Source organism: Pagrus major, chromosome 10, assembly GCF_040436345.1.
Source record: "Pagrus major chromosome 10, Pma_NU_1.0".
Taxonomy (NCBI): domain Eukaryota; kingdom Metazoa; phylum Chordata; class Actinopteri; order Spariformes; family Sparidae; genus Pagrus; species Pagrus major.
Window position 1 is genome coordinate 16,030,160 of NC_133224.1, and position 60,948 is coordinate 16,091,107.

The window sequence follows — 60,948 nt, forward strand, 5'->3', positions numbered from 1 at the left end:
GTTTTGCTTTATTGGGGGGGTCAGAAAAACAATCAGTATCTGGTGTGACCACCATTTGCCCACCAGAGCTGTTGCCATTGAATTGAATGTTAATTTTTCTACCATAAGCCGTCTCCAAAGGTGATTCAGACAATTTGGCAGTACATCCAACCGGTCTCACAACTGCAGACCACGTGTAACCACACCAGCCCAGGACCTCCACATCCAGCATGTTCACCTCCAAGATTGTCTGAGACCAGCCACCTGCACAGCTGCTACAACAATCAGTTTGCATAACCAAAGAATTTCTGCACAAACTGTCAGAAACCGTCTCAGGGAAGCTCATCTGCATGCTCGTCGTCCTCATCGGGGTCTCGACCTGACTGCAGTTTGTAGGAACTTGTGCCATCGCCTCTGCATTAAATTGAGGCCCTGTTTTTGTTGTTAACCCTTTTCATCTGGATGAAGAAGATTTACAGGAAGGAGGCGTCTTCCAGGCTGACCATCTTATCTCCTGGCAGAGAGGATAGTGTTCTCCTGGACCATAAAGACTTCAAATGAGGACAGTTTTAATTAATTTACAACCCAAAGCCTGTGGATGAACTTTCTCTCCCATTTCTGAACCCTCTTTCTCTCTGTCTTACTTCTGATCCACAAACACACTCTCCAGAGTGGACATCAGACACCTTCTGCTGAGTTGTTCTATGTGATACTCCCGTCTGTAATTTACGACATATGCCTGGTACCCTTATCTGCTCACATTCCATTCAAATGGCCTCTGTATTCTTCCAGATTTCAGACCATTTCTAATTAACCATTAAGTCAGTATCTCACAATCTTATTTCTAACACATTAAGAAACAGTAAGAGAAGCTCATAAAACTGATCTTTCTCCCGTTTCTCTACGATTAAGATTGACTGAGATCAAATTTTAATGTTTAATCTGTACTGTGTTCGGTGGAACCACAGCACCTCCTGATGGTGAGTCCTGATGCAGTTGGACGAGAAATATTCTGTTTAATATGTTCACGGTTATAACCAGTAAATGACTCTGATATGTCTTTGTTTTAACAAGTATTAAGCTGAATATGTATAATTAATGTTTAATCACGTCATAATCATTTTCATGATAGACAACGTACATCTATTAAGCCATGGTGAGAATCTGTGAGAAGGTGAAGCACTGTTTTGTAACGTTTAAATCTTGGAGACAAAAGCCGGTAAGCCCCGCCTAGACACGCCTCGATTTGCGAATAATAAAACGGAGAGATCACGTCTCTCGAGTCAGTTTACAGTTCAGTTTTGTTGTTTTTCAGTTTTACAGTTTTTGTTTTTAGTTCAGTTTTAATTTTGTTTAAGTTTTTCTTTTGTAACTTATTTTGAAACTCTTTACTTTACTTTGAAACACGCTCCAAGACAGCGATCTCATCAGAAGTGCTCACGCGTTGATTTTTCTCATTTTATATTTTTCGCAGTATTGATTAGCTTCTTTTATTAAGTTTGTACCAGAACGAAGTTCTGTTTTAATTTGTTTTATACCGTTAAGTATCGTAACCTGCTTTGGAAGAAGTGAACTTAATTTAGATTACCTTGCATTAACTAACAACGGAAGATCCGCCTGATCAACGTATCATCCTCAGTTATTTTATTCAAGAAGTTAAATTTAGTTTATAAAGTCAGAGCCTGAAAACCACTCGAAGAAACAAAGAAGAACATCTTTATCACAATCATCATCACGACACAGCAACTTGCTGTGTCCGAGACCGTGCAAGCGGTTTCCAACGAAAGACAGACTCTTTGACAAGCCCCAGCGCTCGCTAGCGGTATCATCCCGCTGGGCATTGAGCCAAGATCTGCACCGGATCGGTACGGGACCAGCTGCCCTCTTCCTAAGACAAAGGACCGAGGTGCCCAACCGACTGATACCGGACGAGCTGACCCCCGGCCATCGGACCGCCAGCTAGAGTCGCAAATCACCCGAGGGAATCCGCTGCCGCGGCCCCGCAACTCGGCTGAGAAAGTAGGCTCTCCATCACTCACAACAGCTGGATTCACACATGATACATGAGATGGTGTATAAAGCTCTGATTCATAACTTTTAGCTTAAGAGAAATTCGGTTAGGGTCTCGTTAGGATTAAAAATTACTCCCGTAATCTTTAAATGCTTCAACCTAACCCATGATCTCACCATCAGCCAATATTCCACTAATAACCCATGACTTAGTTATTTCATATTTCTTGTTACCTGTGTTATTCATTTAAATTGCCATTTCATTTATTTAACCTGAATTATTTAGTCAATAAACATATTTAACCGTATGTCGTTGTCTGTGCAGGTTTGTTTTTAATGTGGAGAACCGATGGATATGTGTAGAATTCACTTCTTCATATATGAGATGAATAAATTGATCTGAAATTGATTAGAATTGATACAAGTTAAACTTGTCCAGTTGAATTTGATTAATTACCTCCGGATTATTCAAATAGACAAAATAACGGAGGTGGTGCCCCATTAACGAGTGTTTATTATTAGTGTATCTCCTACAAGTTCGTTGTTGTAACCGACTTGAGTGGGCAAATGCTCACATTCAATGGCATCTGGCTTATTGGAGAGGTGTTCTCTTCATGGATGAATCCCGGTTTTCACTGTTCAGGGCAGATGGCAGACATCATTTGTGGCATCGTGTGGGTGAGCGGTTTGCTGATGTCAATGTTGTGGATTGAGTGGCCCGTGGAGGCGGTGGGGTTATGGTATGAGCAGGCGTATGTTATGGACAACGAACACAGGTGCATTTTATTGACGGCATTGTGAATGCACAGAGATACCGTGACGAGATCCTGAGGCCCATTGTTGTGCCATTCATCCACGACCATCACCTCATGTTGCAGCGTGGTAATGCACGGCCCCATGTACATAATTCCTGGAAGCTGAAAACATCCAAGTTCTTGCATGGCCAGAATACTCACCGGACATGTCACCCATTGAGCATGTTTGGGATGCTCTGGATCAGCGTATGCGACAGCGTGTTCCAGTTCCTGCCAATATCCAGCAACTTCGCACAGCCATTGAAGAGGAGTGGACCAACATTCCACAGGCCACAATCAACAACCTGATCAACTCTATGCGGCAAATGGTGGTCACACCTGATACTGACTGGTTTTCTGACCCCCCCAATAAAGCAAAACTGCACATTTCAGAGTGGCCTTTTATTGTGGCCATCCTAAGGCACACCTGTGCAATATTCATGCTGTCTAATCAGCATCTTGATATGCCACACCTGTGAGGTGGGATGGATTATCTCGTCAAGGGAGAAGCGCTAACTAACACAGATTTAGACAGATTTGTGAACAATATTTGACAGAAATGGCTCTTTTGTGTATATAGAAAATGTTTTAGATCTTTGAGTTCAGCTCATGAAAACTGGGAGCAAAAGCAAAAGTGTTGCGTTTATATTTTTGTTCAGTGTATGTACCTATATGTGATGTACAAGTTTCTTTACATGTAATTGCATGTACATTATTAAAAATTATACATTAAAGATTATACATTTAGATTTTATTATTAAAATCCATAGCTGCATAGCCTACACAAATAAAAACCCAAAATGCAGAACTTTACATAATATATTCACATTAAAACAATCAAATAGAACAAGAACAAAAATAATAAATTAAAAATCAAAAAATGAATAGAAAAACCAAAAATTATTTTTTGAGAGATGAAAGAAAGATGGCGGATGCGGATGCGGATGCGGATGCGGATGTGGAGTGCTGCGGGTCAGCTGGCCGCAGTCCTCATACTAAACCTGAGATCTACATAACCAACGATGGAAAGGTTATTGTAGAGGATGAATTTCTTAACTTTCTGGCTGTGAAAATAAGGATAATGACTCAAGATGAGATCGTTACGCTGGCTGCTAACACCTTTGATTCCGAGTGGATAGAAGCTTCGAAGAGAGTCCTGTTTGAGGTGTGCTCCACCACGCAGCGCTGTGTGTCACACAAAGGGGCACAGAAAGACGTAAATAATGTGAAGAGCTGCCTTAAAGTAATGAACGAGTGTGGTGAGAATATGCCAAGATTTGTTTCGCATTATCTGGATGAGTTGCCAGCCATCACGTTCACAAGCCTGGATGTTTCAAGCCTGCTGGTGAAACTTGAACGCTTACTCGCGGATGTTTGCTCCATGAAACGCACCATGCAGCTTCAGGCTAACGTCAGCGAGGATACGCGAGCTATCACTGCGGATCTTGACCGACGAGTGGCGGCATTGGAAGAACCAACAGACCGAGCTGCAGGAGAAGGCCGGGCGGGATCGAGCGAGACCGGGGGTTGCACCGGTGCAGTGGCTGAGCCGCGGAGCACCCTTGTGGGTGAGGCCTCGCCTGGAGCGACACGGGAGAGAGCCCCGGTCCCCGCCGGCAGGGGCGGAACGCCGGCTATTGTGGTGCCCGGCTCCGAGTGCGGTCAACCTGCCAGGTGTCCCGGAGAATCGGCTTCTGTAACTCGCTCCCCGAAGTGGAGTCAGATTGTGAAGAAAGGACGCCATCCTGAAACCATGTTGACAGCTCAGCCGAAAAAAACGCCCGCATCTCTGAAACGGAGGAATGGGAATGGTATCACTGGAACCGGAGCTGACAACATAAGAACAGTAAGGACCAAACTGGTGAGTGTATTCGCCACCAGGTTTGACCCTGAACTAGATGCAGAGACTTTATCTGGCTATCTTAAAGAGAAGCTCGGGCGGGATGTGAACTGTCAAAAGATCAGCAGTGAAAACCGCAGATTCTGTTCATTTAAAGTTTCTGCTGAATGCAAGGAAGTGAATGAAATGTATAATCCCAATTTGTGGCCAGATGGAGCTCTGGTGTGGCGCTACTATGAGCCGCGTAAGACACTCATCGGTCAAAATTCCTATGGTACGGCTGAGGGTCTGCGTCTGCCTACAGTGTTAATAGGTTCTCACTAACCATGTAAAATGACTGTGCAGGTTTTGTCGTACAACTGTCGTGGCCTGCGTTTGGGCCAGAGCGCAGGGGACAGAGCTCGCCGTAGAGTAATTGACAACCTGCTTGACCACTGTGATATACTGTGTCTCCAAGAGACCTTCCTGTCAAAGCAAGACCTTGGTCAGCTGAGCTCACTAAATCCTGACTTCCATGGAGCTGGGGAGGCTACAACCGACCTCACCACGGGAATTGTCAGGGGTAGGATACCTGGGGGTGTAGCGATTCTTTGGAGGAAGTCGCTAGATCCGCTGATAAATATAATCAGAGTTGATGCTGACTGGTGCATTGCAATATACTACAAACATAATAATAAGGAATTTGTGATTATGAATGTGTACACACCTTTTGAGTGTGATCAGAATGAAGATGAATATTTAAATAAGCTTGCTTTTATCAAATCCTTTATTCAAGATAACTCTCACACCAGTGTGTATGTCATTGGGGACATGAATGCAGATATCACAGATAGGAGATCAAAATTTGGCAACCACCTGAGAGAGATCTGTAAGAACAGTAATTTAATCCTTTCTAGTGACACACTTATGCCCGGTGATAGTTATACCTATATAAGTGAAGCCTGGCACACCGCGTTGTGGTTAGAACACTGTATAAGTACAGCAGACGCCCATGCATCGCTAGGCAGTATGAGTATTCTGTATGGAACAACTGTATCAGACCATATACCTTTTACAATGTCAATTGAGGTTGATGCCTTACCAGCTTTAAATAAAAATTTAAATAAAAATAAAAATAAAAATATTAATAATATTGGAAAGCCTGACTGGTCTTCCCTTACTAAGGAGGAAATCCTGGGCTATTACGCACGTACAGATCAATCCTTGAGTAACATCCACATACCTAGAGATGCTGTTATATGTAATGATGTTAACTGTTCCAGTGTGGAGCATCGAAATGCTCTCTGCTCTGTGTATGATGCAATTTTAAAATTGCTGCATGAGGGCAGTAAGCACTTCTGCAAACACAAGCAACACAAAACCAGGATGGAATCACTATGTAGCCATGTACCATGATGAGGCACGAGAGGCATTCAAAACCTGGGTAGCTTCAGGCCAACCAAGACAAGGTCCAGTATTTGAACACAAGAAGTCTACCACTGCAAGATATAAGTATGCTGTGCGCTTTATTTGCAAAAACGAGCAGGCAATGAGAGCTGACTCACTAGCTAAAAAACTGTCTCATAATAATGTTTTTGGGTTCTGGAAGGAGGTGAGAGCACTCAATAATTCCAAAACATCTTTACCCTGCACCATGGAAGGCATATCTGAAACAAATAATATTGCAGAACTACGGAGACAGCGTTGTGATGTGATGTTTATAGAGTAGGCAGTATTGCAAGCAATGAGCTAGTGGGGGTCACACCATATCAAGTCTGTGAAGCAGTAAAAAAGCTATCCAATAATAAAGCTTGTGGCTTAGACCAAATTACAGCTGGGCACCTTAAATCTGCTAGTCCGAGGATTTTTCCTCTTCTTTCAATTTGTTTCACAGGCTCCTTGACACATGGGATCTTGCCAGATTCAATGCTATCAGTCCTGTTGGTTCCAGTTATTAAAGACAAAGCTGGCAAGCTATGTAACATTGACAATTACAGGCCTATAGCCTTAGCCAGCATAGTCTCTAAAGTGCTGGAGACTATACTGCTTGATAGATTAATTAATGTCATCAATTCTTCAGATAATCAGTTTGGCTTTAAGCGTAACCATGGCACCGACTTGTGTATCTATGCTCTAAAAGAAATTGTTAGTAAGTATATAAATCAGAATTCGTCAGTTCTCATGTGTTTTATCGATGCCTCCAAGGCCTCCAAGTTAACCATAAAAAACTGTTCACGAAAATGGCTGAAAGAGGTGTGCCTGCAAGCATAGTGAGGGTGCTGGCATATTGGTACGCCAATCAAACTATGCAGGTTAAATGGGGACACAGTCTGTCTGCCCCTTTTGGTGTGAGCAATGGTGTCAGACAGGGGAGCATATTGTCCCCCTTTTTCTTTAACCTGTATATGGACGACCTATCACGGCAACTCACAGCCTGTAGGACTGGTTGTATGATTGGTGACAAAAAAGTTAACCATCTGATGTATGCGGTTGACTTGGTTTTTTTTCCCCCGAGCAGTGCTGGTCTCCAACATCTGCTGAATGTCTGCTCTGTATATGGTGCTGAACACGACATAAAATATAATGCCAGCAAGAGTTATGTTTTGATCTGCCGCACTAGAGAGGACCAAAAAATGGCTTTTCCTGTTTTTAATTTGTCAAATAAAAATATTGCTCCCTGTAAAAAGGTCAAATACCTTGGCCGTTTCCTTACACAGGACATGACAGATGATGATGATATTAGAAGGCAGTGCTGCAAAATGTATGTGCAGGCAAATACTCTTGCTCGCAGGTTTCATTCGTGTACAGATGACATCAAAATATCTCTGTTTAAAGCGTACTGTACACCTCTGTACACCGCATACCTGTGGGTTAACTATAAGAAAGCAAGCATGAAAAAACTACAGGTTGCTTATAACGATGCATTAAGAATCTTACTTAAAAGACCCCGATGGCTGAGTGCAAGTCAAATGTTTGTAAATGCACGTGTCAACACCTTTGACGCCATACTCAGAAACCTGATGTATAGATTTATGTGTCGGCTTGATGCCTCAGAAAATCATATAATTAATAGTTTGATCCAAATCAACTGTAGTTCCACCAGGTATCAATCTCTGTTCTGAAGACACTGGTACAGTTGTCTCTTCTTACCTTTATAGTAAATTCTATTTTTTGATATTAACTATGTAAAACCCAATTTTTATGTTTTTAGCTTTATTCTCTTTTATTGTTTGTGTTGTATGTTGTCGTGTTTTGTGTTTGTCTTGCTATGGACCCTGAGTCTGAAATAAAGATATATATAAGCTCAGTGAGCTTGGCATTAATGGATGTGCTGATCTACCCTCGTGTGGCTGCCAGCCACTTCTTCAGTGTAGCATCTACAGAGAAGACAAAAATAATGAGAAAACAGTATAACAATAATAATAAAAATAATAATAATTGTACTGTTCCCACTACGTGTTATATACATCCAGTATGTTAACGTAGATAAACAGCCAGCCAAACTCGGTTTTCATGAGCCAGGAAGCGAGCGCCTTGCTCCTTTATTTACAGTTTCCATTTATGACAGGTAAAAGACTTTGAGAAACAAAAACAGAGAGAAAATATCACTTATTAGCATAAAACCTGTTACTGAGTGACTAAAACACAGGTAGTGATAAGTGCTAATGTTAGCCATTTAGATAACAACAGGCGCTAATCTCATATGCAAATATAAAAAGGTAAACGTCATTGATATGCTAATGTGGTAACATAAGGCTTGACACGCTATTGGCATACTAACACAGTCAAACAATAGGCTAAAACGCTTCTAGAATAGCATTAATGCTAGCAAAGTCAGTTAGCTACTATCAAAACAGATATGCAAAAAAACGAACTTTTACTATGTACAGAAGATACATCTAAGACACTTAAACTTGTGCTTTAAGGTGCCAAACAACCAAAACTTACAGCCATTGCTTTCGAAGGTGTCTAGATGAAATTTAAGACGAGGAAACCCTCCATCATGTTCATCAGAGCTTCAACTCGTCTCTATCCCATAATGCATAGTGTATCACTTACAAGCCTTCAAAATAAGTACATAATGAAATAATGCAAAGCAATGTAATATTATCACTTTTTTTAGCTGTAAATAGTTTTTTTTTTAACATTACATGAATTATGAACTCCCTTTTTTAATGAAATAAATTAAAGGGCAAATCACAACTTTTACCAGAGGGCAGAACAATAATAATAATAATAATAATAATAATAATAATAATATTATAACGCCTCATCAGGAACCCAGAGTGCTTACAGTAGCTGTGTTTACATGGACACAAATATTCAGAATAAAGGGCTGAACATAATAAAAATGCGTCATGTAAAAACGTCAATTGGAAGATTCTGATCGCATTCGGCTCAATCCGAAAGAAATTCTGTTTGGATCGAGAGGGGTGGTTTTTGCCAATCGTTATTCCGAATCACGTCCATGTAAACACTTATTCCCATTGTGACTTTCGGATCAGTTGCTGGATCAGTTATTGTCAAGTGCCCTCACTGTTGAAAGGTATTAGTGCAGAACTCCCCACTTGAAAGGTAGCTAATCTCGGGAGGACTTCACAGGATTCCACTCATCACACCTTTGCTCTTTTTACTTCTTTCTTTTTATTTATGGAAGTTGGATGCAATTGTGAATAGTAGTCAGGTGAAAAACCTTTAAACACAAAAAACACCATGTTAAGAAAATGAAACAAGATAAACACATACAAATTCTTTATATAACCAGAAATAAACCCTGTAAATAAGCAGCAAATAATTAATCCCAAATAAATAAGTTAAATACCGTATACAGCTATCACCTTCAAACATTTGATTTAACCTTATGATTCTAAGATTTTAACTTTACAATAAATCAGCTCTCCAGGATAAATCCAAATACATGATACTTTAAACTGCATTTAACCATAAAATATTTTAATTACATTCATTTAACGTGATCCCAACCATCTACAGCTCCCAATCAAATCACCCAAGTGCTCACCACCATTAAGTGGACACCAGCAGTGCAACAAACATGAAAATACGAAGAGCTCACCGGCTGCATCTCCCCCGAAAGCCCAGCTCTGCACAAACAAATCTTGGTATTCTGGTCCAAATCTCAGTCACCTCTCATGCTGCGTGCTCCCACTGCTGCTCTGTAGTGATTGTGAGTGTGTGTGTGACTCCAAACCCAGCTAATTAACCAACCACCCTCACCTGGTGCACTCAGCCTGCTGCATTCAGCTGCGAGAAGCACTCAACCTGGTGTATCCAGGCTGGAGGGGCGTGGCCCACAGTTCAGCTCCACAGTTATTTTTGTTTTATTTTGCTACATTTAGACTGTAATGACCTCTGAGCCATATTCATATAGGAACTGCATTAAGACAAGATAGAAAACATTGCATTTGGTATGTGTGGATGTGTATGAGTTGTAATGATGTGAATCTGGCAGTAGGGTTGGGCGGTATGACGGTATATACCGTGTGACGGTATAAAAGTGTCTATCGGTAGAGATTTTGCAATACCGTTTATACCGGAGAAAGGGCAGATGTCTGCGGCATCTCTCTGAGTCACTGTAGTTACACTGCCTCGACACACGGGGCAGCCGTCACTGCAGCAGACTGCTTGGCGTGATTGCACGTGCACGACGAAGAAGAAACATCTTTACAGGAGTGATAACAATCATGGCGAAGTCGGAGCGTGAAAGCAGAAGTGGGAGTCACGAGGAAACGGAGGCAGCCCGACCCACCCAACATGACGAAGAGGAGGCGGAACTCGTTCCGAAAAAGGGCGCTACGTCTGTTGTGTGGAACATTTTTTCGGATTTAGAGAATCTGACAAAGAACAAAAAACAACGACAACGAGAGTTGCGCCGCACTGAACCAATCACGTGGCTGGAATAGAGCCATGCCAGCAGCTAGTCGCGGCGTGATTGTTTGTGCTGCTGCAGCAGTTTAAAAAAAAGAAAATGAGTGCTCCGACGAAGGAAATGACGGAAGCCCAAGACGTAAGGGATGACATCGTTGACAAGAAGGGCCCGAAAAGTTCGGTGGTGTGGAGGCATTTTGGTTTTTTAAAGTCCGACACGAAACAGAGCAGTGTGCACTGCAAATTATGTCGAGCACATGTTCCGACAAAGACGGGGAACACCACTAATCTTTTCCATCACCTGAAGCAGCGCCACCCGCTTGAGCACGGAGAACTTTTACAAACACAGCCCGGAACAAGTACTAGTCTTCCCCCCAAAACAACGCCTGTGCAGCAGCAACAGAAGACCATAGAGTCTGCTTTATCCAGCGTCATACCTTATGACAAAAAATCGAAGAGACACCGTGATATAACAAATGCAGTAGCTTATTGTATTGCAAAAGACATGCTACCAATAAGCACAGTGGAAAATAAGGGGTTCAAGTGGATGCTAAAAGTTGTGGACCCTCGTTACAAACTGCCTGGGCGTAAACATTTCTCCCAGACCACACTCCCACAGATGTATAATGAGTGTAGAGAGAGAGTCGAGAAAGAACTGCAAAATGTAGCACACTTTGCTACCACGTCAGATATGTGGTCCAGTCGCACATCTGAGCCATACATGAGCCTCACTGTCCACTTCATAGACAAAGACTGGAATCTGATAAGCAAATGCCTTCAAACGGCGTACTTTCCGGAAGACCATACAGGTGAAATAATTGCTGCAGGACTGTCAGAAGCACTTGCATCCTGGGGCTTGAGTGAAGACAAACAAGTCTGCATCACAACAGATAGTGGGACGAATATAGTCAAGGCCACATCCCTCAACAACTGGACTCGGCTGCAATGCTTTGGGCATCGACTTCACTCAGCTGTTGGTAAGCCCCCCTCTGCTGTATATATCCCTGCCTCTGCTGAAATAATTTGTAATTTCATCAATATCATATATAAAAAATAAATGTATGTACAGTGTTGCAATATGCAAACAATAACAAAATCTGGACAGGGTGATTAAATTCTGGCATGTTAACTTAGCATTTAACTTATTGTACTGTTGGATGTTTTCACATTACTGTAAGTAATCTTTTTTTTTTGATTAATTGAATATTTATGTAAATTTCAATTCCTAAATTGTTTTATTTAAGTTCCTAATTACTTTAGAAACTAGGAACTGTTAAGAAATGTCCAGCTCAAATAAATAAGGAGGAATGAGCTTGAAATCCCACATTAGCATACAGCAACAAAGTGATAGCAAAAATAGAGAGAATAAGGAAATAACAAATAGTAAACAAGAAGTATAAAAAAACAAGGATATGTAAAATATCAATTTAAACAAGAGACACAAAAACAGGAACAATATATACTCTAAAATAACAACAGTTTAATTTATGCTGTTTATCTTTTTTCCTCAGAGAGAGCAGGAAAAGACAAGAGGGTGGAGCGAGCTGTGGGTGTTTGTAAGAAAGTGGTGGCTTCCTTCTCTTTCTCGTGGAAGAAGAAGAGAGACTTGGCTGCTGCTCAGGAAGAGTTTCACCTACCCCAACACAAGCTGGTGACAGAGTCACCCACCAGATGGGGCTCACGTCAGAAAATGATTGAGAGGGTGTTGGAACAACAGAAAGCCATCTCTCAGGTACTGGGTGCAGATAAGAAGACCAGGCACTTGGTTCCCTCCTGGCAAGACCTAGAAGTGCTGGAGGCTATGCATGAGGCCCTGAATCCTCTACTGGAGTTCACTGATTCACTCTCTGGTGAATGTTATGTGAGTGTGTCATACCTGAAGCCAATGCTGCATCTCTTCAAAACACAGATTCTGAAAACTTCTGACGATGAATCACAACTCACAAAGGACATGAAGATGACAGTCATGGCATACCTGGACGAAAAGTATGCTGACCAGAAAACAGATGACCTGCTTGATGTTGCAACCTTGGTGGATCCACGTTTTAAGGTACAATACACCAAGCCAGAAAAGATTGATGCCATCAAAATGAGAGCAGTGTCTGAGATGTTGGAGGGAAACCAGGACCCGTCCACTTCAGCCAGAACAGAGGGACCAGGAGAAGAAGGGGCAGAAGCTGCTGCAGTGCTACCCACCCAGAAGAAACAGCGAAAATCATTGGGCAGTTTCTTTAAGAAATCATGTCCCACCACCAGCACAGGACTTACTGACAAAGAGACAGTGGAAAGTGAGCTTGACAAGTACTTGCTGGCACCAGATGCGGACAGTGAAATGGACCCACTGCAGTGGTGGAAAATCCATGAAAAAAACTTCCCAAAAGTGAGCTGCCTGGCAAAGCGCTACTTGTGCATCCCGGCGACCAGCACCCCCTCTGAGAGGGTATTTAGCACAGGGGGTAATATTGTGACCTGCAACAGGGCAGCTTTAAAACCGGAAGCAGTGGATAGACTTGTCTTCCTCACCCACAATCTAGTGTAGGCTTATGTCTGTCTGACCCAAAACATTGACAGCACTGAGAGACAGTACTGCACTCATTGGGATTTCTTGTGCCTTTTTTCGGAGCATAAGCTGATAACAGTTGAGCCAATGTCTATTTTATTTATGTTGTCTTTGAAAGCTGCTTGAAAATGCACTGAGAGTATAAGACATTTTTTTGGCTATTTATTGTTCTATTTTATTGTTTGTTCTTAAAAAAACAATATTTAAAACAATGTATACAAAGGAGAGTTTCTGAAAATTTAATTATATTTTGATACTATTTTATTCATTTGACATTGACAAAATAATGTCTGTTTTGTTTATGTTCTCCTTTAAACTTGAAAGATTTAAGATGTGTGTTACATGTCATGTTCACCTTTGACAGAAAATAAATATTTAATTAAAAATTAACCTTCTGATATCTTCATATCTCAATTAAGAGTAGCAGGGAACATTTAAAATTCACAAAATAGTGATTTGTTTTATATCGTGATATATATCGATATCGTCTGATATAAAAAAAATTATCGTGATATGACTTTTTCCCATATCGCCCAGCCCTAATGCTATATATATGCGGCATATATATTATCATATATGCGCATATATGCTGTTTATATGCGGCATATATGCGCAGATAAGCTGCATATAGGTTTCATATATGTGCATATATCCTCATATAGGTTCTTTCCGTGTGGGCTGAGAGAGAGAGTTTGGCTGCTTTATTCCCTCCCTGGCCCGCTTCGGTTTTTGGATCTTGTTTGGACTGTAAAACGGGGAGACATAAGTTAACGTCTTAAAATAAACGATTGATTATATAATACACGAGGTTCAGCCTTGTGGATATTAAGATGTATAAGTTTTGAACACTTCTACTTGAATCACGGCATTTGCGTTGTTTAACTGCAGCTGGAACTTACTTCTTAAAGTTTTGATCTTTGGGACAGAATAATAATGGACCCTAATGGAGCAAACTCACTTTAAAAAAAACCACTGGTAAATACGGAGCAAGCCCCCAGTGAACTACTAGTTGTAACTAGTCGGGGGCCCCACCTAGTGGTTGGAACATACTCCCATCTAAGAGGTTGGACTAGTCTGAACCTCCAAGTTGGATGCCCACTTATTTAACCTGTACTATAGTTATGTTTGTTCATACTTTTCTGTTGTGTTACATTGTTATTATGTTTTGAGGTATAAGAGGGTATTGCCACAGGAATTGAGATGAGAAGAAACACACAAAGTATTCTGAACATGAAAAGTTGAAGAAGATGGGATTCAGAAATACATTTTACTCCTCTTACAAAAGAGGTCGCAAACGTGGGGTTGCAACTTTGATTTCAAACTCAGTTAATTTCGAATTCATATCAGAGATTAAGGATGAGGAGGGAAGATTTATATTGGTCAAGGGTAAATTGGACCATAAAGAGGTGACCTTATTTAATAAATATATGCCCCTCCTGGGAGCAATAAGGCTTTTTTTTAAAGAAAATCTTTGATCTAATTACATGTGAAACTTTTGGTGTTCTCATCTGTGCAGGGGATTTAAATATGATACTTAATCCCAAATTAGACACAACTAACCAAAAAAGAAAAAAAAAAAAATTGAAATGTGGGTAAAGCAAAGATTACAGGATGTAGGATTGATAGATATATGGCGAGATTTTCATAAACAAGATAGACAATACACTTTCTATCCCCCACGCCATAATGTACACTCAAGAATTGGCTACTTTTTTATGTACAACTCTGAAAAACATAGAGTAAAGGAATGTAAGATGGGCACAAGGGACCTTTCAGACCATTCTAGTTTGTACGCTATGGAGATTAAACACAAGTTTGTTAAATGACCCAGGATTCAAAACAACTATTAAAGAAGAATTACAAACATATCTGGAGAACAATAATAATGGGCAGGTGATTGCAGTGACATTATGGGACGCTGCAAAAGCTGTCCTCAGAGGTAAAATTATACATACTACATACTACAAATTCTTACTATTTAGGATATCAATATTTCTCAAATATGTGTTTTTACTTATAAGATACATTCAAGTGAAGGGAATATTCCTGAGCATTTCAAGATTTACTTTAAACCAAATTCACAGGTCCATTCCTATTCAGCTTGTCAATCTTCAGATCTTCATCCTCCTAAATTTCTTACTTGCAGAGGTCAATTTTCAATAAGATTTAGGGGTACCAAATTATGGAATGGCTTGTCCCATCTGGCAAAAAAACGTTCCTCTATAAAATGCTACAAAAGAAACTTAAAAGATCATTTAACTGTTGTTTTGTAATTGCGTTTTTTTCATGTATTGTTGTCCATGTCTCCATGTTTTACTTTGATTCACACATGCTCTAGGAATTGATAAATTTGGTGTATAAACCAATATTCCCTTCACGGACACACACACTTACACACACACACACACACACACACACACTCATACATTTAAACACTCACATTCTCTGCTTTTACATTGATGTTATTATTATGTTGTTATTATATATAATTTGTTACTATTAGCCTGTTATCACTTTTATGTAGTCATATGATTTTTTGTATGTTAATTTTGTGTTTCCTTATAACATTGTGAAATTTTAACATTATTTAGGTGGAGGCTTCAAATAAGCCCACTGGGTTTTCTGCCTCTCCCTGCACTGTATGTTATTTGTATTCTTTGTCATTCTTTGTGTATTTTTCTTTTTTTAATTGTGCAAAATAAATAAAACTAAAAACTAAAACTATATCAACTACTGCCTTTATAAAGAAGGCAAAAGCCTAAAGACTGATTGACTTGCAAAATAAACTTCTAGAATTAGAGCAGTTGCATAGCAAGCAGAAAACTCCCCTCCTACTTCAACAGATGAGACCAATTAAGCAGGAAATAGATAAAATTCACAGTGAAAAAGCTTTGGTTCATGAGGCAAAAATATTATGAGACAGGTTCAAAAGCAACAAAACTGTTAGCTTGGAGACTTCGCAAACAACAAGCTGAAAATACTATTCATGAAATAAGAGATCCCAATTCTAATAAGACAACCTGTACACTGGATGGCATTCAAAAAGCATTTGAGACATATTATGAGTCCTTGTACACCCAGCCAGTTAGAGCAGAGGCACATACTGTAGAACAGGTTTTAAATTAGCTAGATCTTCCTTCTATTGGAAAACTACATAATGATGATCTTACAAAAGAGTTAACTATTGAGGAAGTTGATAAAGCAATCTCTGGTATGAAAGCGGGTAAATCACCAGGTACTGATGAGTTTCCTGGCGAGTGGTACAAGTCAATGAGAGAACAAATAACTCCCCTACTTTGTGAGTGTTTTAACTATATCCTAAAAGAGGGAGTTCTGCCTCCTTCTTGGAGGGAAGCCATCATATCTATAATCCCAAAAGAAGGCAAAGACAGAAAGAAATGCAGTGGATACAGGCCAATTAGCGTGCTAAATCAAGATTACAAATTATATGCATCCATATCGGCTAAAAGGATGGAGAAGGTGTTACCATTAATGATAAATGAAGACCAAACCGGCTTTATAAGTAACAGACGGACCCAGGATAATATAAGGAGGTGTCTTCATATAATAGAACAAATAAAACATGAAAGGACTAGTGCCATCCTGGTGAGTCTAGACGCTGAAAAAGCGTTCGACTCGGTGGGGTGGGAGTATCTCTATCAGGTAATGGAAAAATTTGGTTTCTGTAAAAAAATTATACAGTGTATTACAACATTATGTACATTACCAACAGCTAGAATTAAGATTAATGGTCATTTGTCCAAGACTATACACCTACAATGAGAATGCCGTCAGGGCTGCCCTGCTAGCCCAGGACTCTTCAATTTGTTTATTGAACCATTAGCCCAACTAATAAGGCAGGAGACAGCCCTTGAGGGTATCACAAGAGGAGGTACAGAACATAAAATATGTCTGTATGCAGACGATGTCCTGGTAGCTTTGAAAACGCCAGCATCAAGTATACCACTACTCATTGATCTCTTAATAATGTATGGCACATTTTCAGGTTATACTCTTAATGTAGGTTCCTAATCAGTGAAGCCATGAGCTTGACGCTCTCCTCCCTCGTTATCCACTTGAACGACAAAAAAAAAACTCCACACAATTCCTTCGTTTCTTTTCATCGTTTACTCCGAAAAATAAGGCAAAATACAATAGTCCAGCATCATGAAAATAAAAAACAGGCAAGAGCCAAAGACAGCAAAATGCGGAGTCCAAAGGTGAAGTGAAAAGCAAAGAGGTCAAAAAACTGTGTGGCTCCACTCCATGACACTGACCTGACTGACTGTTTTACGTCAATCACGCACCCACACTCATCTGCATTAAAGGTTACATGTGCGATTTTTAAACCAAAAAACATCCACACATTTTTAAGTGAAATGAATTAAGTACTAACTTATTAATATGAACTGTTCACCTGTAAATAATGTAAATAACCTCCCTTTTATCATAATTAACAACAATCTTTTTTCACATATCAACTTAAATTATTATTCAAATACTTATCAACAAAAAATAGCATTTAGGCTCCTATACTTAATATGGAGAAAACCCAAGCTCTAGTCTTCAATTTTAACCTTGAAAACAGGTACAATTTTAAATGGAACTCTACAAATATAAAATATTTGGGAGTGAAATTGACAAAGGATGCAACTCACCTCTACAATGAGAATTATACAATGGCTAACAAAAAGATAGGTGACGATTTTAACAGGTGGGGCTCACTCCCTCTTGACTTCGACAGCCGAATAATGACCACCAAAATGAATATCTTACATCGATTACTATATTTATTTCAGTCATTACCAGTTAAAATTCCCGACACACAGTTTAAAGTGGGATAAGCAAATATCAAAGTTTATATGGGAGGGGAAAAAACCACAAATAAGATAGAATACATTGCAGTTGCCGACGGAGGAGGGGGGGATGGCCCTACCATGTTTGAGGGATTTTTACGTAGAAGCACAATTAAGACCTTTGATTCTTTGGTGTAACCCTGAATATGAAGCCAACTGGAAAAACAGGGCTTAAGGACTTAAGGACTTACCTGATTTCCAGTATCAGTGGGTTTGTTTTTCATTGAATGTGTGGCTAGAATTTGTGAAGAAATTTCAGATCCAAAAATAAATGAAAATACTGAGGTGGACAGCATATGATCCAGATTTTAACCCAGCATCCCTGGATTTAAAATATAAACAGTGGATAAGGTATGGAAATACATCATACTCTTCATTAGTGAAGGATGGGAAATTAATGGACTTCCAGTCTATGTCTGAAAAGTATGGTTTAGGAAGACAAGATTTGTATAGACACATGCAAATCCAACATTATTATCAAAATGAGGTGAAGGGAAAGAGTATTGAAGAACAATCTGGGGTTACACAAATGTTCATTTGCATGAGTAAATAACAAATACAGAATACATTATGTACACCATCATTTACACAGACCACATGCTGTCATGTCTTCCACAACAGCTAGTCATCACGTTCTCTCAAATTAATTAATGGACTATTAAAAACACAGCACATGGTGCAGTCATTTCAAATCATATGTAATTTGATAGCCCTCTCTTTCCCAAACACTGTTCAACATACTGATGGGACTGTTAAATTTGGGACTATCTTATATTTTCTCTGTCCACTTACTTAAATATGGAAGATGTATTGCACTTCCTTGAACACCAAGTTGACACCACAACCGAATTTAGACCTTCCAGAAAGGGGCATTCTCCAGTAGAAAAGGAAAACATCTGCATCTCCTGCCAGTGTTCTTAAGGTGGTCTTTATATGAGAGGCAGGCATTGATACAGGAGCATTTAGTTGATCATTTAAATGTTTTGTTCTGATTGTTACGGCTTCAGCCATATTTTGCATTGTGTTGTGCTTTTAATTTGTATTTAGGTTCCAAGCTGAGTGAGAGCTCCTGTCTCCCTGCAAAGACGTTCTCCACGCAGCAGATTCTGCACCACATTGGCCAAGAGCCAGTGACGTGGCAGCTGGGGATTGGCTGGTACTAGAGAGCGGAGATATTTAAACTGGCTCCGCCCAGAAGACGCTGTGCTGCTACCCTTCCTCCAGAGGGTGGCAGCATAGCGGCTATCATCTGCGGCATACCTCAAGAAGAAGGTGCTTAGCAGGCATTTTATGATTAGCTAGAAATGGCTAAAGTTGCTGCAGGACGAAAACGCCACAGCCAAATATGGGACTATTTCGAGGACGACCCACTGATAGATAAGAGTAAGTGTATCGTGATGAGGACTGATGGGAACATCTGTGGGATGCAACTAAAAGGGAAAAATCCCACAAATTTGAAAGTTCATCTTCGGAGCTCTCACAGAGACGCTCATGAAAAGTTCCAGGCGCGGGAGAAGAAGGCCGCTAGCCCACAGTCAGACAGCTGCCCCGCATCAAGAGCTCCACAAACCCAGCAAACCTTACCTCAGTGCCTTGCACAGAATAGCACATGGTGTGCTACCACACAAGAGCACCATAAACGTGAGCAGGCAATGGTTGAAATGTTTATCGACACCGGGCTTTCCACGACGACAGTTCATTCAAACAATTCTGCAGGTTGCTGGAGCACAGATTTAAAGCTCCGGGGTCTGCCCGAGTTAACAGCTTAATCGGTGCAAAAATGAAAACAGCCACTGAAAAGACATAAAAGACATTGTCAGAGAGGCTAGAAGATTGACTTTGTGTGTCGATGGATGGAGCAAACGAGGACTGACAGCGGCATTTCTTGGGATTTCTGCTTGCTTTTATCACCCTCCTACCGGCAAGGCACAGCATGTGTTATTAGATTTACATCGTTTAGATAATCCACACACTGGTGAGTCGCCTGCCCGCTGCATAGACCTGACATTGGAAACATGGGGCATAAGTGAAGACAAAGTACTGACAGTCGTAACCGACAACGGCAGCAACATTGTGAAGGCAGTGTGTCTGAGACCGAGGAGGACAGGTGGAAGATCCTCATGGCACAGACCATTCAATGGACACGGAGGTTGAAGACACAGACACCGAGACGTCAGATACAGAGATCGAGGAAAATGATTTTGGTAAGGATATTTATTTAGTTATCCTTAAACAGGCAACATTCATCCGGAGATAGACACTCCTTAATATCCTGTTAGGGGCATGATTGAAAGTTTTCCTCAAGTTATTATTTAACAAAAATGCCCTACCATTTTGGCTTTTCTCTCGGGAATCTCCCGTAATTTTACAAGCCCCAAATTTGTTTATTAATAATAATAATGAGAAGCGCACAATAACAAAGGTTTTATTTTGAAAGCTTAAACTGGAAGCTGCTGCAGCTCTGTTAGTTTGACAGAAGCTGAAACACATGCAAAATGTTTTTAACTGCAAATAAAAGTGCAGTATTATTAAGGTCACAGTGGGTGAGGGTGGTGTGCTGATGTGCATTATATATTGAATGGTGTTCTTAATCAACATAACTGTCACGGGTATGGTGAGGACCCAAAAGCAGCACAGGCAGATGGGATATCAGTCGGTAATGACCTTTATTTATCACTGGAGTTTTTAACAGTTTATACAGTGACAGGGTGAAAAGTCTTGGCTCACAGTGATCTGCGAGATCTGAGAAGGAGTGAGCCTGGCGTCGCTGACTGAAGGCAATACTCGATGTAATACTCGTCCGAGAGTCCAGCGTCCATCTCCACCTCCCTGGTCCCGGGGAGGGTGTCGTCGTCGTCCTCCTCCTCCTCAGAGTAGGGGGGGCCTGCCCTGTCCTTGGCGTCGTTGCTGTCGTTCGGGGACTCCGACGGAGGATGTGGTCTGGGAGGTGGCCTGGTTCTGGATGACTGGGTGAGGTTGCGTCGATGGAAGTCCCTGATGAGGTTGTGGTCCAAGATGTCCCTCCCAGGGACCCAGGACCTTTCTTCAGGGCCGTAACCCTCCCAGTCCTCCAAGTACTGGAATCCCCTCCCACGCCGGCGAGACTGCAGGAGGCGACGGACAGTGTAGGAGGGACCTCCATCGATGAGGCGAGGAGGCGGTGGAGGCGGCATGGCAGGAACCAGGGCGCTCTCTCGGACCGGTTTAACCTTGGAGACGTGAAACGTGGGATGAACTCGCATGGATCTAGGGAGTTTGAGCCTCACTGCCACCGGGTTGACGATCTCCTGGATCTCGAACGGGCCAATGAAGCGAGGAGCCAGTTTCTTGGATTCCACCCGGAGGGGAAGATCACGGGTGGAGAGCCAAACCTTCTGCCCCGGTTGGTAGTCCGGGGCCTTGGAGCGGTGGCAATTGGAGGCCGCGGTGTAGCGGTCAGCGGCCCGGAGTAGAGCCGCCCTGGCTCGGGTCCAGGTCCTGTGACAACGGCGGATGAAGTCCTGGTCAGAGGGGCAGGATGCTTCTTTTTCAAGTGTAGGGAAAAGCGGTGGCTGGAACCCATAGGTGCACTCAAAGGGGGAGAGACCGGTGGCGGAGCTGGTCAATGTGTTGTGGGCGTATTCTACCCATAAAAGCTGTTCGGACCAGGAAGTAGGATTTTGAGACGTCATGCAGCGTAGTGCCGTTTCCATCTCCTGATTCTTGCGTTCGGTCTGGCCGTTGGACTGGGGGTGGTACCCCGAGGACAGGCTGACGGTGGCTCCCAGGAGCGAGCAGAACTCCCTCCAGAATACTGAGGCGAACTGGGGACCCCGATCAGAGACCACGTCCACTGGGATGCCGTGGAGACGGATGATGTGGAGGAGGAGAAGTTTCGCCGTCTCTTTGGCAGATGGAAGTTTGGGCAGGGGCACGAAATGTGCCATCTTGCTGAACCGATCTACCACCGTTAGGATAGTAGTGTTGCCGCTGGATGGTGGTAGACCGGTGACGAAGTCCAAAGAAATGTGCGACCAGGGACGATGAGGTACAGGCAGGGGATGTAGAAGACCGGCAGGGGCATGGTGAGCCGGCTTGTGCTGGTTGCAGGTGGGACAGGCATTGACGAAATCCCGAACGTCTTCATCCAGGGATGTCCACCAGAACCGGCGCTGCACGACGTCCTTGGTCCGTTGGATCCCTGGATGACAGGTAAGTTGAGTGCTGTGGGCCCATTGTAGAACCTTGGACCGGAGGTCAGGCGGGACGAACAGACGGTTGGGAGGGCAAGCGCTGGGTCCGGGCTGGTCTTGGGCGGCGGCCCTGACCTTCTCCTCGATCTCCCAGGTGAGTGTGGCCACCAGACGGGAAGAAGGCAGGATAGTGTCTGGGTCGGCCCTGTCCCCCTCCTTTTCCAAGAACTGACGGGACAGGGCGTCGGGCTTGACGTTGCGGGACCCCGGTCGATAGGAGAGGGAAAAGTTGAAGCGGGTCAGGAAGAGTGCCCATCGGGCCTGGCAGGAGTTCAGTCTCTTAGCGGACCGGAGATATTCAAGGTTCTTATGGTCCGTCCATACCAGAAACGGCAGTTTAGTCCCCTCGAGCCAGTGTCGCCACTCTTCCAAAGCCAACTTGACGGCGAGGAGCTCTCGGTTCCCAATGTCATAATTCCTCTCTGCCGGGGTCAAACGTCGGGAATAGAAGGCGCAGGGGTGCAACTTCTGGTCGGAGGCCGCTCTCTAGGACAAGACGGCCCCCACTCCTAAGTCGGAAGCGTCCACCTCGACCACGAACTGCCATTCAGGGTCCGGCATTTGGAGGATGGGGGCAGAGGTGAATCGTGTCTTCAGGGCCTGAAAAGAGTCATTGGCGGCCGTGGACCAGAGAAAGGGCACCTTGGAGGAGGTAAGAGCTGTGAGGGGGGCCGCCACCGAACTGTAGCCCCTGATGAACCTCCGGTAGAAGTTGGCGAAGCCCAGGAAACGTTGAAGCTGTTTGCGGGAATCAGGGGTGGGCCAAGTGGTGACGGCAGAAACCTTGGCTGAGTCCATCTCCACGGTCCCTCTCCCTACGACGTACCCCAGGAAGGAGACAGACGAGGCATGAAACTCACACTTCTCGGCCTTGACGAACAGAGAGTTTTCCAGGAGACGTTGGAGGACCTTCTGGACGTGATGCACATGTTCCTCTCTGGAGCGGGAGAAGATCAGGATATCATCAAGGTACACGAAGACGAACTTGTTGAGCATATTCCTGAGCACGTCATTCACCAGGGCCTGGAAGACAGCAGGAGCGTTGGTGAGGCCGAAGGGCATCACCAGGTACTCGTAGTGACCAGTGGGGGTATTGAACACCGTCTTCCACTTGTCCCCCTCGCGGATCCGGACCAGGTGATAGGCGTTGCGCAGGTCAAGCTTGGTGAATATGGTGGCCCCCTCTAGGAGCTCGAAAGCTGAGGAGATGAGAGGCAGGGGGTACCAGTTCTTGATGGTAATGTCATTTAATCCACGATAATCAATGCAGGAGCGGAGTGTCTTGTCTTTTTTCTCCACGAAGAAGAAACCGGCTCCAGCCGGAGACGAGGAGGGGTGGATGATGCCCGCCGCTAGACCATCGTTGATATATTTCTCCATCGCCCCCCTCTCAGGAACGGACAGAGAATACAGGCGTCCTCTGGGCGGCGTGGCACCGGGCTGGAGGTTAATGGCACAGTCATAGGGCCGATGTGGGGGAAGGGAGGTTGCTTTGGTCCTACTGAAGACCTCCCTGAAGTCCAGATACTCAGCCGGGACCCCCAGCACATCGGTTGAAGAACTGGTCCTGGCAGAAGGTTGTGGTGCGGCGGCTTGCTTGAGGCAGACCTGGTGACAGGATGAACTCCACCCCAGGATCGCCCCTGTGGTCCAATCAAGATGTGGATTGTGACGTCGGAGCCATGGGAACCCCAGGAGGAGAGGATGACGAGGAGAGTGCAGGATGTGAAACTGGAGTGTTTCATGGTGGTTCCCGGAAATTAACATCCTTATAGGCGCTGTCAGGTGGGTCACAGTTCCCAGAAGTCGGCCATCCAGAGCGTTGGTGGAGATTGGAGCTGGCAGGGGAATCCGACCGACACCCAGCTGCTGAGCTAGGTTTGAGTCCATAATGTTGGCATCAGAGCCAGAGTCAATGAGGGTGGCGAGGGTCTGGGATCCCTCAGGCAGTAGCAGGCAGACCTGGCACAGGAATCGTGAGCTGGGGGAGGAGCTAGATGTATGACTCACCAGGAACTCCTTCCTTCCTGGTGAGCCCGACCTTTTAGCAGACACCGGGAAATAAAGTGTCCCGCTTGGCCACAATACAGGCAGAGGTTCCCCTCGTGGCGTCTCCTCCTCTCTTCAGGAGTTAGGCTGGCCCGACCAACCTGCATGGGTTCAGGCTCCCCTGAAGGCCGGCTGCCAGGAGGCGTTGATACCCCGGAAGCCGCTGGTGACGGGGTGGGCTGGCGTCATCCCATGAGCCCCTGATGTTTCTCCCGCTGTCTCGCTTGAATGCGCCGATCAATGCGGGACGCCAGCTCGATGATGCCGTCGAGAGTGGTGGGGAGTTCGTAAGAAATCAGTTCGTCCTTAATGTTGTCAGCGAGCCCCATCAGGAATGCGTCGCAGTGGGCAGCCTGGTTCCACTCACTGGAGTTAGCCTGGGTGCGGAAGTGGATGGAGTAATCGGCCACGGAACGAGACCCTTGGTTCAGACCCAGAAGCCCTCCAGAAGCATCCGGACCTCTGGAAGCTTCTCCGAACACCTTGCGGAGCTCGGCGGCAAAGGTATGGGGCTGGAGAGCGAACAGGATGGAGCAGTTCGTGAGGAACGGGCGGCAGCCCTCCGCGTCCCCGGCGTAGCGTTCAGGAAACCCCACACGAGGCTCTGAGGCGAAAGCAGAGGCAGAGGCAGAGGCAGAGGCAGGAGCAGAGGCAGCCGGGGGAGATCAGTCCGGGGAAAAACGCTGGAAAGTCAGGCATAACACAAGAACAATCTGGCACTGAAGCAGAGACAGGAGCAGGCTTAAATGCAGCCAGGGCTGTCACAGGTGTGTAGAGTTGGCCTGATGAGGAGGTGTGGCTGACTGGCAGAGTGGAGCAGAGACAGGTGAGTGGAATGATACCAGCAGACAGGAGATGAGCAGACTGTGACAATAACATTAACATACATGAGAAGGGCAAAATAATAGGAACACTAGTCAAAATTATGCACCTCACCCTCTGCAGTACGGGGGCCCCACAGGGAACAGTCCTGGCCCCTTTCTTGTTCACCCTGTACACTGCAGACTTCTCTCACCAAGCACCCCACAGCCATCTACAAAAGTTCTGTGACATCTCTGCTATCGTCGGTCTCATCAGGGACGGGGACGACAGAGCCTACAGAGAACTTATTAAGGACTTTGTGGACTGGTGCCAGCGGAACCACCTCCAGCTCAACAACCTGATCAACTCTATCCGAAGGAGATGTCAGGCAAATGGTGGTCACACCAGATACTGACTGGTTTTCTGACCACCCCAATAAAGCAAAACTGCACATTCCAGAGTGGCCTTTTATTGTGGCCAGCCTAAGGCACACCTGTGCAATAATCATGCTGTCTAATCAGCATCTTGATATGCCACACCTGTTAGGTGGGATGGATTATCTCGGCAAAGGAGAAGTGCTCACTAACACAGATTTAGACAGATTTGTGAACAATATTTGACAGAAATGGATCTTTTGTGTATATAAAAAAAGTTTTAGATCTTTGAGTTCAGCTCATGAAAAATGGGAGCAAAAACAAAAGTGTTGCGTTTATATTTTTGTTCAGTGTATATCCAAGTCTATTCTATTTCTTACCTTTTTAATTTATATTGTTATTTTTTGGCTATTGTTATTGTTTTTTGTTAATAGTTTGTCCTTTGGCTGCTGTGGCAAACAAATTTTGTGTGGGACAATAAAGGAATTCTGATTCTGATTCTGATTCTACTCTTAGTAGTACTAAGTGGTGGTGAGTACTGAGGTGCATAATTCCAGTGATAATTCCAGTTAAAGGAACTTGGGGCAGGATCTGTGAAATTATAAACATGCATTTTAAGATTTTTAATGCTAATGGGTGATGAAGCGTTCAAAACCAAAAAGAATGAGCCCACCCACGTATCTCTCCATTGCCTTGAACAGGCTGTGCGCTGCATAATGTACTGCAATTCGGGCGCGAATTTCCCACGCAGTCCTGTGGACGTGACGTCAGATGACACTGAATGCGCGTCCTCGACCGGCTTTCGACTTGGATACAGGAAGTAAACAAACGCGGCGGACCCAAACTAGTGTTTGGGTAGTAATGGATTCTGCTACAGCCAGCAAACGACCCACCACCACACAAAGTCCACTAAAAAGTCATACTAAGAAGAAAACAAAGTTTTATAAGGGGCATGTCGTGAGTCGAAACAAAATTACGAGCAAAGCGGGCTGGCACCTGAATACACATCGGATACGTGTTGGACTCATGGAGGCAGCTTCAACTGGAATTGGGACTGAAAACAGATGCTGACATGGCTCATTTCCTAGTAACCAGGTAAGAAAACAGTACAGGTCATGTTTAGAGCTTGATTTGAAAATCATATGAGATCACCAAGGACTCGAGTGACCTAACGTGCAAAGTAGCGTAAGCTGCAAACATGTAACTTAGTCCACCGCTGTGTAACACTGAAGAGTTACAGACTGCGCATTTTCCACGGTCCTTTAGTCTGAAACCGAATAGTTAGAAATATGTCCCTTTATATACGGGACCAAAAGCCCAACCTGTTATCCGGGAGGTGACGTTAGCAGCTGGCTGTAGCCATAGGCTAACGGTTTGTTTGTGTCTGTGTAGTAACATTAGCCTCTCACACACAGCAATCCCGTATCAGAGACGATATTTCTGTCCCCCGATATGCCGTCTTTGCTTTCACCTGTGCCTTTCAGACTGCATCAACCATAACTGTAAATCGCTGCGCTTGTGTGTCGCTACACACAGCGAGCAGCTTCCCGGCTGCTTCATGTGTAGCGGATAAGACCAACGCAAAGGGGTAGCCTCCTGCGTCAGGTATCGACGCGAGGGGCACTTGACCAAGCGTCAAGCGTCTGACGAATAGGGATGAGACGGCATCAGCTGCACTGTTGTGAAGAGTTCATGCGTGCTCCCACGCCGGCTTGGCTGATGGCTGCAGTTACCCTAACGGCCGCAACGGCCGGCGAGTCACTATTGAGTCTTATTTCTTGATCCTGCCCCAAGTCCCTTTAATGTTTATTACTGAGGTTGTACTAAGTTAATACAACCTTACTTATAAACATTAACTGGAATTATCACTTTTTTGACAATGTTTACAAAACAGTAAGGGCCGGATCTACTAAGATCCCAAATTGCTTGTACTAATCTGCGTGCACAATCTAGAAATTTGCGTGTGGGGTTGAACTGCGGTTTGCGGGCGATTTATTAAGAGTGATTGCGTAAATGACAACAGGCGCAAACGTGTTGGAGACACGCCTATTTAAATGAGGGTTTAGCGTGTTTCATGGGTTTCAGCATGGCGAGTTTGAGAGAGCGAAAGCGCAAAGTGAAATTCTACCCTTTGGAATTAGAAGTGTTGGTAGAGGAAGCGAATAAAGATTTCAATGAGCTGCAGCAAAGGAATCTGACGGTCACGCCAAGGAACGCCGTGTGGGAGAAAATCGGTGAAAAAGTTAATGCTGTTGGAAAAAACAGGCGAACAGTGGATGAAGTGAAAAGGAGATACCAAGACATCAGAAGATTGATTCCATTGTTTCGGCGTCTCCTTCTTGCAACAATAACTGCAGCCATGTGTGCGCAAATACGCATACAAACCGTTTGCACCTCCCTTTGAGACGTGTTAAATATAGAAGCAGTTTCTATGAGCAAAATTGCTTTCAGGTTTGATAAATCACTTTGTGTGTGCTAAATTAATATATTTACATTTTCTCCACCCATAACACGCACAATTGCGTGTAAACGCCCCATATTGCATATTCATTGCTGAAAACGTACTAACTGAATGCAGACGCGCTATTTTGCACCTTTGACAGACGCAACCCTTTTTGCGCACTGTTAGTAAATCAGTTTGTACATTTTTTTGCGTGTGCAAGGAGTTTGCACATGTTTTAATACACACAAACCTTTAGTAGATCCGGCCCTAAATGTATTAATTTAAAAAAGTAGAAAAAGAAAAGACCTGTTGTATTGGATTGAATTAGATTGCACAGGTGTTCCTAATGAAGTGGCTGGTGACTGCATCCTGTAGGGCAATGTATCCTGGGAGATACAACTCATAAAATCCTAAATATTAAATAAGTAGTAGCATCAAATTATTTTTCACAACTCTTTTTTTTCATTCCTGCCTGTTAAAGGGTTAAAGGCTTTGAGACATCTACATATTTGATTGATTCCATAAGTCAGTGTTTTTGGATTTATTTTAATTTTTGTGATTTTTATAGAACTGGTCAACCTTTCGGACAATGAGGACAACAACAAATTCAAGAGGATGCCCTGCATGGCCCACACCTTGCAGCTCGCATTAAAAGATGCAATGAAGCACCCGGGTGTTTACTCCACCATAATGAAGGCAAGACGGCTGGTTCATGCTGTATGGAAGTCATCTGTTGCAATCGAGCAAATGGTGAAAAGATGTTGCAAAACGGGACTGCAGCACACGCTGGAATAGCACCCTAAACATGATCAAACGACTGCTGGAGACGAAAGGAGAACTCAATCAGGTGCTGGAAGACTTGAATATGGACACTCTCCTCACAAGTGACTGGGCAAAGCTTGAAAATCTACTCGAATTGTTTGAGCCTTTTGCTGTGCACACTGACCAGCTCCAGAATGACAGCCAGTCCTTGTCTCATGTTGTGCCATGCCTTTTAAACCTGGAGGCACACCTACTTTCCAGCAGTGTTATCCTGAAGCCTGCTGCTCAATTGTTGTTGAAGTCTCTGAGAGATAGGTTTGCTGGCATTTTCAACCCTGACTGTTGCACCTTTGATGCCACTGCAGCAGGAGCCTGCCTCCTGGACCCCAGTGTTTCATTTGTTCTGCAGTCAACACAACTGAAATCTTTGCAGAAGGCAGCAGATTCCTTTGTGCAGGCCCTAGCAGGACAGTCTCATTTGACCACAGACGAAAATGCCTCAAGGGCCACTGAAAATGTCTCATCGGTGGCCAAAGCCCTCAAGAGATACTCCTATCTTGCATCCCGCCTGGAAGGGAGCAGGTCAGCCAATAATGTCATGAACTCTTCATCAAGTGAGATGACAAAGTACATGGATGAGATCCAGCAAGGGATTGTCTGTGACAACCCACTGGATTCCTGGAGGTCAAGGGAAGCCATTTATTCAAGACTTGCCCCAGTGGCTTTAGATTTAGTCAGTGCCCCTGCCTCCCAAGTATTTATGGAGCACATTTTCTCTATGTATGGACTTCTATCATCGGGTCTGAGAAATCGGACTACGACTTCTCTTGAACAACGCGTGTTCCTCAAAATTAACAAAAAGTTATTGCACTAAAGATATGTGGTAAGAGCGGTATGTGTGCCTGTGTGTGTATGTATATGCATGTTTGTTAGTCCTCTCCACCATTTTCATAGAGATTTCATAATGGTGATGATCATTTTTAGCTAATTGCCTCAGGGGCATAGATGCAGCCTTTATGGTTACAAGAAAGGATTAGTAAAACAATTCCAATTTGAGACCAGAGATACGTGAATATAGCTGTTTCATTAAGCTGTTCAAACCATCTTGTCTCTCTCACCTTCTCTACTGCCACTAACATCCTGTTTTTGTTGCTGATTATATATATAGTTTGTCTTTGGATAAGGGCCTATTAAATAAAAGTTGAAACAAAAGTTTGATAGATTTATGTTCAGAAATCATTTGACTAATAGTGCAAAAAAATGTCAATTTTATTGTCATGTTTACAATCTTTTACTTGGGCAGATATGAAGCATTCATGTCTTATCAAGCCACCTGTGAAAAAACTGAGCATTATGACTGTATGGGGTGAGATGAATTGTTTTTTGTTTTTCAGTTATAGGAGTCTCACCAGTGTCACATGTCATAGGTTTAAATAAAGAAACATTTTGCCTTGTCTTTGGCGGTTCACACCTGTTTTTGTGCATTAATGTTTTTCCACAACTTCATTCTGGAATACAGACATTTGAAGTTTTACTTTTGATTACCTGCAGATGATGGTTAAAGAATGAAATTAAAGGATTTGATAATCCATATTTGGTGTCACACATTCTTTCATCCTTTTCAGTGTCTACAAGTCAAGGCTTTCTCTTAATACCTGAAAAACTAAAACTAAGACTAAAACTAAATAAAAACTAAACTGAAACTAGTCAATTCCTCAAAATAAAAACTAAACTCAAACTACTAAATCATTTGTTGAACTAACTAAAACTAAACTGAAATAAAAAAGCAAACTGAAAAACTAAATAAAAATAAAAACTAATGAAAATTTAGTAACTATAATAACCTTGGTGGGGATTTTAATGCACATAGCACAGTGTGGGGGGAAAAATAAGATTTAAATGGAGAGATTTTAGAGGAACTAATAGATGAGAAGGAATTGGTGTGTTTAAATGATGGAGCAGGCACAAGGGTTAATTTGGGGAAGGGTACAGAGTCAGCAGTAGACCTTACTTTGGTATCACAGTCACTGGTGGGGAAGAGTTATTGGGAAGTATTTAGAGGAAGCACTATAGGGAGTGATCACTATCCAATATTCATAGGTGTTAGAGTTGAAAGGGGGATGAAACAGTACGAGAAAGAAGGAAGATGAAAATTTGAAGAAGCAAATTGGAACAAGTATAGAGTATTAGCTGAAGGAAAATTAAAAGAGATCAATATAAACCAGACAATTGAAGATCTCAATGCAGAAATAGGCTGTATTATTCTAGGAGCAGCAAAAGAGTCAATACCAAAAAGAAGTGGGAATTAAAGGATAAGGATAGTTCCATGGTGGACAAAAGAATGCACTAAAGAAATTAAAAATAGAAATAAGGCGTTTAAAGTCTTGAAAAAAACATAATTTTCAGAATTTAATTGAATATAGAAGGAAGCAGGCAGTAATTAGAAAGACAATAAAGGAAGTTAAAAGGAATGTTTGGAGGAAGTATTGTGATTCACTAGGAAGAACTACACTATTAGACGAGTATGGGGTATGATTAAGAGAATGTCTGGAAATAGGAAAGAGTATGGTTATCCTGTAATGAAAGATGGAGGGAAAATAATAATAGAAAGTCAGGATAAAGCGGAAGTACTAGCAAGGACCTTTGTGAGGGTACATAGTAATGAAAATTTGAGTAATGAGGAAAAGAGACAGAGGGAGAGAACAATAGGGGAAATGTAGAGGCACTGCAGGATGTTAGGGAGGATGGAAGTACCATAAATATGAAATTTACAATAGGAGAGCTAAATAGTGTTTTTAGAAAATCTGGGAAGACAAGGCCAGGGAAAGACCAAATAAATTATTGTATGCTTAAAAAACGTAACCGAAAGGAGTAAAGAAATATTATTAAGATTATATAATAAGATATGGGAAGTGGGGTATCTGCCAAAACAATGGAAAGAATCAGTTATTGTCCCTATATGACCAAGGTACGTTTTATCAGTCTGTTTTCTGGGAATAATTGACACAAGCAAAAACCATAAACAAGCCGTTTTTTCGTTTTTGGGCAAAAAACGAAAATCAAAAGTTCGGCTCGTTTTTCTCGTTTTTTGGTTCTTACTTACAAAACGAATTTACCACTCAATATTTTGTTTTCGTCGGTGGGTGGGTCCTCTGATTGGCAAGTGTGCTTCCTTGCCCTGTGCTCTTCAAAATAAAAGTTCTTCCGTTTGATAATGTCGGCAAAAATATTACTGTATTATAGACACTAGCAGACACAGAGGTCCCCAACACCCACAGTCAAGACTGACCCGGCTTCAAATAAAAATAATAGTATTCATAATCATTTGAAAATGAGAACTTATGAAGTTATGATGACTTCAGTGCAGTTGATGTTTAGCCACAAAGTGGCGCAGTTGTTACATGAAGAGTAGACCTCAAGGCTTTACTACGAAGGAGACTCAACATCTCCATGCTCTGTGTTCATAATCCGGCTCAACAAAACCTAAAGCCCCGGTCAGAGTTAACTGTATCACGACGGTGGTCATTGTCCGGCTCTGAGCTTCCATTCAAAGATCCAAGTTTAGTTTTTTCAAAGATCCAGATTCAAAGATCCGAGTTTAGCAGAAAGTTATAGACCGGGTGTGGTGTAGGTAAAATAGAGGAGCCAGACGAACAGTTTAGTAACTTTACTGAACTCTTAGTAGCAGGGTACATGTGCATCTCGTAACATTGCTTTCTGAACTCTTCTTCGTGCTTCACTATTCAGTCTTAATCCACTATCACAATCTTACAGCGCCACTCACTGGCAGTGTAGTGTCTTAATATTACGTTCCTGTCTGTGTCTGTAAACACAACACGGGCGTCCGACCAAATCCGTGTACCCTTCGTTCTTTCGTTTTTTCGTTTCAAAACCAAATTTAAAAAACGGAAAAACAAGTTTGTTTTTCTGTTATTCTCTTTTAAACCCAGAACGAAAAAACAGGAAAAACAGAATAACACAAAACCACATTTTGTGCCTGTTATTCTGTTTTAAAACAAAAACAGAATAACGTGAAAATTAAGTTTTTGATTTTTATTGTTTTGTTATTTTGATATTCTGAAAATTCGGGGAATGCTGGGAGATTTTTGCGGAGTCAGAGACGCACAAAGTTTCTTTTTCCTTGGTAACTTGTAGGCTCAATCAGTTTTTTTTCTTTCTAACATATTTTTACACTTCTTATCATTAAAAAAGAAGATCCAACCATTTATGTCATGTTTAAAGGTGCTACAAAGAAACTTTGATTTTGTGTTGATTCTGGCTACCCTTGTGGACAAGATGGTATGAGCATTACAGCCTGGCTAGTGTGAATGACAAAAGGTAAATTTAATACAGTTTTTTCTTTTTTAGGGTTAGGGTTTGTCTTCTGGCAATACAGAAGATTCCACTGCCGTACCACCAGACTACAGAGTAACTTACCTTAGGCTGTGAGAATCCACATGTAGCCGCTGGAGGGAGGCGGGGTTATAAATTCGGACAGGCAGATGTAAGGAGGCCCTAATCAGGCAGAAAGGCAGCTGTCTGTCTGAAGTCCTCACCGGCTGATTTGCTGCAGGCTGGTGAGGAGGATTGTGTGAGGGCACTGCCGATCGTAAGTTTTTAGAGTTTTCAGACCATACTGAGAATTGGCAAATTGTGAATATATGTAGAGGCACACGACATTAGTACATTTGTGTGGTTGTGTGTTTCAAGTTGTTAGGTGCCGTTCCTGTATGTTAAAACTGCACAACAAGTGCCCAGCGCATACACTGAAACACGGAGCAGGTTGGGCTCCTGGGTAGGAATGAGCTGGTGAACAGGAGGTATGTTGATTGCTAGGCATAATAAAGTGTCCACTGTTTCCCCAGCATATGTGTGTGTGAATATGTTGATGTTGACCATATTGCATTTTTGTTGTCACTGAAACAGTTACAGGAGGGAAGCGAGCCAACAAGGGTCGGTCAGATCAGTGTGTGTGCACCCTGTGACAGTCGTATGGTAACATAATTAATTTTATTCCATGTGTTGTCTGTATTGTAATATTGCATGATGGATGTTTTATAGCTTGTATGTTGCATGGCTTGCTTGCTAAATGTTTGTTTGTGAGCAGTATTTGTTTTGTGTTGTAGGTGCATGAGGAACAGCTGTGCATGGCCTGACTGCTGTTCCTTTTTCCTCTTCTTTGTGGTTTAGTTGATGTGTTCAGTTGAGCAGCTACCGCGGAGCAGGATTGTGCTCCTTGATGGCCTCGTGTTAAGTTACACAGAGCGGAGCTGTTCAGCTGGGCCATCATTTATTTTGTTTGTTTGTTTGTTTTTGTTTTGTTTTGTTTGTTTTACCACTCTCCCACCTATTGACCATGTTAAGTCGGCTTCCATCTCCAAGCGTGCTCAGTCTGCCTTAACTCGAGGGGCTTAGGGGTTTGCTGTGTATATCGGCAGGAGTTGCATTTGAGCGTGTGCAGTGTTTGGTTGCTCTATAGAGGTGCCGTGTTATAGTAACTGCCAGGTGCGTGTGTGTAATGTTATAAATCACTGTTTTGTCTATCCCCTCTCTCACTCGCAGTAAGCCCGAGGGAGCCAGGCCGGCTGTATCCTGATCATTAGAGGAGATGTTTTAATCATTATTGCTCCTTTTACATGTGCCAATAAATAAATAGATTTGAATATAACTTTTGTATAAATAAAGAAACAAGTGTTGTTTTAAAACTTTATACTGGAGTTCTGGCTCATCTTTGAACCAAGGGTAACACACAATTCATCCTCAGCCCTCAATCACAAAAAAAAATGTTTTAGTTTTTGGAATCAGACCTGGTGGCAGGCATTAAGAATAACTATATAGAATCAGCCAATGTTCTCGGTGGTGGTCTTGTTTGCTTATGTAGGCCATATGGAGACATCAGTATTAAATTAAGACTGTATCATAACCAGTTAAAATCTCTAGTCAAGTAAGACTAACTTTTGACATTACATTCCATGTTAGTAGTTGTATGTTACTTAACAATATGACCAGCCTGTCATGATGGTTTAAACTACCTACCTTGCTGAAATACCATATACTCCATATGGTATACATGTACTACATACATACTACTATATGTATGTTTACTCACAACTTAGCATTTTTTTATGGAGGGTAGTGACTGGTAATGATGCAAAAGTACAAAAGTTTACAGTTTGAACTAAACCCATCACTTCCAATTGGATCGTATTGGAATGAATGAAACTTATAATACAGCGCAAACTGTCATCGGCCAACTCATTTAAGTCCCTCAATGCCTCACTAAGCTTCACTGAACCATTCCCCCCTAGTTAATAGCAAAGTGATTTTTTTCACTCACAATTTCACTCACTTTTTCTTACCATTAAAATATATGTAAAGAGACCACCTGAGACCTGAGAAAAGTTCCATCTGTATTTCTTTTTATTTGGTAGTCACCAGAATGAAACACAAAAACTGGCTTCAGCCCTGTGAGAGACTGACCACTGTTAAAAATAAACTCATGATCTGTCAAGAGCTGGGAAGGGAAGCGTGATTATGGCTGAAAATGATCACTGTCTGTCTGCAGTGACTTTATCACTGAACCTTAAAAAGAGTTTCCTCTGTGTTTGCTTCCTCCACATCCCAGCATAGGAGACTTGTTTCCTCTCAGGAATGTTTAAGACTGGCCATGAGGTGAGTTCAGCTGTGTTCCACACGGTCAAGTATTGCACTACTGTGCAGAATAGCTTCTAAACGTCTGATGAGTCATTGCCTGTGACCTAGATTTTAAAGATGAGGAAACGTGGACAAAAGCATGAATAATTTGGATTTCCACACCATCAACATTACAGTTCTAAGTTTGTGAATCTTTTTTTTGGTGGAAGATGTTGCTTCCAAAGGCTAATGTCAATAGTTTGTTGACAACTTAAATGTAAACATTTGGTTTTGTTGAAGTGATAAAACTGCACAAATAGTTATGAGACAGAGCAGCAGCAGTGGTGAGACGACGTAAAAAAATCTACTCGCATTTTGTACTCTTCATTCTAACAGAATCCATGATTTAAATCAACACACATGTGGTTCAACTTACAGCATCAAAATCATGCCAACAATAAACCTGGAATACATGGCAATGCTAAACATCCGCTTGGACACAGACATTATCGCCAACACTGGAAGTTCATTGTGATGCTTAAAAATAAAATTTGTTGGGACTTCCTGCAAGATGGCGGATAGGTCTAGCTTTTAGCTTGCTCAAGACGGTAACTCAATATAAAAAGGCTATAAACAAAGAGATGAGTGGACACCAAGCAGGAGAAACTCAGGAACAGTCTATAATGGAAGAGGTCTCCGACCACAGCGAAAAGGAACACAAGGGTGAAACAGTGGAGAAAATGGACCAGGCTGAAACACTGAGAGTTGGACTTACTAGCATCAGCAACAATCAAAGACAGATTTAAAAGTGAGGTGAGACAAGAAATTATTGAGATCAAAAGTGGCAGACGAGGGGGATACAGGTGGGGGACGAGAAAATTCAATTTGACCACGACTACCCCACCAAGATTATCCAAAAATGCAAAAAGTACCTGAATAGCAGGAAGGTACCGAAAGAAAAAGGGGATCTGTTTTCAGACCCCATTCACAAAAAAACACAAAAAATCCAATTGTGTGGAGAGCTAAGACATCGCAGGACATGAAAGCAAGGGGATTAACCGTGGATGCACCAAGCAAGGATGCTGGGCTACTGGAGGAGAGGATCCATGGTGCTCCGTGGCGGCACGTCGAGCGAAGGAAAAGTTGCATAGATACCAGAGGAGACCTGACAGTTAAATCTTTCTAGAGTAAAGAAGGGCTGCAAGATAACATTGAAGAAAGTCAACTCATGTTGGATTAATGAGACTGTTAATAAGACCTCGGCCCTCTGTTTGAGTCTAGGAATACTTGAGGGCTTCATTTATTTCAGTTCACGATATCATTTTGCCTACAGGGCAAGGGTGAAACATTTAGGTTCGACACGTCTAGACTGGGGGCGACACCGTTTTTCCGGTATAGCTCTCGGTCTAGGGATGAGCCCTCACAGGAGAGGGTTTCCAATCCACCCACCAACAGGGACTTGGAGGAGAAGAGAAGAATAAACCTTGTATGAAAGTTCTATTTAATTCACTGTGTTCTTAACTTTGTTCATGTTTATGTAATTTTGAGCTTCTTGGGAAAACAATAGCCAACAGCCAATAGTGAAGCAATATGGTGTGTAATGATCTGAAGATACTGATTTGACTTTAACATGGTCATGAACCACAATCTAGATACAACCAGCCTAAAGGGGAATAAAAAGCAGATATCACAATTTTTAAAGCTACCCTTAGAAGAAATGGGACATATGGTGGAGGCTCAACCCTCTTAAAAAAAGGATTTCACACATTATTCGGCATCTGAATGCCAAGAAAAGACAATATGGAGACTTAATGTGGAAATATTGAATAATAAAGGGTTGGAGGAGGAATTGAAAAATGAAATTAGGCAATATATGAAAGAAAATAGCAATGGAGAAGTCAAATCGCATATAATTTGGGATGCCTTGAAAGCCGTTGTTCGAGGAAAGGTAATGGCTAAAATCACATCAATAAAAAAATCTTAAAAGACAATATCAGCATATCAGAACCATTCTGTAAGATTGAGAGAATTAGAACAGCAATACCAGAAGACAGACGACCAAAAAGTATATGAACAAATTAAGGACACCAAAAGAGAGAGAAATGATGTGTTATTGGACAAATATGGAAAAACAGTACAAGGGAAGAAATTATTCAAACAATAAATTAATTTAAAAATAATAAATCCCCTGCAGAATGGTACAAAATGTTTAAGGAAGAGTTAATACCAGCACTCCAGGCCTCTTTTAATTAGACTCTTAAATAAAATATCATACCACCAACATGGGCAGAAGCGATCATTTTTAATCATTCCGAAACTAGGCAAAGATAATTGTGTTAATTGGACATTTCTTCATCAAGGAAGGGGAACGATTTGGATTAAATCACAAATCTGTAAAGTGATAAAAACACTCTATCAAAAACATTCTGCTCGAATTAAAATGAATGGAAATCTGACAGATAAAATATGGTTGCAGAGATTGACCAGACAGGGATGTGCTCTGTCGCCAAATATATTTACGATCTTTATTGAGCCTTTAGCTCAAGCAGTCTGACAAAGTACAGAACTCAAAGGAGTCACAATAAAAGGTTGTTCAAGGAAAGCTATTATGTCATCGGTAAAAAGCCCAATTTCAAGGGCTTTTTGCCAATGACAAAATAACTTTCCTTGAACAACCAAACACACGCTTCCTAATCTGATGAAGTTCCTGAAATCATTTGGTCATCCCTCAGGGTATAAAATCAATGTTTCTAAAACTCAGATATTAGCATTCAATTAGTTCCATCAAAAACGATCCAGGAATCATATGACCTTAATTGGAATCTAAAATCAATTAAATATTTGGGTGTGATGATCACTAAAAATATTTCTGACTTGTTTAAAGCAAATTATAACTATTTAAATCAAGAAAGAGAACTAGAGTCAAATATAGAACTCTCCAGCTACCTACCTATTATGCTGCTCAACTGAGACCTATATATTATTGGTGTAAGACAGAATTTAGAGTAAAATGGAAAGATATAGAGAAATAAATAAACCAAATTCCAATTCAGAATATAATTGGAGATAATAAACTATACAAGGAAAAGGAAGGAAGAAGAAATGGAAATTTAATATGGATCCAATAACAATTCACACATTATATCTGTGGTTTAAAGTATTGGAAATGTATAAGATTCAAAATGAGGCAAAAATATTTAAATAGGGTAGCTTACGATAGAAATGTCAAACCTGCAAAATATGACCAAGGATTTAAGCAATGGGTAGCAAAAGGAATAATAGCTTGGTATGTTTTGGAAAAGAATGGGGAGCTGGAGAGTTTGGAAAATCTATGAATTGGGAAAGAATGAATTTTATAAATACCTTCAACTAAGGGACTATTACAGAAAAGAAATCAAATCAGATATTTCCAAGGAGGTGAATGGGGTTATCCAAATCATAATTAGAATAATTTCTGCATTATATCAAAGATTAAATACTAATGACAAAACATTCAACTAAATATATCAAGGTGAAATGGGATAAGGACTCAATGTAGAAATTACAGATGAAGATTGGTATAACATGTGCAAGATACACCATTCATCCACTAATTTGCGAGGCTGGAGGGAATTCTCATGGAAGAATCTGATTTGTTTCTTTATTACACCAAAACTGAAATGTAAGCAGCTGCACAGTCGTCAGAAATGTCGGCGAGAATGTGGGTCTTTTGATGTAGACCATTAACATGTTCTTTGGAAATGTCAGAAAATAATGGTATTTTGGGAAATGGTATGTAAGGAACTAAAGTAAATACTAGGATATGAGGTTCCTAACAGCTGTTCAGTGCTTTATCTACGTGAACTCTCTGAAAAGAATGTTACTACTAACTCACAAACACAAGTGCATGGCCTGACTTTTTTACACTTTTCCTTGTCTCTAAAAGAACGCAGCATGTCAGAAAGAAATCAATCTGTAGTACATGTAACATTTGTCATGGCATATGTAATGTATGTCATGGAAGCAGTAACTCCCTGGCCAAATTGACTTTCACAGGTGTGACAAATGTTTTCTATGGTAACAGTCAGCTCCACCAATAAGAAACATCTTATCATACATATCATACAGACTTGTTGCCTCTACAGGAGCATTTATCTTAATTTCACAATTCAAACTTACATACAGTACAAATAACATAACATCTAGTATTTGTGCTTATGAAGGACTGTCAAGTATCAAATAGTACGTTGACCCGGAGGTTCTCAACTTTGACATTGCATCAAACAGGCTGTGAAAGGTTTAATGATACACCCATGGATGAGGGGTGAGCAATTATCTAGCACTTGTGAAAGGGCTGTAGATGGAACGTACACACACAAAAACACTGTTTTTCTATCTTAAGCTGGCTTCTGGAATTTTAGCCAGAGTGGTTTGTTGAATGCTTATGATCATGTCCCCCAGTCATAAGAAACCTTTTTAGAAATAAAGAAAATGCTTAAGCGCGAATTCCTTGATTTAATTATCTGCACATCATCATTGCTTCTATAAATTTAACAGCAAATGTATCAATTTAACAGGAAAGAACCTTCATCAACTTTGCATTTATCTTAATTTTTGTGATGCACCATGAGAGGCTACCTAACCACCACTATTGCCTCACATGAAGAACATATTTTCTAGGTACTTGTACAGTAAATGTGTCTACAGGTTGAGAAAGGTGTAACCAAGTCAAATAATCAAGTATTTCACATACATTAAATGGGGTGGGGGTGGGAAGGGAGTACATATTTACACTTGTTTCAATGTTGACCTGGTCTGAATAGGTGGGGGGCACAGCTGTAAATCCTTGATACCAAAACTGCATTGTACCAAGTTGTCTGTTGGCTCCTATTACATTGGTACAGTTAACAGTTAATGTGAGCACTTGACAAACATTCCACTGCACAGAGCTTCCATCGAGTCATCATGAGAAGTGTTCTTTCACAAAAAGAGATTGGTCTAACTCAAACATCACGTCTACTGCATGATGACGTCGGGTTCAATGTTAAAGAGAAGGTCATCGTTGTCCCTCCTGACCTCCAGCAACAGGGCTGTCTCCTCCTGCAGTGCTCCTTGCAGGTCAGCTGTGGTCATCAAAGGTCTGCCATTCAGTTTCACAATAATGTCACCATCTTTGATACCACCTCTGGAGACGAAGACGGGGATGAAGAGAAACCATTTTACTTTACTTCAAAATTAAAAAGAAAAAGTAAACTCTATACTGCGTTTGTTTTTTTGCTTTTGTTGATAAAATAATGAATGAATTAAATGTACTTATGTGCAGGTGAGTGAGGAATGACTTCATGGACATAAATCCCACTGGTAACATCAGGGAAGTCTGGGTTCTGCTGTTTTAGCTCTTCAATTAACCTGGAACAAACAAACACTTTTCTCACAGAAGGTCCATTATCTATACAAATTTCCCAATATTTGTGAGATTTAACTATTTTAATTCAGGAACCAAGAGGTGAATAAACCAGTGTTGGAGTCAAGACCACGTAAACCAAGCCACAATCACGACCAGAGTATGTTAAGATCAAGACAAGACCAAGACTAGGAGAGGTTGAGACCAAATCAAGACCAAGACCAAGGCAGGGTGAGACCAGGTCAAGACCAAGACCAGTGCGAGTCCCACACTGCACAACACACAATCAAATGTGGAACCCTGCAAACCATAGGCACTCCTTAAATTTATCCAAAACATTTACATTCACATGAAAACGGCCACAAAAGACAAATGAAAAGTCCCCTCTTTTATTGCCGAATATAGCGTGTGTATGTAAAAGTGTACCATGAGAAAAATGTCTTGATAAAATCATCCAAGGCTTTGCAGAGGTTAATTTTTTGGGTGGGAATTTATTTTGTTGCGCAAACAAATACAATCACAAAGGAGCTGAAATAAACATCACCATTATTTTTTAGCACTCCTCATCCATGTTTTACCATTGACCTCACACAATAAATTTTTTTTTTGTGCAAGCATCAGTTTTTGTAGTTGACTCTTGTCTTTCTATAATCATCATGAACTACGTAATGTATTAAACAATTAGTCAGTACAGGGTTAGTTTCAGCATCAAGTTGTTCTGAGTCGAGGTGTTACAGGATGTCATGTAGTCCCATGTTGACTGCATCATCCACTGACCTGTTTGACCAATAGGCAAACTGCAGGGGGTTTGAAAGGTCAAGTTCTGAGCTCACAAATTATTCATTCATCATCTGTCATGTAGAGACAAACAACCATTGACACCTACGGGCAATTTTGGAGTAACATTTTGAGCCTTTGGACTGTGGGAGGAAGCCAGAGTACCCAGAGAGAACCCACACAGGCACGGAGAGAACATGCAAACTCCAACCCTGCCCCAGTCGGGTCTCGAACCCAGGGCCTTCTTGCTCGAGGCAGCACTAACCACTCTGCTCACAGTTAATATAATATAATATAATATAATATAATATAATATAATATAATATAATATAATCTGACATTTTCAGTTACAAATATTCACAGTAGGAAGGAAACAGTAAAAAGTTACACAGCTTCAATAAAACAATCAGCCAACCTGCTGCAGTCATGCTTGCCTGTTACCATCTACTATATACAGTATGTTCACTGTCATGAGACACAAGTCAGTCTTTTCTGGGTCATTGTGCTGCTAAAGATTTTGTGCTGACAAGATTTCTAATTCATTTTGCTCTCTGTGCTGTTCCTGCATGCACCAGAATCTCTGTAATGGGAGAAAATGTGGGCACTGACATTAATTCTTAAGTAATTTTAATGCCACCATAGCAGGGCTGGGACCAGTAGGCGATTTGAGGGGGGACAAGGAGGATACCACCTCCACGGCTGTAGCTCAGGAGCTAGAGCGGGTCATCTAGTAATCGGAAGGTTGCTGGTTCGAATCCCCCACAAATATTGTAAAGCTGCATGTCGAAGTGTCCTTGAGCAAGATACTGAATCCCAAATTGCTCCCAATTAGGACAGGGAGCCTTACATAGCAGCCTCTGCCATCATTGTATGAATGTGTGTGTGAATGTGAAAAGTATTGTAAAGTCAGTAGACTGGACAAGCGCGATAGAAATGCAAGTCCAAATTACCAAAATGCAACCCCCTTGAAACCTGCCATCCCTCTCCATACCCCCAAAGATCACTGATAGACAGACCGCTTGACCTGAGTTCTCACAAGACCCACCCAGCTTCATCTCTGGTTGGTTACATCCTCCATGTTTGACTCAAACTGTTAACTCACACAGTAGCTCCGGTAATGTCTGTTTTCGGTGGTTTTTGAGCTGCAGTTTTGCAGATAAACACATGGATCACCTCAGATTTTTCCCGGACTTCTGCTGTTCCTGTTGGGGTTACTCATCCTCCGGAACCGCTCTGCAAGAGTGTCTCTGGACTTGGCTGCCGGTGGGGCTGCCCTACTTCTACACCTCCACCCAGCTTGTCTCTACTTACAATAATGAGCCCAGAGACACTGCAGCTGCGACAGCCAAAGTGACGGTGTGTTTACCAAGGCAACTACGGCCCACAAGGATTGTGGATTAGGATTATTAAAAGGCATTGTGAAGCTACACTATCAGAAAAAGCACAGTGCATGTTTTGAGCCAACATAAATTTGAACTAAGGGCATGGGTGAACTAAGTGAAGGGCAGAAGCCATCACTCAATTTTATCTGTTCTCTTGGTTTGCCATATTTCCCATCAGCACAATAATTATCATCAGATCAGACTTACGCTGGTGTGATGGTCAGCATCCTGATCCCAATAAAACGCTTCCTTGATGATCTTACATCTGAAAGAGACGCCAATAAGTTTCTTTTCAACAGGATACTCACAGTTGTTTAAACCTAGCCTAGTGACATCACTCACCTTTGCTGTGCTTGTTGAGTGAATCATTGAGGAAGCGAGTGATCCTGTCAGAGGGAATGGCAAATGAGATTCCTGCTGCAACCTTCAGGGTGTTGATGCCAATTACCTCGCCATCCTAAATTACAGAGACATAGTAGGGCAACATTAATAATGACTTTTCACATTTTGAGATTGTTAGGATGATTTCCTGCCTCATGGCAAATTAAAGAAAGTACAATTGTAAAAAAGGTTTCTGAGGTTATCAGGAGTGAGAGTTGAATGGGCCTATGTTCTGATGTTAGCAAAGCCAGCACTAAGACAATTGCAGTGGTTGTGCACTTTATATCAGGTATTTTTGCAGCAGTCATGAAAGTGTCAAAAGCTTACCAAATTGACAAGAGGTCCTCCCGAATTTCCATACTATGAAGGAGAACACAAAAAACAATAGTGTGGTGTACAAACGTCACAAACAGCTTACAATATGCCATTTACAACCTAACAAAAGGAAACAGAACCATACTCTAGACTGAGTGTTGCTGTGTAAAAAGAAAACATCTACTGCTTAACAAACATTTTGACTGAAATCTGACATGTTGTCTGGCTTGCTATATCCTTACATTGATAATAGCGTCTGTCTGAATGTAGTCCATATCGGAATCCCTGAGGCCCAGCTCCTTGCCGTCTCTCTGAGCGGTGCTGACAATGCCGGTGGTGACAGTGTTCTGTAGTGCAAATGGGCTGCCGATTGCAACCACAAACTCCCCAGGCCTTAGGTCTGCACTGTGGCCCAGAAACAAAGTAGACAGCTTTGTCTGGGAGGAGGCAAGGAACAGAAAAAGGGAAAGATAAAGCTGTGGAAGGATAGCTGTTAATTATGGAAGCATTTACATTAAAAAACGCATCAGTCATTCACACTCACATTCACACCAGCAAACAATTTTGTTCACCTAACATGCTCTGGACAATTGGAAGGAAAATCTGTTCAAGAGTTAACAGAATTTCAAACTAATTAATGCACATTTAGGGCCACGTTGAAGCCAAAAACATAAAATATGTATTTCTGCCTTTTGGATACTGTTTTTCTTCTCAAAGGATGTGAAGTAGAGACCAGGTTAAAATGACATTCAATTTAATTTCTGTTGGAATTTAATCCTTATAACTAGCCAGCAGCATCCTGCTGTAAATAGAATAGAGGTGGGGAGCTATATAGCTATATATTTATATAGTTGCACTGCAATGTCAGTGACAGTCATAACAGATTATTGAGGTAATAACTTTTAATGTTCACCTCCATATGCTTTTGATAGTTAGGTTTCTGATGGGCCGTTTCCAGCGGAGCACTTCTCTCCAACAATACTGGTGAACAGTATGTGTATGCTTTCATACAGGCATATACTAGAGCAAGTACAAAAATATGATTCTGTTTGTAAAAGGTTGAACTTAATCTGTGCTGCATTCTGCCTAATTCCTTCTTTCACAGCTGTGCAACCTCTGCTTCTCTACTTTTACATTGTGTCAGAAGCTTATACATTTCTACACTTTGCATACTATGGTTCAGGAAAACAGCGCCAATGTGTGTTAAAGATAAAACTGAACTGAATTGCAATGTAAATAACTTTAGTTTGTGACACTGAGAAGCTTTACCTGCTATTTTAACAGTTCCATGAAACCAGATAGCAAGTACAGCAAATCGTGTCAAAACAATCAACAGTTGTGATCAAGACAAATGTGAAATAGAGCATTAAAAACCACAAATTACAGCCTAATGATAATGATCAAAACAGCTGTGAAACATTTAAGTCAATAAATGAAAAATCTAAATGGCCTAAAATATACTGTATCGAATGCAAAAAAAAGTGAAACAGTATCCACAAAGAAAAGGGCAGGGGATATGGTGAAAAGCAGTGTTGAGGAGGTGGAGAGAAAGGGAAGGAAAATATGGAGCTGAGTAAAACCACATGCTGAGCAGACAGGCAGTTTAACGGAGGGAGAGAGGGAATATGCTGAAACTGCTCTGTTTAGGATTTCTTGAAGGTGAAGTGATTTGGATTGGGTTTCTTCCTCTCACTCCTCCCTGTCTTGGTCCTGATCCAGCTCGCCCAGTTCTAATGCAAATATGTCAACCTTAGGTCATGCTGGGACCTGAGGTTCAACTGATATTGTTTTTTGAAAGCAGATGCTGATATTTTTGCAATGAATCACCCACCCATCCAAGAATTAATCAAAACCCACAGCAATGTATTTAATTTCTAGTGAAAATCCCCAAGTTTCCAAAGATACCAAATAAGGCTCGCCAGCACAATTTTGGGGAAATATGCATTACATAATTTACATGGCATCTGTAAATTTGATGAAATGTAGCAGCCACAAAAATATGTCTTGGGTCTCAACATGGTGTCAGCGCACTTTTGGAACAAATGATAGAGAATATACAATGTGCAATCTTTTTTCAAATTTGAAAGCTGTATTAATAATTTTGTGGCCTCCACATGGCAGGAAGACACTCAAAGATGGTGATGGATACACACCTATCATAGTTCCCTGGTTCTCTTTTACTGTTGGTATATGGCATATACCAATCATACAAGGCAGTGCATATACTATATGCACTGATCTAAATTTGCTTTCAAACAGGTTGTGCCCAAGTAGCAGAACCTCCATGACTAAAAAAATAAGCAAACGCAGAAGTACCAAAAACTGCAGTTCCTTGAATGGCCACTTGAAGCTGGCTCCAAAAGCTGGTCAATCCCCAGAAGAACATATGTTAAAATGCCCATCTTTACATCAAAATAAACATAAATAAAGGCTTGTACAAAAAAACTTTTTGGTCTCTATTATAGTGATTAGTGATAGTAATTCAAAAGATTAATTTAGGGCAGAGCTGCTTTGCATGATAGCTAGCCAGCAGTCTGCTGGGCTTCACTGCCACTAATTCCAGTCACTGATCTTGACCTCTTGGCTTTATTTGTGGTTTTGGTGCCATATGGAGAATTGCAAATATCAGACAAATAATAGGCCTTTGGTTGGCTGTACTAACAGACGCCAGTGTTTTGGATTAGTGTTAACCGGTAGACAGCTGCTGGACCTGGCTAGTTCTGGAAGAGACAGTCATTGACAGAACTGGGAGCTTCTGGAGGAATAAACTCGAACCTCTCTTTATGTATAACACAGAAAGCTTGGTAGCCTAGAAAATGGATGAATAGACGTAACACTGGCTTTTAATAGCAGCAAATTAAAATTTTGAAAGAATATGCAAAATTCATGATCAAGGTGGAATACATCCAATGATGTATGGTTATGGATGTGATGCCACTCCTGGATGCTAACTGGTAAGTCAGGCTTATTAATGGGTCAAGCCAGTCCCCAGGTTTGACCCTAACCTAAAGCACACAGAATGTTTGAAAAGGAATGGAATGAATGACCTGGAACACAGGACCTTAACAATTGGGTCTTTGGGCTTGCATGGACTATTAGGTCCAGATGGACAAACGACCACACATCCAAGTCTTCCTCAGACTTGATGCCAAACCTCTGCAGCATTGGCATGAACTGGATGTAAAGGCTGTCAGAGACAAAGACGAGACTGGTATCCAGTGCGGTTGATCTAAATTTCTTGTCTTGTTTGACAATATTCATACTGGTTTAATTTTGTAAATGTATCTTTTTAATGGTCATACATAACAGATACAGCAGCAGATTTGTGCAACTTCTCAAGATTTTATCCAGAATCTCAGCTACATTCTCAAATTCTCGAATCTCAACTTGATTTTTGTGAGTTGTGTGTTTACACCTTCCATGGCATGCCAGACATCCATGGCTTCTTTCCCCAGTCTAATTTGGTACAAGTGCCTCTCTGTCTTTTTCTAGTTTGAGAGGCCTGGTTTATCAACTTTGGCCCCTATCAGCCCAGTGAATCAGAACTGCTTCAACTTCAGCTGGGAATTTACAGAGCAACACACTAAGAAAATCCCCCTATAATCTCTGAGGCAGTATGAGCTGTGGATATGCTGTGTGCCTGAGCTGGAAGTACTTGGTTTCAGCCCATTACCCAGTCCTGTAAACAATACAGTGAACCTGGACACATGACACACACTGTAAACGCACATGTTTAACTTGTGAACTTGATTAAATGTCCATCTGAAGACACATTACCCTGCTTGAGTTTTACTGGAAGGAGTGCTAATGCAGGCCATTAGGTGGGTGGATTAAAACTACCCTGTGGAGTCATCATTATAAAGAAAAACTATTTTGTTTACATCCACAGTTTCCCACCGGAATGTATTACGTGTATCCTTAAGGCTTAACAGACATGTTGAAAGCGTTTGTCATCTCAAAAAAGATTTGCCTTTCTTGGCTATTCTCCTTATTCTCCTCTTTTATTGATGCCTGTTATTGTAATGTTGCCACTAACAACTGCCCCTACCCTCTGTAGAAATATGTGTCATGCACTTTATGCTTTTACTGTGCTTGTAGGTCCCTGTGACCATACTTGAAGCATGCAATACAAACTGACCTGTTTATCCAATCAATGCTCAACAGCACCCCTTGTGGTCAAAACGCCTGCAATAATCAAAAATACTGTAAGCAAGAAAATGTACCTTTTAGATGAAAGAACACATTCTTCCTCCTAATAAGCCCAAATAAAAAGTTTATGAACAGCTCACCTATTCGCAGTATTCTCCTTAACAACTGAATTACCTGAGTACTTGTTTAGAGATGTGAAAAAAAAATTGAAAGAAAAATAAAATGGCTCCATACAGCTTGTTTGATGTAATACATGTCTTTGGAATCCCAGAGAACCCAAACTGCTTTGAGAAGACGTTATTTTGTACCTTTTTTCATATCCAAAATCTTCACTGTAGCTGCTGAGCTGAAAGTGTTTCAAATCAATTTGGGATCTCAGGGCTTCTGGAGACTGGATTTCACTGGACGAGCTTGAGCCATTTTGTTTTTCTCAGTTGTTTTTTTTTATGTTTTTAAGTCCTATCTACTTCAGGAGAATGCTACAATGCTGTTGTTTGCTGTTGTAATTTGGATGAAACAGGTTTCAATTTTGAAAAGAAAATAGTTTAAGTATAAAGAAATCTAAAGGTATGTATTGATGGAACAAGGTCTCAGCAGTCATACAATATTTTGGTGCAACCTCCTGACTGTAATTTTCTTTTAATAAATATGCTTTTCCCCATCATTACCTTTTTTTGTCATCATCACCATCAGACACCAGTAAAAGCAAATTATTCCTATTTATTTAGTCTTACATAGATTCAGAGCTTAAAAAGTATTATGTCTATACCATGAGTACACAAATATTCTATTAAATGTTAAACATTCACTTTTGTTAATTGTTTATACTATTTCACATGTAATCATTTAGAAACTCTTGCAACTGATACAACTTTTATCATTAGCATTAAAGGGGCATTAGTTAATTTTGCTGTATTTTTAAAATGTTTTTTAATCACTTTTTAATGCCAATGAGTGAACAGTCTGTTAAGCCCAAAAATCTGACATTCCCTTTTGGTTAACTCTATCAGCCTGTGGCCAGCTAATCTTGCTAATCTAATTGCCTCAGGTAGCGCTTTTTCGGAAAATGACATTGGCGTGATGCGTATGACGTGCATGCTCACTCCTGAGAGCCTTTCTCAGCTATCTTCTAGCTAGCAACAGAGCGTCACAATTGCTCAGAAATGGAGTCCACTAACAAGTGACCGGCATCATCCACAACACACACCCCAGACTGCACGTAAACCCCTCCCAGAAGGAGAGTAATATCCACTGAATCTCATCTGGCCAAACAGGAATTGGACAGATGTCAGGCAAAAAGTAGAGTAAACATCAGCGGTGCATTTGAGTCATGGAGGGAGCTTCGCTCTGTTCTGAAGCTCCAAAACAACACAAATGTGGATGTAACTTATTTACCTACTTACTAATTTTATTTGTTTGCCTGAGCAATTATGAGGAGCCACCAATGACATGGAAATGGTTTGGTAGAATCTCTACATTAATTAAAAACCACACAGTAAAATGTCACTGTCAACTACTGTTAAACTTATTGTCTATCAGACAAAGGACAGTGTGCAGTTAGAAGTGGAAACATAACTGTGTCCACACAGTAAAAGTTGCCAAGGACTACAGCTACATCCCTCAGCTGCAGCATATTATCTTGGGTAAACACTTGAGCTCTTAGTTGTGTTTTACATTCTACTCTTTCATCTGGAATATGTAAATTTTGTTTTGGGACAACTGGTCTTGTGGGAACTGTGCTAACATATAATATAATCATAAAATTATAAACAAACATATGTAAAAATGTTACACTTATGCAAAAGACCCACAGATGATCAATAATGATTATTTTAAACAAGAAGATGTTTTCTTTTTTTTTTGTGGGACATGAAGTCTCAAGAATCAGTGTTGGATAATAAGTACCCCACCAAAAATGTGTATGCCTCCTGTCGGATGCAACCTACAGTGTTACCATGCACATCTGGCTAGAAGTTTGAAGCTGCATGCCACAAACAAAGATGAAACAATTTTGTGATTTGGGCAGTCTGGTTCTGCAGTACTGTTTGTCTAATTTCTGTTGCAAATTTCAAAAGTCTTGTATATGAATGTTTAAATGTGTTAGCACAGATGTTTAATTTTTGTTGGCAGGATAAAAAATGTGATAAATGTTTTATCAATGTTTATTAGGCATGTTCTACTAGATTTTATAATAGATTGAATAATAGTCTGGCAAACACAGGATAATCTTGTGCTTTGCTCTGGCTTTCTTAATGGCCAAAGCTAATTGGATGTTAACCAACCAATCAACCCGAAGCCACAAGTGGAACTATTATTTATGTCATATCGTTCAGTATTGTTTATGAACAAACATTGTCCAGCCCCAAGAACTTCACTGGTCTCGCTCAAACTGGAAGCAAAAGTAAAAGTATTTCATTCAGAATCTGGCAGCTTTGAATCACTTTTTACTGTCAGCTATCTATTCTGACATTCACATTTCAAGATATGTATTGGGGTTATTCACTGCATTAACTGAAACTGCGTGAAATAACAAATAGTTTGAGATGACTACACACACCATGACTGCACATTTTCTTACAAGAAAAAACATGCAAACTATTTCCTTCTTGTTGAGACCCCATAGAGCTGTGCACTCACCTGTGGATTGATTTTGATAGTAGCGATGTCTGACTTTTTGTCAATATCTTTGATATTGGCTTCATACACATTACCATTATGCATCTGGACCTTCAGGAAAGAATGGAAGAATGAGATTTCAAGAACTTTAACATTTCATATGAAAGCCAATTCATGTCATAGATTTATGTTTAATCCACATATATGAGGTAGGGCTGTCATGATATCAGATTAAAGAAGTCATGGTAACAATATAATCACAGTATGTCTGGAAAATGTACATAAACATATGCGGATAGAGTGTCTTGCCCTCTGGAGAGCTTGGGGATTACGTTTTACTTCCGGGGTTAAAAGTGGATTTATCTTCACTCCTGTTAATTATCAAGGCTCAAGGTTCTTTATTTGTCATGTGCACAGAGCATACAATACAGTGTGCAGCTAAATGCATGTTAGGCCCTGCAGGGACTAGCTTATAGCTGGTAAGAGAAAATGAGAAAAAGAAAAAATCTGAAAAGGAAACAGTAACAAGATATGGATAAAAATAAAATATCAAAAATAAATAATTTTATCATGAATACATGTGTGCACATTATTTGATATAAATAGCACAAACTATACACAAATCTTAATACAAATAGTAAAAGTGGCAAAGTATAGTAATACTATATGCAGTCAACCTGACTGCAGCAGTGATCCATGGAGGTGACCTCCATTGTCGGGTGTTTATGTTCTGTAATGTAGACTGCTGACTGGAGCTGGAGGGCAAATGTACTTTACTTCATGAAAGTAACATTACAGAGAGGAGAGGGGAAAAGAAGAGAGAGAACCAGAGTCTCTGCTGAGTGCTGAGTTTAGTCGGAGGTTGACCTGAATTTAAACACACAAACACTCCCCCCAATGTGTGCCGTTGCTTGCTCACACACAGCTAATGTACAGTAAATTAATCTGGCTCTTTGGGGCATATAAACTCTTCTGCAAATAAAGCGAGGTGAAAATGTGCTTTGCTGGTGTTGAACAAGCCATTAAATAACCACCATTGCTGATGCAAATCTGTGTGATGTGACTCAGGCACAAACATTCATAGATGTGATAATGTTTTAGTCTTATTGACGTTAAGTTTAGTCTCATTTGCCGACATTCATCCTCACTCTCTGACTCTAAGATGCTACAGGCAACCAAATGAAATGCAGTTACCTTGGTTAAATTGTAGATTTCTCTGAGTCTGAACATTCTTTGAAACATTTGGGATAATGTAAGTACACAACTCAACAAAATATAGGCCTAATTCTTTTTAGACATTTTTAATGCAGATATCTTACATATTATATAAAGTGAAACGTATAGTAAAAGGTCACCATGGAGAAACAGTATTTCTGTACCTTGAGGTGCTGTTGACCAGACACTGGTGTGGTGCTGGAGACCACATGGGCATTGGTAACAATTAGTCCATTCTCTGACATCACAAACCCTGATCCACTTGACAGAGGGATATTCCGACCAAAGAGAGGATGCCTGCAGTATGAATAAAAACATCACTGAAAATGAGAGAGCAACAATGATTTTACTAGTTCCATTATTGCAAGTTTGAGCATGGAGAATAACTGTTCCTTAAAGTAATCATGACGAAATGTTGCACTAATGGGAATAATTATGTTCGATCCAAGAAAGATTCACGCATGATTCACCAGCAGTTGAAGGACACTAGCAAACTAGCTTGTTTCTTGAGACTTGAGCATTTTGCTGTGGATGGCAAATTGTTAGAAAACAAAAATTTCTGCATTTGTGTGGACATGACCCGAGGATAGATTATCTTTATCTTATGAATCTCATTTGCGAAACTTAAGACACACACACACACACACACACACACACACTCAAACAGATACACAGCACCAGTACCTCAGAAAAAGTTCGATGTGGACCACAGCAGGAGCGATTTTCTCCACAACGTCGGCTATGAAGTTGAACTTGTAACGTGGACTGGCAGCATTTGAAGGACCTATACTGGCAAGAAGAATTATATATTTTAATAACCAATCAGCACTTTGATTTAGGAATAATTGAAACAAATTAACTAACATAAGCCAGAGGAAAGTGTGTTACAATTATTTAAAACAGAAGTTAGTTGATAAGGCAAGGATGACTTTCTGTGTCGTGAACTGAAAGGATACTTGATTTGCCCAAGAAAAACTCACTGACTGAAATTGAGACTACCTACTAATAGAATAGAATAGAACTAGAAAACAATATAAGACAAGGTTGGGCCCTTAGGGCACTGGGTGGACAGTAGAAGAATAGTTGCCAATCCTGACAGGAAACTTCACGTTAAAGCGTTACAAATAAACCATGTGAGAGCAGAACCACTGACACAAACCCAGAGCACTTAACTGGAGAACTTCACAGCACAATATTGGCAGTACTGGTGGAAAACCAAGTTTACTCTCAGGGTCGTGTTGTAACCTCCTGCACCGTTCACCCAGTAATAATAAGTTACACGTCGTCTCTACAGCTGCACTGTACGCTGCTGAGCCAAGTCAGCCTTCGAAGTAAAAGTGGTTTGTTATTTTAGGCTGAAAAGAGATTCTGAAATGACAGGCAAAATCCAACCAAAGGCTGGTGCCTGTGGGTTTAAGTCTTCACAAATACAAATGTCATTTTAGATAATGAATTCATGAAATATTTCTAAAAAAGAAAAACCTAGTCAATTTATAACCCTTGTGTGTTGGATTGATTTGGTCATCAGAAACGTTGTTTTAACCTGTTGTCATTACTGTATTATTTGGGTCTAAATTAACAGTAGGCTGGTTAAACTGGCAACAGACAGTAAATGAAGTATGAAGTAAATGTTGATTGCAGTGTAATGGCTATATGCGGACAATGGGGAAAAGTAAGGTTAATTGATGATCCAGTCGGGTTGGCAGCCTGGCCTTTTCTGTCTGCTTTCATATTTCTATTAGACGATGACTGAATAAACTCATGTTTTGACTCACGAAAATCAACCCTCTATCCCAACAAGAATCAGGACACCCTAACCTTAGGCATGAACACACAAAACAAAGTGGTCAGGCTAGGTAGGGGCAAGAGGTGCATATGGATTGGGCCTAGTTTCCTTTAAAGTAGTCTTTATTTAACAGAAGCATTTTTGTTGCCACTTATGAGAGCAGAACAAACTGGCGACTTCATCTTGACTGAATGTGAATCTAATATTCTTTCTCCTTTTAGCTCTGCTTTGGTTTCCATCAACTCCTGAGATAAATATTTGTCTCTTTAGCTGTTGAATGCCCCAGGATGTTCACCAGCTAGTCTCAAACTTTGTGTGCTACTTCATGCTGGGCAGGAAGTGTACAGTGGATGTACTGCATACTGTTGCTTGCAAATAGGCTGATAGTTGAACCAAAACATTAAGTCATTAAGGCCATAAAACCAAAAAGAGCTAAACCAAAGTGAACTTCAAGACAATAAAAAGCTGTATACAGCCGATCTGCAAAGTTCATGTTAATACTTAACTACAATTACGATAATCTACTATAAGCCACTCCTTTTCGAGTTACCCATAGTAATTTGATCCACTGGTAATATAAAAATCACCATGGCAGGAGTCTGAAAATGCAAATAGAATAGAATTACAGACATTAAATTCTTACAATTCATTTATATCACTTATTTATTTTCTTTATCTGAATTAACATTTGAATTTCATCACCATGTCTTTGAATATTTTCGGTCAATAGATTTTTACATTAGCAAGGCTGTAATAAACTTCCACAAGAAACCCAAACGTTATAAACTTCCATAAGAAAGTGAGGAAACTCTGCAGTTACAAAACCAAAAGAAAATACTTTCTCTGTCATTTTATGAAAATTTTTCCCTGGAGAGATGTACTGACCAGATGGAGTGTGTTTAAAATACCACATGTGGAAGCTTTTATGACCTGCATGGTGTTTGAACCTCTCACATTGGAAGGAAGTCTCACATGTAAAACTGAAATGTATGGTATATGGTTGTAGTCTATCAAGACTTCAAGGTTGGGCTACTTAAGCTTTAAGAAAAAAACTTGGCAAAAATTATTCAGTTGTGCCTCAGAAATGAAGGCTAATTTTCTTCAAACACACTTCTACTAATCTAAATGGGCATGATGGGTGATTTACCACAACCAATTTGGGAGTTGGAACATGGAGGTCAGTCACCCATAAACTTTATTTTTAGTTTACCACGCCTGTAAGGATGTAATGCTCCAGTGACCTAGTGTGTGTGTGTGTGTGTGTGTGTGTCAGCCACATACCCTATAACCCCAACAAAATATATGGTTTGTGATCAAAGAAATGTAAATAGAGTCTGCCACAACGCTGGGCTGCAATGACTTTGTGTGTGTGTGTGTGTGTGTGTGTGTGTGTGTGTGTGTGTGTGTGTGTGTGTGTGTATTTGTAGGGGTTATGTTATCATGTCAGTTTCATGTGGTAATTTCAATCTATTCCATTCCTCAGTACAACAGAAGGTCCATCTGTCTGCCTGGCTTTAAATTTACTGTGGATATTCATGGTCCCTACAGGGTGACTTTGATTAACTAGACGACAATCTGCCCTCGACATTCTCTGGTATTAGCCCTGGTAATATGCTCCTCCTGTTAATGCACACTAACTGTGATGCTGTTTAATGTAGGCCAAACTATGCCATTGTTTAGTGCACCAAGTTTTGTACCACGCACCTGCTGTTGTGAAGACTGAATCTTAGCTGAAAAATCCAAAATACATGTGTGATTTTTGGCTGACTATAAAACATGATAACACTGCTGAAAAAACAAAGTCCACATTTGTTTGTGGGCAAGCAATACTGGAATAGGTTTATATGCTTTAATGTTCAAAAAGCACACTATTATTCTCATAAAAATAACTTTAACCAGGTTTACCACCAAAAACCTCTCCACTGCACAAATTTGAGTGGGGTTCTGACCCGATTTGGCCTCAGCCTCACTGTCCAGTAACGTTACAGCTTTATATAGTTTGAGGAAGCTAGCTGCTAGGCACTGATCAACAGTGTGGTGATGTGTTTGGCTGCAGTCTGTATGAAAGACTTCCTCCCAGCACTGACCATGCTCTACTTTTACAAGTTTTTTTTGCAGCAGTTAAGTTCAGACTGCACAGTGGGAGTGTGTAAGAGAGAGATGGAAAGAATGTGGGACAAAGGAAGAGAGGAACCCAGCATGCAGTGAAGGACGGATATTCATTTACCAGTAACCTTTCTACCTGTTTGGAATATAGACAGATAAATCTATCCAACAAACTGTTGGAACCAGCATGTATGGCAGCATCTATGCAGCATCTATGCAGCAGAGGAAATGATTAATGTACAGAAGTGTGGACAGGATTAGAACAGTTAAACTGATGGTGTATTTTCAATTAGCTTTTTCTGGGTATTTATTTAGGATGGGCAGAGCTGAGGTGATTTCAGTGCTCTGCTGCTAATTAGCATCTGATGTTGGGCTGGTTTAGATGGTTCTTTTACATGAATGGAAAGCATTGGGACACAATGAATACTGAAGGTTCTTTGCTACTGTGCTTGAAATATTGAAGAAACCAATAAATATATTTCAGAGCTGCAATCAGTCTTTTTCCTGAAGGACAGGAATGCTAGATGGCAGCAAAAAGTGGATAAATACTACTGTCAGCTCATCAGAAATGTCTGGCAGCTATCAAGTTAACAAAATCCTTTTCTGCTACTTCAGCTCTTACAGATGACCCACACTGTGCTCAGATGAAACAAGAAACACAGCCTCCCTCTCAGAGATGCACAGCAGCATCTCGCTGAATGGTACTTGAATAGAAGTGCCCAAAGACTGGTGAACATTGAGGTTCAGTTTGTTTAAAGGTGTAATTTGTAAGAAATATACACTTTGCTGTAGCTATGTCTAGCTGTAGCGAGTAGCAAGTAGCTCAGTTAGCCGTGAACCAAAGTGGCCCTATTAGCTGACTGGAGTCCTCGAATGACGGGAGACCATGGTCGATGGGGATCAGCTTAACCAGGCTCAGCCACCTCCTGGAGAGCATAATTGGCAACCAGACTTGACCTGAGCACACCCTCTGAGACCGACAGATACCAGTTTGAGGACAGAGTATACAGTATGGAGGTGATTTATAGCAACTCCAATCAGGACTATGACTCCAAGGCAAGTATACATGTCAGGCAGGGACAGGAGAGGTAAGAAGCGGCAGAGGAGAGAGTGAGAGAGTTAGGCATCAGCTCTGTGAATTGAGGATTTATTTTCCATGTCATGGTGATTGTGGAAGGACAAATTAAGTGTGTTTAATGATGAGACAATTATAGCTTGTCTTAATTTGGTAAAAGAGAGAAACTTCAATTCAGTTTACGGTTATATTTTTCTGTTGAATAAGAAAAATAGGTGTAAAAATACTTCCTTTCTTGATGTGTTTTGAGTTCTTCATTTTTTTTTTTTTACTTCGCCGGTTTCACATCTTCCAGCTTAAACCACAGCTCAGCTTCTTGCGGTACAAAGTGGTGTTATGAGACAGGATATGCTAGCTGGTTAGCATGCTTACTTCAGTGCAACACAATACATAGAAGTCTTTGACATAACGTCAACACTGATGTTTCATCACACTCTGTTGATAATGTCTTAAAAAGAGACAAAATTCTGCCTATATGTTACAAATTGCACCTTAAAGATCCCTAGCAAGCAGTAGCATAACTAGTAGCAACTAGTGAAGTAAATGTAAAAAGGGATTAGCCAAGGGATTAGTGGTTGCTTAAAAGCTCACAAAGGCAATGGTAACATGAAGAAGTGAAGTAGTGTTGTCATTATACCTAAAATTTGACTTTGATACCAATACCAATTTTAGCATCACGATACTCAATACTAAAACAATACTTTGACTGAAATAACACTGTTTTGATACCCGATACCTTATAGATCAGCCTACGAGACATACAGTAGACTGTTGCAAAACCATGAAGTGTACAAGTACAGAATGTTTACCATATTCACCATCTAATGGTGCACTCCATCTGGGTGATTGAATTTCCAAGTTGGCAATTTTAACTAGAACAACTTGGAAAGTCGGACGCACCTCACCAACCCGGACCTCAAAATCCAAGATGGCTGCTTGGCACATCAACTGTGCGAAAGCTGTAGTGCATACTCTTTATTAGCACTTCTTTTTATTTGTTTCTCAAAAATCCGTCTTGTGTCCAACGACTTTCCAAGTGTCTGTATGCGCATTAATACTGTGTGATGTGTTGTTATTAATTGGCTTTGTTTAACAAAGGCTAACTGTGGCTAACCTGACTAGAACTGGTTCCCTGACTTCTTTACAATTAGTTTAGTCTGTCGGCATGCTAATATCTGCTTATTAGCACTACACCCATAATGCACCTATATCTGATGGGAAAGTCATTTGTATTGGACCAGTGGAGTTTTGACCTGATGGTGGTGCTAGATGACAAGTCAAAGGATCATTAAAGTGATTAGGATACATTATCTTTGAGCCAAGAACGATTGTGCAAAACAAAAACAAAAGGAATACACCATTATGAAACTGTCATTCATTTACAAGTCATCCTTTTACCAACACACCAGTATTGGTCTTACATCAGTCTGAAAGCAGTGTCACTCAAAACTGCTATGAACACAGTTTATGGAGCGACCCCCCTCCCTTTACAAGGAACTTATTCAACTGTCTGGCCACCACAAATGCTGAGATAGAATCTCCTCATACTGTTTAAAGGAACATCATTTCACAAAGCCACTCCACCCTCTGACAAATACATTCATGTTTACAGAGGCCTTCATCGTCCCACTGTTCAACACATGAACTCTGTGTTTGGGTTGAGGGACTTTCTAATCCAGTCTGGTGGACAGAATAACAGTCTTTTTACTGGAGGTGTGGTTAATTCTCACTGTCTAAATAACTGGCTCAGGTCTGCTTTAACAGGCTGATAAATCTGCACCTGCCCTCTAACCAGTGTTTTTTGGAGTAGTGAAGCATTACTCTTGTGACCAAATCTGGCTCATATCAATGTACAGACAGTTTGAAAAAAGATACAGGGCAGTTTATTGAGACCAGTTTGCTCTTGATTTAATATGATATTGTGGGAAACACTGTCTACATTTCTATAGTTCAGTTGTCAGAAAAGCATTATGGACTTCGTTAGACTATTTTGTAAACCAGTGTCATGTTTGCACTGCGCATAACAGAAAAACTGTAACCTGTTTGGATATTGTCAATGCAGCCTGACTGATTCTGTCTTCTTTAGGCTGACACTAACATCAGTATTTGAGAATTAAAAATCACATTTACACTTCCAATCTCTGTCAGCAAAGTGTAAAATGCACCCAAGAAGCATTCAGAACAGATTGAAATCAGATTTCTTTAGCTGTCTAGTTTGAGAAACTTCCGAGGCAGATGTTGAAAAGGTGCTAACCTGTCTCTCCTTCCACAGTGTTACATAAATTTTTATCTCCATGAATCTACATCGATTCAAACATTTTTTTAACATGATCTTATGTCAGATATTAGATTTATTGCTGAACATGTAGATCCTATTGAGCCCTTTACACAAATTAAGTGTCATGGGGTAATTATAGCAAATAATTGCTATTTTCATCATTCATAATCCCTTAATACTTTACTTATACTCTGTTGAGTGTGTATTTTTTTGTTTTGGGTAGATAATGTTGCTTACTCAACCTGTCCAAATGCCTTGTAGAGTACCACTGACTTGACCTTCCAGCATTACTTGAGTGCTGAGCTTTTGTAAGGCTTAATTAGCAATGTGTGAATGCTTAGCAAGGGCTTGTATTTAATGTACGTTCATTTATATGTTAAAGTTGTGTACTGTGTGTCTACCATTATATTGAAATCAAAATTAAAGAGGGTGGCAGGAGTAGTTTGAAAAGGGGGCTTTGTTTCGGGTCCCACAAATAATTTCACTCACTGGTATACCAAATACCAAAAAAACAAAAAAAACAAAAAACAAAACAAAACAACTGCATAAATCGTACCTATGCTGGTCTCACACGGTCCTTTATGGATCTGGGTGATGCCTGGCAGTCCCTGCTGCAGAGCCTTCCTGCTGGTCGCCTTCAGCTGGCACACGTTGCTGTGCGTCTTCCCGTCGCTGCCGCACACTTCGTGGCTGAACTTGCACAGACAGACGCTCTTGGAGAGCCGCTTGCCCGCCGTGTGTTTGCAATCCAGTCCGTCCCCGCAAAGCAGGTCGTCCTTACTGCCGCATGGCTCTCCCTCTCCCTGGGCGCACACCAGGCAGCAGTTGCAGCGGTCCGGTACGTAGCCGCTGGGGCAGCTGGGGCTCGGACAGCTACTCACATCGCACCGCGTCGGACACTTGGAATTCGGCTCCGTGCTGGCTGACTCCTTGAGGTAAAAGAACACTGCTGTGTAGAGGAGGATTTGCATTTTAATGCAGGAGGATTTTGAGCGTTTAGAAATGGAGAGATGTGAGGGAAAGTTTATGCGGAGATCGTATCGCCTGGCTCAACACCGTACATCACTTTTGGGAGACTTTACAGATGAAATTCCACATACTCGAAAGAGAGAAGGATAGATGTCACCATAATATTGCAAAACACACCAAAATAAAAAGATCCTGTTATTTAATGTTTGACGGTGGCTTGTTGTCCTGTAGCCGCGCGTAATTCTGCGTCCAGAGCCGACAATGAACCGGCTGTGGGTTCAGCTGGTGAATCCAGTGGATTGAGAGTTGATGTCAAGTGTTCTTTCTCCTTTTTACCCAGTGTACATCCACCTAGTTGGCAGGTTCCGGGTGAATGTCACTAGCAGTGAAGCCGGCCGGAGGGAGGGAGAAGATGTGGGCGGCTGCGCTCCTGGAGGCGTGGCGACGGAGCTCAGACTTGGCAACATCACTGTGAACTATAACTTGTTCGGTTAAATTGGAGTTGGCAATATATTCACAGATTCGAACTTCCCGGATCAATAACTCATAAGCGAAACATTGTTCAAACACAAACGACGACTCTTTCCTACCGTAGTAGGTAGACAACGAGCTACAACCGTATTTTCATCAAAACGAGCGGTCCTGCGGGCTGGACAAATAACATTGGTCTCTATGGTCAGCCGTCTGTGAGACAGGGCGCAGGGACCGTCTACAAAGTGCAAGACCGAAAAGAGATACTACAAAAAATATTCAATAACTTAACTATTATTCAGTGTAGTGTCACCAAAATAACTCCACACATCAATGGTCTCCTGCTGGTTATTCTACAACTGTATAATGTCATGGCTGCCTCATGGCCACTGCCTTTGAACCAATCAAATGAAGGATGCATTGGGTGACTAAGTCACCAGCCAATCAGGAGCAACTTTTAATTAAGCTCTACCTGCAGTGCTCATTTTTCAGTTTTTACTGCAAAACCACTATGATGAGGAAAGAAATGTTCAATAATCAATGCTTCAGATTCCATTGAAAATGTGCACATGATGTGCCTAACCTATCATTAACCAAGTGTTTAAATATTACTCTAATTACAAATTACGGATATTGATTTGTGTAAAACTGGAAATGTGATTTTAGGGTTGTTTTAGTTCTTACTTATGCATTTATATGTACAATTACAGTTTGTTTAAAGTGTCAGCCTTAGGTTTAGGAACTGGGCCACCTTTTTTACTGCCAGACTACACAAACTCACTTTATCTTGACAAAAGGTGCTAGCTTTGCTTGTCCCCCTTCCCTCAGGTTAGAGGCATTTTGAAGA

General features: G+C 41.2%; 1 protein-coding gene and 1 long non-coding RNA gene across 2 annotated transcripts; one reads left to right on the forward strand and one right to left on the reverse strand.

Moving 5' to 3' along the window:
- The first annotated feature begins 33,091 nt into the window (after positions 1-33,091).
- On the forward strand, positions 33,092-34,275 carry LOC141003858 (uncharacterized). Its single transcript, XR_012179761.1, has 4 exons — positions 33,092-33,174; positions 33,276-33,385; positions 33,492-33,560; positions 34,128-34,275. It is a non-coding gene; the product is annotated as an uncharacterized lncRNA (long non-coding RNA).
- A 5,397-nt stretch (positions 34,276-39,672) lies between these two features.
- Positions 39,673-60,229, reverse strand: LOC141004171 (serine protease HTRA3-like). The gene is made up of 10 exons (XM_073475672.1): positions 59,218-60,229; positions 52,101-52,200; positions 51,581-51,713; positions 50,223-50,312; positions 43,679-43,873; positions 43,449-43,481; positions 43,083-43,197; positions 42,948-43,005; positions 40,491-40,586; positions 39,673-40,362 (listed from the first exon to the last, which is right to left on the reverse strand). The coding sequence occupies exons 1-10, from the start codon at positions 59,630-59,632 to the stop codon at positions 40,194-40,196; spliced, it is 1,404 nt and encodes a 467-aa protein (XP_073331773.1). The 5' UTR covers positions 59,633-60,229; the 3' UTR covers positions 39,673-40,193.
- Positions 60,230-60,948: the final 719 nt, after the last annotated feature.

What these genes read in the sequence shown, in the direction of transcription:
- LOC141004171 (XM_073475672.1), bottom strand. Translation starts at nt 59,632, where the DNA reads ATGCAAATCCTCCTCTACACAGCAGTGTTCTTTTACCTCAAGGAGTCA. An exon ending in CTGGTCAACAGCACCTCAAG is followed by an intron (nt 50,313 to 51,580) that starts GTACAGAAATAC and finishes TCTTTCCTGAAG; the next exon opens with GTCCAGATGCATAATGGTAA. An exon ending in CCTCACTCACCTGCACATAA is followed by an intron (nt 40,363 to 40,490) that starts GTACATTTAATT and finishes CTTCGTCTCCAG; the next exon opens with AGGTGGTATCAAAGATGGTG.